General features: G+C 35.6%; 4 protein-coding genes across 6 annotated transcripts; 2 read left to right on the forward strand and 2 right to left on the reverse strand.

The window, feature by feature from the left end:
• The first annotated feature begins 4,400 nt into the window (after window positions 1-4,400).
• EMB2816 (Small nuclear ribonucleoprotein family protein) lies at window positions 4,401-8,971 on the forward strand. The gene is made up of 5 exons (XM_086228578.1): window positions 4,401-4,889; window positions 5,019-5,100; window positions 5,233-5,304; window positions 5,569-5,621; window positions 8,633-8,971. Exons 1-5 carry the CDS (start codon window positions 4,887-4,889, stop codon window positions 8,720-8,722), a joined length of 300 nt encoding a protein of 99 aa, XP_086084704.1. The 5' UTR covers window positions 4,401-4,886; the 3' UTR covers window positions 8,723-8,971.
• A 3,667-nt stretch (window positions 8,972-12,638) lies between these two features.
• On the forward strand, window positions 12,639-14,715 carry MCD1 (multiple chloroplast division site 1). Its single transcript, XM_086257581.1, has 5 exons — window positions 12,639-12,803; window positions 12,919-13,200; window positions 13,453-13,619; window positions 13,755-14,121; window positions 14,236-14,715. Exons 1-5 carry the CDS (start codon window positions 12,759-12,761, stop codon window positions 14,440-14,442), a joined length of 1,068 nt encoding a protein of 355 aa, XP_086113707.1. The 5' UTR covers window positions 12,639-12,758; the 3' UTR covers window positions 14,443-14,715.
• Window positions 14,716-15,595: 880 nt separating this feature from the next.
• On the reverse strand, window positions 15,596-21,138 carry TMT1 (tonoplast monosaccharide transporter1). 3 transcript variants are annotated; one of them, XM_086257249.1, is made up of 6 exons: window positions 21,044-21,138; window positions 20,078-20,200; window positions 19,257-19,817; window positions 17,409-18,355; window positions 16,834-17,021; window positions 15,596-16,302 (listed from the first exon to the last, which is right to left on the reverse strand). In XM_086257249.1, exons 2-6 carry the CDS (start codon window positions 20,154-20,156, stop codon window positions 15,858-15,860), a joined length of 2,220 nt encoding a protein of 739 aa, XP_086113375.1. In that variant the 5' UTR covers window positions 20,157-20,200; window positions 21,044-21,138; the 3' UTR covers window positions 15,596-15,857. The 3 variants fall into 3 exon arrangements, with proteins under 3 accessions (XP_086113375.1, XP_086113374.1, XP_086113376.1); XM_086257248.1 differs by lacking the exon at window positions 21,044-21,138 and adding an exon at window positions 20,593-21,023; XM_086257250.1 differs by lacking the exon at window positions 21,044-21,138 and adding an exon at window positions 20,469-20,563.
• A 9,255-nt stretch (window positions 21,139-30,393) lies between these two features.
• MLO5 (Seven transmembrane MLO family protein) lies at window positions 30,394-36,324 on the reverse strand. The gene is made up of 13 exons (XM_086256254.1): window positions 36,107-36,324; window positions 33,644-33,760; window positions 33,192-33,246; window positions 32,876-32,964; window positions 32,392-32,466; window positions 32,217-32,305; window positions 32,011-32,060; window positions 31,821-31,861; window positions 31,514-31,687; window positions 31,360-31,395; window positions 31,194-31,261; window positions 30,870-30,930; window positions 30,394-30,666 (listed from the first exon to the last, which is right to left on the reverse strand). The coding sequence occupies exons 1-13, from the start codon at window positions 36,317-36,319 to the stop codon at window positions 30,394-30,396; spliced, it is 1,341 nt and encodes a 446-aa protein (XP_086112380.1). The 5' UTR covers window positions 36,320-36,324.
• Window positions 36,325-72,089: the final 35,765 nt, after the last annotated feature.

The raw sequence follows: 72,089 nt of genomic DNA on the forward strand, positions 1-72,089 counted from the left end.
TAGAAAGACACTAAGAGAGATGTAGACTGAGGGATTGAGAGAGATGTAGATCGAGAAGCAAACGTCCCAATACCCAAAGACCCAGACCTATAACCAATTCCATGCACTTGTGGGAAGGGCATTCAACCATGTGCTGATTGTGAAGCCAAATCGAATATCTCATATTGCTTTAATTATAAGAATGTTTACGTGAACGTCCGTGAGTCACCCTCAACCTGTGGGAACCACTGAAGAATGTCGTTGTTGTTGTTTAATTTATGTCCTCATTCTAGTATTTGGTTGAACAGCTAGTATGATTTCGTTTATGTGTTTGTTATCGTTAGTATTGTGAAATGAAATAAATTGTGTTGTGTTTAACATTTTTAAGTTTATATTAATATATTAATATTAGTGTCATTTTGAAGAGCTAATTAAAATATTAACAATGATATAATATTTGTGTTCATAAAAGTTTATAAACATTAAATTAACGGGCACTTAATCAATTTTATGCATAAGTTAAATTGGTGAAAAATACTGAAACTCATTTTGGGTCTCAACACCGTTGGTGTTGCTGAGACCCAAACCCAAAATTTAGACACCATTTGAGGGCCAAAATGGGTTTGGATTTGAGTTTTTGAGTTTCGCAATTGTAGAAGGCCTTAAAGCATGTACATTGCTGGGTTAAAGGCAAAGCAAAATTCAAGATTTAGCCCAAGACACCAAAAAATCTCTACATTGCTGGGCCAAAGGCAAGCCAATTTTTGCCATAGCAAGATTTGGCCCAAAATCTTGCTCTTGCCTGCACAAAAGCCAACAAAAGTGGAGCCTGCATGGAGAAAAACAAATGCTGCTATGTGTAGTGGAGTACAAGTGTCAGCGTTGGATTGGAGAGGCGAGACCGGCTGTCTTCATGTGGGGGAGAAGACTAGTAGCGGCAACCAATGGGTGCGTGACACCTGTCGCTGCTGGCCCACTTCACATGCTGATTTGAGTTGTTTTTTTTATGTCCACCAATCATAGGCGGACATATGGCACCAACGGTCACAAAATTCAAATTTGTGACCGTTGCTTCCTTTCATTCGCACACTACATCTTTTTTTTTAAAAAAAAATGCCACCATGCCAGCCAATGACATGCTGCCATGTGGCCTCCAACAATCATAAATTTAAAAAATTGTGACTATTAGTTTTTTTTTTTAATTCGAATTCTTCCCTTTTTTTTTTTCAATTTCACTCATGTACCTCTCACCCCTATGTATATGGTATATCACCATTCATAATTTTCACAACACATTCCAAATTTTGTGGGTAGTTTGTGGACACTTGTTTAGAAATTTTTGGTCACTTGTTTATTCATCTTCTACAAATGCAGATTCAACATGTTAGAAGATTATACGCAGAAAAGCATAATAGCAAAGGTTTCAAGTTTGACCACTATATGCCAGTTTTAAGAAATGCTCTATTTCTTCATCCGAAGCAAATCCATATAGGACATCCCGATGCTCAGGATGCTCCTCAATCGCAGTCACTCGATTCCGTTAATCTTTCTTGCGACGACGAGGCTAACGAGCCTCCTCCGACCCCTTCTTCAAGCAAAAGGCCCCCGGGTGAAAAAGTCACAATAGAGACCAGAAAGAAGGCAACACATGATGACCGAGCAAGACAAGCACGTCGGGATGACATGTTGGGCACTATGGTCAAGGCACAAGAATGAATAGCGAGAGTACATGAAGGCCAGTTAGGCATTCAACAACGGGATGCGGACATGAGAATAATTGCAATAGATACTTTCGGAATGGATGAAGAATCAAAAGTTTTTGGGTGAACATGAAGCGTTAATTGATGGCCAAATACACACCTAATCCATCCAGATTGACTTCTTCAGGATCGAGCAGCAATGCTTATTTTCCTACATTCAATAATTGATTTCTTAGTTTATTTTTTATGTTTTATTTCCTTTATTGAGTATTTCTTTTATTATGTATTTCATTTTCCATGTTGTATGTCCTTTATTATGATTAATCAAAAACATTACAATTAATTAAAAACATTACATCTCATCTCTAGGCCCCTTCAACGCCCAGAGATGATCAATGATATTGTTTCAAAGATTTAGGTGTGCAGCTTCATTTCGGATGGCTCCGTAGCGATCAATTAAGAACTCAGCTGACATGTAGTTGGCCCCCAAGAAGGTTTGTCAAAAGTTGTAGAGCACTTCAGATGTGGTGGGGGATCAGCACTTGGCGTGTCTTCCATGACGTCGTAAGCTCCATGTAGTGTTCTATTTTCATCATCATCCTCATCATCCGACACCCATTCATCTTCAACAATCATATTGTGCATGATGTATAATACAAGATCCACATCCCAAGATCGAGCAGCATCCTTAACAATTGCCCAACGCGCCTGTAGAATCCCAAAAGCCCTCTCAACATCCTTTCGTTATGCTGATTGCAATTTTGCAAAATTGTGCATGTTTATGGTTGCCTGGATGCCTTATGGTTTGGATGAAAGTTGCCCGCTCGGGATATATCCCATTTGTAAGATATAGTATGCAATATTATATTGTCGTCCATTGACTGTGTAGTTAACCTCCGGAGCCATCCCAAAATATAGATCATTAAAAATTGACGAATCATAAAGGACAATGAGGTCGTTGTTAGCCGTTGGCAATCCGAAATTTGCATGCCAAATCCACGTGTCTTTCCATGCAAATGGCTTAAGGATCAATGTCTTTCCATGGCGTAGTAGCCTCTGCATATCCACTTGTGTTGGCTTTCAAAGGTAATGTGGTTCGAATACGTGGACCAGTGCTATGCATAATTTCTTCAAGCATTTAAGCGTCGTGCTTGCTCCCATTCTGCACAGTTCATCACAAGCATCTTCGGCCACGCCATATGGGAGTTGCCGCATCGCTGCTGTTATCTTTTGATGCATGGATAAGCCTTCATGTTGGACAACATCAGGTTTTGGGATGAAGTAAGAGTCAAAATTACAGACTCCCTCAAGGATCCTCTGAAATAAGGAGGGGTTCATTCTGTATTGCCTCCGGAAAAACTCGTGATCATATGTTGGATTAAGACTGAAATAGTTCTTCTAAAGTCGTTGCGCGCCTTCGGATCTTCTTTGAAAAATGTATTTACGTTTTTTCTTCTTTTTTGGATACCCTTGGCTTGAGCTTGCTTCTTCCATTTCAGTCCACAAAACCATGAAAATTGCCAAGTTGGTATCATCCTTATCACTTGATCCGTCAAAGGGTATAATAGGGGTCATGGGATAATTGGAAAAATTGGGATTCATGGGCAAAATTTGGGGCTATTGGGAAATTGGGATCCGTGCTTATTGGAGATGGTGTTTTGGATGAGGTAACAAATAGATGAGAAATGATCGAGAGTTGAGTTGGAAATAATAGTTGTGAATGAAGAGTGTGTAGTGTGGTTGTATTTATAGAGTTGAAAATGTGAGGTAGATGAGGAGGTAGATGAGGAGGTAGATGATGTGGTAGATGATGAATGATGTAATTGATGAATGAGTTAGATGATGAATGAGGTAGATGATGAGGTAAATAAGAAAATATACATAGTTGATGAAAAATATTTAAATGAGTATTAAAATAAAAATATTTACATATAGTCAATATTATACTTATATTAAAAATCTCATTAAAATAATTACAATGATATAATTATTAAACTATATTAATTTATAAGAGTATATATGAATACACTTCATAAATTAAATATGTGGGTTTTTGCTTTTAGCCTTTAGCAATGTACAAGTTTGTGCATTTTAGCTAAAGGCAATAGCTAAATCTTGCCTTTTGGCCTCTAGCAATATACATGCTCTTAGGCCTTCTAATATGGTGATACTCAATTTGCGACCCAAAATGGGTTTTGGGTCACCAAATGGTGTTGATACTCATTTCTCCCTCCAATAGTGCTAAGACCCAAAATGGGTTTCAGTATTTTATACTTATTTAAGTGATATATAATTTATAACTTAAATATTTATAAAAATTAAACTATTAATTTTATTTTGATGAGATCTTTGAAATAAGGTCAATATTAAATATATTTGAATTTGGTATCAAAAATTGATGTTTGTGAAGAAAAACCATCAAAGTTGCATGATATATATAGAGTTTTTGAGAATATAGCCGTTGAGATTTTTTGGGTATTTTTTCAAATCTTTATAGATTTTTTAATGATTAAAAAAAAAATATATTGATTGAGCGATTTGGGTCATTAGTAGCAGCCGCACCTCCTTCTCTCTCCTGTTGTGGGTGGGTCAAGAATTTTTAGGTCTCGGCCCATTTTGAGTTTTAGTTAATGTTGGGTCACACATTTTGCCCCATAGCGTGCATATGCGACCAATTTGGTACCCAAAATGGGTTTTGGCTCCTATTTTCCGACTGCACATTGGAAGGCTTAGGGTTTTTAAATCAGATTCTCTCATTTTTCTCACCTCACCCGCGCCTCTTTTCTCTCCCTCTTTCTCTCCGTTCTCTCTCCTCTGCAGAGAGGCTTTGCCGGCCACCTCTCCGCCGTCCGACGAGCAACGGCGGCGAGACCACCACCAAATCACTCATCTTTCTCCCATCCTTCTTCCTCTTGCCTTCACCGACCCAAACTCCCAGCCTAAGACCCGATTCGAACCCAGACAGAATCGGTTTCCTCCTCCGTCGAGCTCCCTCTTTCCGGCGCTGTCGTGACTCATGGCTGGTACCCAGAGCTTTCCCTCGCCGAGTTGAGTCTTTTGGTGTCTTCAAATCGTCCGTCCTACTGCCGTGGGTGGCGGATTGAAAAGTTCAAAGTTTAGCTTTTTAGGGTTCTTGGGGTTTCTGAGTGGAAAACCCCCAAAGAGCTTCATCTCCAGCTGAAGAGGATCTAAAGGACCCAAATAAAGATGGTAAGTTTGAAACCCGCAAAAAAAAGAAAAGCCCAAAACTTTTGATTATATATGCTTGCTTGGTTGGCTGGCTTTCATGTGGATTTGGTGTTTATAGTTGATGAGTGGAATTGGGTTTTTGTGTTTCAGTCAGGGAGGAAAGAAACAGTGTTGGACCTGGCCAAGTTTGTGGACAAAGGTGTGCAAGTCAAGCTCACTGGTGGTAGACAAGGTTACTATACTTTGCCTGAACTCCCTTTTTCTTGTTCTCATATAATACTAGTTAGTTAAACTTAATTATGTGTAAAATGCTGTAGCTATAGTATGTAGCCTTATAACCTACTGGTATTTCTTTTGGTTACAGTGACAGGGACTCTAAAAGGATATGACCAGTTGTTAAACCTTGTTCTAGATGAAGCAGTAGAGTTTCTAAGGGGTAAATTATTATTATTATTTTATAAATTCTGGAAACTCTTTATGACTTTATCTTTGAATAAATTTATAGCATGCTTGTACTCGAGAATGACCAACTTATAGCACAGAAGGGAGCTTGCTTACTAGTTTGGTCCTAGATCTTAGATGACTTTGAAATCTCACTAGGACTTTTAGTCTTTTTGGGTTCTTTTCATGATGAATTTTATAACTTTTCAATAGGCGTGGATGTTTAATTTGACTTGAGAATTTTTCCCTTGCGTTGCAGATGCTGATGATCCACTGAAGACTACCGATCAGACTAGGCGTCTTGGCCTAATAGTATGTATTCTTCTACTATATCTCGTGTAGGATCTTAGGGAAAAAAAGCTTTAAAAATATATAGATATTGGGGCTGGTTTAGTAGTGAGTTGAACTATACCTAAAATGGTCAGGATTAGTGGCTGAAATCTCCTTACTTCTTCACTAGTCAACTATATTTGACTACAATAATAATAATAACTGGCAGACTGGCACAAGTAGGGAAAAGCAAGCAAACAATTAACCCATACAGGGACCAGATGAGCAGGTTACTGCTGAGATGAAATACAGAAACCTCAAGTCTGACTGCAGATTCCAGCTCTTTTAAACAAATTCTAGAATCTCATTAATTAACTCCGTTAACTCTGAATAAATTTTTCCCCATGTAATACTTTTCCATCTCTCTAGCATATAATTTTCATCAATCTCTTAAATAGAAATGCATGGAATTTGAGACATCTAGTCTCAAATCATGAGCTTGTATTTTAAATTTTTCTGTTGGGCACATGACACACATGCTAACTTATCCATGCTTGAATTATGATTAGATCAGTTTAGACCTTTTGGCATGCTGGATGCTCCTTATTGGTGCAAAACCCGTGGCTAATAATCAGTTCATCACTAACCCGAGGTACCTCATTGAGGGTTACGGTAATCTTGAATGCGCAGGTCCTCCTCAATATAATCTATGTGGATGTCTTTCTGACCAACTCATGGCTTTAGGCCTGCTATTTACGATGCATTTGGATGCATGATTTTGAAACTACTAATGATGGAATTCAAAATGATGTGATTTAAAATTCTAGAATTTGGACTCTTGTTTGGCTAACCTTTTAAACATGGAATTTATAGTTGTATTTTTTTATGCATAAATTATAAATGAGTGATGGTGATGGTGGCAGCTAAGGATGATGCTAGTGGTGGGTTGATCATGGTAGTAAGGGTGATGGCCCACAGGCAGTGGGAGATATGGCTGCGGCAGCGCTGGTGGTGGCGGTGGCTGCGGCATGGTGGCTGTGGTGGTGGTATTGTGGTTATTGACAAGGTGATGGGTGGTTAGGACTTATTTTTCTTCTGTAAATTGGAATTTTGAAAATGACACCAATTTAGGTGGAATTTATAGCCCTCAAATTCCAAGTTTTTTTCCCACATAGAATTTACAAAATTCTGTGTTTATAGACCCAAACAAGGAAATTAAAACATGTCATTTCTTAAATGATGAGTTTTTTCTAAATTTCAAGTTTTTTTTTTTCCTCCATCCAAACACACCGTTAAAGTCTCTGAAAAGTTGTTAATATTTCATCTAGGTGATCACTAATTTCTAGCGTCTGGTAATCCTTTAAATTCTTCTCAACCTACTTATGCATAACTCCGTATTCCTCTCTATTCCTTGCTCCTAACTTCAGACTTCTCATAGATGAATAATCCACTAACCTTGAGATCCTTGAGGGGTTTAATGACTTCTCTAAGAGGATGCAAAGTATAGTTCTTTTTACATCTTCAAAAGGCATACTTGTTGCCTTAGTGTAACAGGTCCTCTGATTATCATACAACTATGACCTTTCAGCCGTTTCCAACAAAATGTGACATGCATCCATAGGTGTACTGCATCACACATGCATCAATTGTATGGAGGATGAGGCTCGAAACTCCGCTGGTGCAATCTTCATATGGTTTTTAACATTGTATCTCAATTAGTTTGGGTCAAGTTCCATGGATTTGGACATATGCAACCTGGGCCCCAAACTGAGCGTATCGTGTTGATAAAGTAGCAGCCTGATTGAACCCATTGAAAGATGGGAAACTGGGCCAACTCAAACAGACTGGGTTGGGTCCGTTGGGTTGCTTTGGTCAGTTTGGGTTGCTCAGTTTCCTCAGTGAAATGACAACGCCTACATAAAATGAAGAACTAGACAAATAGTAAGTTAGTAACTAGTAGGCTAGTCCGAAGGCTTAAGAGGACCCGCTTGGGCTTAGAAGTCTTCTCGGATGCTTGTACATCAGTGTTACAAGAGAAGGTCAAAACTTATTTCAAAGGCTAGTGTACATAGTAATTTGGTAAATTCCTTAGATGGAACACTGTCAAACTTAAGGTGTTCGGTAAATCCAGGGGTAAATTTGTCGTCTTAGTGTTGTCCCCTGAAGTTGCTTGCTGAGGTGGTCTATGTTTGAGTTTAATTTTTAAGATTTTCTTTGTTTGAGTTAGCTTGTGAATTATAGTTGAAGCCTAGTTGCCAAAAGAGAAATTTGATTCAGAGTGTGGTGGTAGGAGCTTGTAAAAGCCCTGTAAAGATGTTTTCTGAAGCTAATAAGTGTTGAAATTGGACAACTATTCTCTGTGTGATGCCATCTTCCTCATGGGTGATGCTTAAGTTACTGCATTCCCTTCCCTTCTCTAATTTTCTTCTCCTTATTCCTAGTTGCCCACTGCTTTGATCAGATTTCGGATAGTATTTCATGCAGCAATACTCACAAATCCCAAAGTTTTTTTGGAGGGAAAGTCCTAAACTATTTTATTCATAGTTTGAATTAAACAACTGTAGTAAGCAGCCCTGAATCTTTACCCTTTAATAGTTTTGGTTGCTGATTTATTGAGATCTTGCATCAGATGCTTGTATCCTTTCTGCAAAACTTTGTATAGCTTCAAAATGATGCTGGAATGTGAACTATCCAAAACCATAAGATATTTAGCAAGTAAATAATTTGTCTGAAATTCATTAGCACGTGTGCATTTTCCATCATGCTGACTATTTAGTGTTGCCATTCTTTCTCATTTCATAACTTGTTTAGAAAGCTTCATGAAGTTTTTTGTTTAGTGAATCTAAAGCTTCTCATATGTATATTTTAAATAAATAATAATTCACAATGCATACTATAGTCTTTCTTTTTTGGTTGAATGCATACCATTCTTTGATTCAGAAAGTATAACAAGAGCACAAAAGAAAGGAAGCTGAAGCTGAAGCTCTTCTTCTTCCTTTTTGTTCTTTAAATTTGCTCTGCAATAAGTTTGAATGTGCATTCTTGTACTGCAGGTTTGTAGGGGAACTGCTGTAATGCTCGTGTCACCAACAGATGGTACAGATGAGATTGCAAACCCTTTTAGCCAGCCAGATGGAGCCTAAAACAATTGCTGACTTTATATTTGTGTGCTTGCTTTGCCTCTACTCACGACACTCTTTAAAAAACCATGATGGGTTGTTTGTGATGACATTGGCCTTTAATTTACCATGCACAATTAAATTATTGATGAATGTGAAACATTAAAATATTTATCACTCTGTTGTCTTTTAGTTTTTTTTAATTTGTTATGGGGAGGGGGGGTGTTTAGATGCCATCTTCTGCAAATGAAACTCTGTCTTTTGGGTGTGTCAGAGTATTTACCCTATCCATGGTTGTTCATATTGTCAAATTTAATTTCTACTTTCGAGTTTGATGCAACTCTAGCTGAAATCTCTGTTGCTGCATTTGTCTTCCCCATAAAGAGTCGTGGTTCTGTGGCCACGGTGAGAAATGATATGATGAGATTTGTTAAGAACCACTGTAGTACTAGCATGCATCTTTTGTGCACAAAAGTTGTACTACATGCATCTTTTGTGCACAAAAGTGGCAGGCTGCTACAACCAATAAACTTGCTTATATCTTTTAAAGCTGTGTCCTATTATATATAGTTGAGCACATGTGGAAGATGTGATAGAGGAGAATTGATATTAATAGGCTAATAGCATATGGCTGTTTGAAAAGGAATTTTGTTTGCAATTTTGTTGGCTGACATGATCTTTTATTTTCAAATAATTTTTTTTTTTTTGACATATATGCTTTGTACAATTGTACCTATGTTGAATGAATTTTTATTTTGGTTCAAAGGAGATTAAAGGGGGAGGAGGAGGAGGAGGAGGTTGGACCTGTGTCTTTTATGTGTGGGATAATGAATAGTAAATTCTGAGCAGTGGTGTTGTAATTGCAAAGTTGATTGGCACTGAATGACATTAATCATTTGGGTCGAATAAAGATTTTCTATCATTTTTCCATTTAAAAAAATAAAAAAATAAAAAATAAAGGTGATGAGCTTTAAAGATTTTATGCTCATTTTGCCTTTCCTCTTCACTTATAAAAAATTAAAAGAAAAAGGTCATTGGGGTCAGTTATACGCATGAGCTTACCCCTTTTGTTTACCATGCGCACTTGAACATTGTTGATGGTTAATTAACACCAAAATTGTTATTTAGCTTTGCTTTCAATCCATTCGATCCCTTCATAAATGAGTACTGTTTTTGTAATATCTCAAATCATGTTGGGTATTATCTCTCCATCTCTAGTAGAGGTGAGATTCGCCTTTTTTGTTCATGAATATGTTAAGGGTTTAATTGTGCTGTAGGTAGCATTGCAATCGTCCGATCTAAGTTAGTCCCCACTATAAAGGTTCTTGACTATGGTGCAAGGTGAAGTTATTATCAATGAGAATAAAATTGTTGGTATGAGATGGTAAATTAATAAATGCTGTCCATGCTCCCTTGTCCAATGGATCATGAATGTCTGTGCTTGGCTTAGAGCCACTGGTGGGGAAAACCAATGAGATCCCTTGGATTTTTGACAGCCATTTGTGCTTTTGAAAAATTTGCTGCATAGCTGTAAATATGGTGCCCCACAGCTCACTTTGGTGTCCTTTTTCTTTTCCATTATTAACAAAATATGTCGACTTCCTTTATTGAGCAAAGTTTTCTGTCCACTTTGGACCAAAAAAAAAAAAAAGTTTTCTGTCCACAATCACATATCTAGTGGTTCTTTGACAGATATGCTTTTTTCCTATACGTTGTTTTTTAATTTCTTGGCTATATATATCTAAATTTCTTTTCTAATTTCCGCTGAATTTCCATTGAAAGATTCATTAATAAAAACAAAAACAAATTTTCATCTTAGAAACTCTACTATTTCTCAATTTTTCTTCCAACTTACATATAAAAAGCGACTATAAATCTCATATTTCCATCCAAAAAACTCCAGTATTGTAGGATCCACCTTATTGAGAACATAAATCTTGCATCAGAAATTGGAAGTCATGCCATTGACTTAAATGCTCCAACTTTAACATGGTCATGTTTCCTCCATATCACCCAATATAATTTATTCACTTATGGTGTGTTTGGATGGAGAAAAAAAAAACTTGGAATTTAAACAAAACTCATTATTTAAGAAATTACATGTTCTAATTTTCTTGTTTGGGTCCATAAACACCTAATTTTGTAAATTCAATGAGGAAAAAAACTTAGGATTTGAGCGTTATAAATTTTAACTTTAAATTCCACCTAAAATTATGTCATTTCCAAAATTTCAATTTTTAATTTTTTATAAAAGAAAAATAAGTCATGTCCACTCATCACCTTGCCAATTAATCACAGTACCACCACCACATTGTCGTTGCCACCACTGTCACCACCACCACCACCACCACCGCTGCCACCGCCACCATTGCTGCCACCACTGCCATCACTGCCACTGTTATTGCCATCACCACCGCCATTGACGCCACCATAATCACCACGTCGTTGCGCCGCCTCAACCTCCACCATCACCACCACCACCATCGTCGTCGCCGCCAACGCCACCACCATCATCACCACCACTATCGTTGCCACCATCACCACAACCCCAATGTTCGCTACCACTATTTCTCTCACCTCTCGTGGGTCATCACCCCTACCAACAACGTCAACTCACCACAAGCATAATTCTTACTGTTGCCACCATCACCATCACTCATTTATAATTGATGTCTAGATGAAGTGGAGGGCCTTATTTATTTACATGGGTTATAATACAACTGAGGCCCAATTATTACACGAACAACAAGTAGACCCTATCGGCTACGTTTGTTACGCTGGACTGTATTGAATTGAACTATTCTTATGGATTATGCTGGACTGTGTTAGATTGGAGTAAGCTGGACTAAATGTTATCCTATATTTGATACTGTGTTGGATTACTTGTTAGTTACCCGTTAGGATAACGGGTCGGGTCAAGTCAGATCAATTCACGAGTTACCTGTTTCACCCGTTAAGAGAGGGCATTTTAGTAATTATATTAAAAAATCCTAACCAAACCTAATTTCATTCAACTTCACTCGTCACAATTCACAGCCGCCTCTCTCTCTCTCTCTCTCTCTGCTTCTCTAGTTTCCTATCTGGGCTTTCTCTAGTTCCCTCTATCTCTCTCCTCTCTGTGCTCTCTCTACTCTCTATCTCTCTCTCTCTCTAGTTCTCTCTATGCCTGGGTGCACGGGGTGGGTGCGGAGGGGCAGGGTGAGCAGCGCACAGGGGTTGGGGTCACGCCGTCGCTGGGGGTTGGGCTGGAGGGAGGAGGGCTGATTGTGGGGGCTACAGGGGAAGATAAGGGATTGCCAAATTGGGTTGGGGTGGGGTGGGGTGGGGTGGGGAGGGGAGGAGGGCGGATTGTGGGAATGAGGGAAGGGGAATCACCGGAGGGGGGAGAAGGAGGGAATCGGCGGTGGTGGGGAGGGAGGAGGCCGGATCGCCGAGGGGGGGGGGGGAGTGAATCTGTGTGTTATGTACTTTTGTGATATAGTTTTTTCTTATTATTTAAAATTTTTAATTATTTTTAACGGGTCAAACGGGTTGAGTTGTGTATACCTGTTAATTTTTGGGTCGTGTTTGGGCTGGAGTTTTTGCCACCTTTAGACTAACGGGTCGTGCCGGGTTCACCCGTTAATCCGAACCCGTAAAACACTACCCGTTTGTCATGTCTAATATGAATGTTGAGGTTTATTTCAATTTTATTGCAAAAAATTGAACTAAAGCTTAAAAAAGGACTTGCAGTGGATCAGTGGTAGAGTTCATTTCAAATTGGGAATCAATAGTTCATTTTAGAGATAATAAAAAAGGGAACTCTAAAGTGAAATTCATTTCAATAAGCTGAATAAGCTGACCCACCATGGATTGCATTATATCTTCTTGTCTCTCATTTTAAGTTACTCACGGGTGACCCAAATACTGTCCTAATTTAACAACTTACTCTACTTTCAACCCTACCAACGGCGCGTAATCTCTTGCACAAACTGTAACATCTTCAAAACCCTAGGTCTTAATTCATAGCAAAACCGCGTTCGTTCCCAGGTATGAAATTGAAGCGCTCCATCATCCTCTAATGGCTTCCATTTCGACTTGCCAATTCTCCTCCCTTTCCTTTCAGGTATGTTTATGAAAATCCTTTTCATATTACGCTTTTTCAATCATTGCAACAAAATGACAATTATTTGCATTAATTTTTGACTGATTTAGTTTTGGCTTTCAATTCTGAATCATAGCCCTCAATTTGGGTGTCAAAGCATCGGACGCCCTCATTCGTACTGAAGCTTAGAGCCGAATTCGGGTCAAGAAACAGTCAGCTCAGCTGGATTGGACGACTCAAATCCAGTCAAAGGTTTCTATTGAGAGCCATTGACGGCTCAGTTAGCTCTGCTGGTGAAGACCCTAGTGCCCGCAATGATGAGGTGGTGAAGAGTGAGAACAAGAATACCATAAATCTCAAAGACCCAGTTGCCAAATTGCACGGAATCATCAGCTCTTTCTCTCCCTTTGTTTTCACGGTAACATTTTCATTATAGATATTGGGATTTCTGTGATGGGAATGTGAGAAAAATTCTGGGTTTGTTTGGTTATGGGTTTGTATTTTAGTGTCTGTACATTTGAAACTGTAATGGGGTTTCTGTGATGGGAACATTAGATAATATAATGGGGTTTTTTTGGTTGTGGGTTTATATTGCAGTGTCAGTACATTTCTACATTGGGTGGTCTATGCAAACACTTTCTTAACCTTTTTTCTCTCGAATAATAATCAGATGCGACAACGAGTAGGATCCAATTTGGCAATTGGTTTATGTATTGCAACTGTATTTTTAGTCGTTGCTGTGAGAGTTTATATAGTGAGGAAGTCAAAGTACAGTCGTCCTGGTTCTGTAGCTGATCTTGTTAGACGTGGCCAGCTTCGATCTGATAGAAGAGGCATGTATGACTCCACTCCTTTAACACTTATTCTTATTGACTTTGTATTAGCATATTTAGAAAATAACTTTGAAGACTGTCAAATCCCAAGTGTTTACTTATGTTGTGCCCTTTGCAAACTTGATGCCCTATTTCACAGTTCAAAGCCTCTCAAGTATGATGACCCATTCAATAATCCATTGGTTAAGGTTGGTAAGGGGAATTCAACTGTAGAGATGTGTGGAAAAGTTTATCGCCTAGCCCCAGTTACCCTTACAAAAGAGCAGCAAGCTATCCATCAAAAGAGGAGGTCACGAGCATACCAGTGGAAGAGACCGACAATGTTCCTTAAAGAAGGGGATTCAATACCTCCTGATGTTGACCCGGACACGGTTAGGTGGATTCCTACCAATCATCCCTTTGCAACTACTTCTGGTGACATTGATGAAGACTTGGCACAAAACAATGTGTATCAGAAATGTGGTGTTCCTTTTCGGATTCAAGCTGAGCATGAAGCACTGCAGAGGGTAAGCACTTGCAATACATTACGGTATTTGACTAGAGAGGGGGAAAAATCTCCATGTCTCTGCCTAATGTTGCAATGATGCTCTACTTTGACAATTTATCGGGATTTTTTGTAGGAGCAAAAGCTGAACAATAATCAAGCTGGTAACTCCAAGCCACCCTTATCAGATTTTCCAAATGCATTCAAGTCAGTTCCCAAGTCACCTGAGCATGGAGAAGAAAGCCCCAATAATCAATCTGGTAACTCCAAGCCACCCTTATCAGGACACGCCCCAAATTCCTTTGGAAGCATGTCGTCCTCTGAGGAAATGCCCAAACCCTGAATTTATTCTTGGCTTCTATTTCTATCTCTGTCATTCGTCAAATTACTCTACGATGATGGCCGGAACTCTGAGTTTTGCTTAGTAGGTCCACATATCAAAGTCAAATTTTGAAATATGATGTAGGTACTTCAGATATTCAGCTTAAAATGTTCAGGTTGGACTGTATATAGAATGGTGTAATTTCATATCTCCAATTTATTGTTTGTAGATGAGTTATGTTATTACCCTTCCTGATAAGCAAGATCTTGATGGTATTGGAATGATTTGATTTTCCGTTTTGGCTACAGAATTATTCTGCGGTTGCCTTTTCTTTCTCAAAGAATCTGGTGAGAAGAGAAGATTGTAGGGATTTGCATATTGCTCTCTACTATTTGCTAAAGATTGTTAATAATTTCATATGTTATGAGGGGGGGTAGACTAGGTGGAGGAAATATTTAAGAATTTACTCTGCTTGGGCCTTTGGATGAGAATGAGCTTGAGGGAGAAGATCTAGGAGGCTAAAGAGGATGGTTCAGATGAACCAGGATGAATTGGAATCAAGGCTCGATCTCCCTGAAATTAAGCAAGAGGAATAGAATTTTTGACACATGCAGTTTGCTGCCTTTTGTTAATTGAATAATGTTAGAGATCTCAAATTTATATCCTAATTTGGATCCCAAATGATATGGTTGTGAATGTGTGTGTTTTACTTGTTATAAATAAATGAGCCTAGAGCGTGGCCTGATATGGAACCATGAGTCACTATCACGTGTATTTGGGATCTAGGTTTCTTTAGCACTCTTATTAATTTGATTCGAAATTATTTAGACATCAACCTTTTGGATTAACTAGTTTGTTTCTGTATGAGCTATTTCAGCTGCGTTTAGCAATAGTATAATTAGATCTATTTGATGTAGATTAGGCTCAATATTTAGGATTCTAGTTGTATGCTCTCATATACCTGATATTTTGGTTGCTGGGATCCAATTTTCTGATTATCATTTCCATAATGAGTTAGCTGAGTTGCATTTGCTGTTTCGAGATTATTGAGAAGCAGGTCTTGCTACCGTGCCAGAATTACAATGAGTTAGCAAGAATCTTCCTTGTAATTTTGCATTATCTTTCAAGTTTCAAGGAGGATTGTCCAACAAAATGTAAATGAACAAGAAAATCATGGCAAAAATCTAGTATATTTAGCTCTTGAATGCTTTATTTAAATAAGGACATGGGTATTCAATCAATGTCCCCATAGTCAATAAATCAACCATCCCTGCTAAGCTTTTTAGTATAATCTAAAAATAATTTAGTTAAATACACAATCAAAATTGAAGAGTCAACCTGTTTGAATATTCAAATGCAGTACAATGAGCAAAATCTCCGCACAGAAGAGATGGAGGACGGCTAAACTGAAGTAGGAATCTGTTCAAAGTTGTCAATTACTCATTTTTGGCAGCGGCAACTTGTCTTGCACCAACAGAAAAGAACTCAGTAATGACTTCAAGGGGCATGCCTTTGGTTTCTGGGACCTTCAAGTATATAAATATGAAAGAGATGACACAAAAAACAGCATAAATCCCAAAGATACCAGCCAGACCTATTGAAGTAAGCAACGTAGGTAGCGAGTAGGTGACAATAATGTCCGAGATCCAGTACACCAGAGCACAGATGGCAATGCAGAGACCACGTACCCTTGTGGGAAAGATCTCAGAGCAGAGGATATTTGGAATTGGCCCATAGGCCATAACAAAGCAGCAGAAATACACAATAACACAAGTAACCGATAATGCTGCATGAAGAACTGTACCAAAGCTCAGAAGGTTGGAAATGACTAGGATGATCAATGCCACTATCAACACAGGAAGTGTGGTCAGTAGCAGCACCCTGCAATAATAAATGTGCATTAGTTAAGATTTAAACTATAAAATTTTTCATGTAAAACACAAAATAATCTAGAGTTTCCAATTCAATCTTTAGGATATGTGCACTCGGAATAAATTTTTAAAGCCAACTGGAAGAACCTTTAAATTATTGATACTCTCAAGGAGGGAGCCCTAATTTTAGTAAATCGTTAAAAATCCTACAACTGCAGAAGTATCAAGATAAATTTCTTCCATGAGATGGCCTTAGCTTCACATCTTACAAATTTTGACATATTTACAAAATAGAAATTAATTCCAGAAGGGTGCATAGAACTATTTTCTTCAAACATAAGACAATGTGAAAATAGCTGGAGACTAGCTTTTTCTGACAGAAAAACCAGTTTTTAGTGCAATATGACAAGGAAAATTCGTACTTGTCAGTTATTCCAAGGAATATCATTGAAAATGTATGACCTTGGATGTGAGCTACCCTAACTGAAGAATTGCAGCTAAAAACAAAAAAGGGAAAACAAAGTACAGAAGAATAAATCACCTTCTACCGGAGATATCCATGAGCTTCATGGCTATACCTATACAAGGAAGCATCAACAAAGTTGTAAATGCACTTATGAGGAATGATGCAGAGTTTGTGCTGAGACCCAAGTTTGCAAGAAGAACTTCAACACCTGCTTCTTCAAGAATTTGAGGAGTGTAGTAGAGAACCCCATTTATGCCAGAAAACTGAAAAATTATTTAAGCACACTTTAGTCATTAGCTTTACCCTAAAGAGCATTATAAGATGAACTTAATTATTACCAAAAAAAAAAAAAAAACAGATGTAATTCACCAAAAGGGAGACATTCTTAATGTGCAAAGAATAGGAATACGTTTTCATTCTAGATTTATATGAAGAATAATGTGAGAAAAAGGACAGTTTATGTGCCAGGCATTTTTACATTCCTAGTACAGGCCAAGGAAATATCATGAATCACATCACATAAATTTGATGACAAATCATCTCTCTCAGAAAGTTACGCAGGGTTAGTATCACATTTTAGCTATCCAAATGAACAAGATGTCAAATCAGTAAAAGTAAAAAAAAAAAATTTTATTATAACTATTCACTACCTGCTGAAGAAGCTGGATTCCCATTCCAACAAACAATGCATGCTTAATCCCTGGTTCAAGCAGAGCAGCCCAGATTGGTGCTTTAGAAGCCGTTTCTGATGGATGAACCATTGCAGGTCCAACAGGATGCTGATCTATAAGCTCCTTTGAGAAAAGAGCAGGCTGACTGACCAACGCAGCTGCCTGGATAAACTCACCTTCTGCAGGAATATCACCACCAGGAAGTGACACAAGGGACCCACGACGGGAGCCAGGGACTCCCTCCTGGTGCAAATATACCCTTTTAAATCCTCCTTCCTTCTTTCCATCCCCGTCTTCTTTCTCAGACCACTTCCATGCCAACTGCCAACCACCACCAATGCCCGTGCTACCAACTGTCTCCCCTGATCCTTGCATGAGACTGCTGTGGCGCCTCATGCTTAGAGCACTGCCATGGGAAGCAGGGGGCACCATATCCTTTTCCATACTTGTTGTCTGACGTGAAATCAATGGACTATGCAAATTGTCATCTGAGTCTCCCCCAGCAGCCTCAGATGCATAGTCCTCACCTTCCCTATGGAAGCTTTCTTCATCCCATTGTTCAGTTTTAATCTGCGGTTCTGCTGTGCTGAACATGCTACCAAAATTAGGAAAAAGCATGCTACGTGTACTTGCTGTCTCTGGGAACTTTTCGTGGACACTACCGAACAGAGTGACAAGAGGGTCCATTAGAGACACATTCTGGGTTGCCATGCTTCCTTGGCGAGAAACAAGACTGGCAAGAGAACCCTGTCCTGTGACAGGTCTGGCAACCCAGGAGAGGCCTTCTTCAGGTCCATATAACCTGATCTTGTCTTTGTCAGTTGGTTCCTGACCATCAGAAAGTTCATCAGCTGGGCCTATTATGTACTCTTCAATAGATGTTTCACCCCCAACTCCAAGACCTTCAACCAGCAAAGCCAACTCACCTATAAACCATGATGCAATTGTAAGATTCACATGATAAATTAGGCATAAAAACTTAATAAATTAAAGAAATTTTCTCTCAAAATCTTGATGAAATATTAGCAATAAAGGTGCCATAGTCACACATATTCTCAGCCCATAGATATACATGCATAGAAAAGCCTATGCATGTAGACATTTCTGCAAAGGCTTAGTATGGATATGAAATCAGAGTATACTTTTCACTTGTAGAACCCGTTTACAATTTAGACCAAGTCTAGAATAACAGCAATGATAGTGTATTATTAATGTAACACAAACATATAAGAATCTAAGCATTAATCTTTATGTAGCAAAGAAAGCGAAAAAGTAGAACCATGCCGAAGAAACAGATTTGTCCAAGAAACCTCTGGACCTTCTTGTAAACATGTATACATTTTCCTGCAGTTGTTTCCTTGTTTATATTATGCATAAAACCAGATCACTGTGGTGCGCTGAACAAAAAAAGATCTGAGAACATAATTCCTTAACAAGTAGTACATTTTCCGAAAAGCATTATTAACTAAATGTCTAAACCTTTTATTCTTCATCTTTTTTTAAGAGGAAAGCTATTTGTCTAAATAAAAATAACAATAATGCTTAAATGGTAAACCACACGAAGTAGGCAAGGAAACTCCCAAGTCCCAGCAACTTTTACCCGTAAAGACATTATGCAGCATTTTGGCTTAAAAGATACTGAATCTTATAGAGATCAGTCAATCATGCATGATTATAGGATATGAATTTTACTATGCAATACCATGCACAATTCAATGTTTGAGTCAATGCTAATTATGAATCTACTGAAAGAAGAGATGACGCTATGCAATTGGAAACATGAATCACTACATATATACAAAAGCAAACTAGCAATAAGAAACACACCAGAAACATCTTCAGTGCCACGTAACTTCTGGAGAACCCTCTTTGCCTCGAGCATTCTACCCTTACTCACAAGCCATCGAGGAGATTCAGGCAAGTAAAATACTGTTAATGAAAAATAGATAAGCGAGGGAATGGAAAGAACCCCAAGCATCAGTCTCCAGCTTGGCGAGGCCAGCAGTGACATCCCGAAAACCATACAATATGACAAAAACATGCCACCTGAACCAAGGAACTGTGGAAGAGTATTTAAGCTTCCCCTTATCTCTGATGGGGCAGTCTCAGATATGTAGACTGGGATAAGAGTAACTGCTAGACCAATTCCAAATCCATCTAACAGCCTTGCTAGACATAGTACATAGACATTGGGTGACCACAACATTACCAAGCCACTAACAAAATAAAGCACTGATGACGTTATTAACATTGGCCGCCGACCAAGCCAATCTGATACGGCTCCTGAGCATGTTGTTATAGCTGTTGCTCCAATGAGTGACATGGCCACAACAAGGCCTTCTACAGAGCTGCCCAAATCAAGATCATCTGTTATGTAAACAATAGCCCCTGATAACATGGAAGGAAGAACTATATTAGCATTAAATGAGAAGAAGGAAAAACATGAACTGAGCAAAAAAGAAAAATGGGCAAGCTCTGTGATTGAACTGGGTAAAGCAGATAAAATTACTGGGAAAACAATTTCGAACAGAATGAATCCAATGCGCACAGGCTACCAAAACAAGAATCAAGAAGGCTTCCACTTTTAGTTCAAACATGTGTTGCTTCAAAATTAAAACAAACTGATAGAAATGTGTAACAACAAGTACCGGCGATTGTAGCGTTATCCCATCCTTGTAGAAAGTTACCAATTGTAGCAGCAAAAGCCACGAGCGCAGCTGCCTTCATCTTTTTCACCAATGAATGAATGAAACCCCCAATCTCAAGCCAACCTGAAAGGGAAAGAAATACCCAGATTACATAATTAAATAAACAACCATTCCCACTATAGACCCAGATCTAACTCACTCATCGGTAACAATTCTTCACAGCAAAAGGGATAATGGGTATGTAAATTCACTAAAATTTATCACCACCATACAGCAACATACCCACAACCAACATAACCAACAGATAAACACACGGTCAAGAATAAACTAGAACAACCTCGGACATCAGCAAACTGAACATTCTTAAAACTCAGTTGGTTTAATTGCTTACCTCTGGAAGGGGTCAGAGAGGCTTGGCACAGAGAGTGTCCTAAACGTAAGCTAATATGGAACACCCAGAACCGAAATAAAAAAGGGGCCGTGTGGGGGGGAGAGAGAGAGAGAGAGAGAGTTACCTTTGGCAACAATACAACTTAGAGCCACTGTAATCTTTGCTTCCGGAAAAGAAAAAGGTAAATATCTGAAAATGGGTGTTGTGTGATTGTCAGAAGTGGCTGGCTTCTGAGGCGGAATCTTGGTATACAGACAAAGACAGCTTCAAGTTTTGTAATTTTACTAATATGATTTGGCAGATTAAGATCCAGAAGCCCTGAGAAACTGAATACAGATCGAGAGAGACAGAGTCACAGAGGTAGATTAAGCAGCTTTTGCCAACAACCCTTCAACATCCGTCAACACTATTCAAGAGTGATGACTGACTCACTGAACCACTTGGAAATTGGAGACCCAGAAATTAACCACCTTCCTCAAAATTTCATGTACTTATTAAACTACAGTTTTTATAAAAATGAATCCCACTTACTAAAATGAACATGACAATGCAAGAGTGTGGAAAGTAGAACCTACCAAATACTCAAAACTCTAATCTTTGGAGTTTGGAGCACAATTCCAAACAGTCCAAACCATTTGGCTTACCTCGTTAGAATAGATGGGTTCTTTTCTTCCTTTTTAACTTTTGTTTTTTTGTTTTAATGTCAATGATTCAATAGATGGGTTCTTTGTTGTCTTGTTCCGTGATTATTTTGCCCACTTAACTTCACCGTTGCTTGCATCATCATCATATATTTTCTTTTGCGCCTTTTCAGTCTCCTTTTCTCCGCTTCCTCTGGCTCCAGAAGTCAATCAGGAGGACTCAGCGAAGAAAAATAATATTATTTTTGTCGAAAACTTTGGAGGGGATACAAAAAGAAACACAAATATAGATATATATTTTTTATTTTGAATCAAGAAACAAAAAAAAAAAAAAAAAGCCATAAAAAGAACAAGGAAAGAAACCAAAAATAGAATAGAAATGGACCACAAATTCGGTAAGCCCTATCCCCATTTATCACAGTTTCATCAGTTTCATGTACCATTTGAATTTGACTTCATTGGGTATAAATTTAAATAAATTTGTTAATTACTTGCTTTTAACTTTACCTTTCCTATGCTTACTCTCAATTAAAATTCCTCAAAAAGACAAATTTAATTTGTTAATTCTAAAAACAAAGACAACTTTCGTAACAACAAAGAAAATTTATACGCGGTTTAGGCACATGTATCAAACGGATCTTAAATCGTCGATGGATTAGCGTAGGTATTGATCACTTGAAAACTGTAGTTGCTACTTAAATTTATTTTTTTTATTTTCTACTTAAATTTTAATATTTGTGAGGTTGATTCGGTTTTTTTAAATGTATTTGAATGTATTTTAAGGGATATGTATGTATATCGTAATGTTTTCTTATACTCTGTAAATATGTATACACATTGACTTTGTTAACTAAAAGATCCTAGGGCCCGTTTGACACTGCTTCTTAGAAGCACTTTTATTTAGTAGCGCTTTTATCAGAAGCGCTTATGTTAAGAAGCGCACATATAAATTTTATAAAACTTCTAAGTTGTTCATATAAAAGCACTTGAAAGTGCTTCTTGAGAAAGCACCTGACAGGTGCTTCTCAAAAAACCCTTTAAAAGCGCTTTTATATCTCAGAAGCACTTCTATTTATTTTTGTCAAACGCTATTAAAAGCGCTTTTACTAATTTGAAAGCGCTTTTGATAATTCTAAAAGCAATGCCAAACAGGTCCTAATTCACAATTGGTAAGAAAGTAAAATAGCATCTTCAAAAGCTCCCATTAAAGAAAAAAGAGAGACATATATGTATGTGTATCGAGAACATGGCAATTCATTTTAATTTGGTAGCTAGCTCTACCATATAATTATCTTATAATAGAATTTAGATCATAAGTTATTTTTCAATCATTACAACATTTATCTACTTGTGAATCTACGTCACCCATAAAATAGTCATCACAACTATGATCTCTAAGTTTCCAATAAAAAATGTGTCAGATTATGAAAAATTTATTATGTGACATGATGTTACAAATCAACTTAAATTATAACACATATTTAATTATTAAGAATAGAAGTTTAAAGTTTAGATACAATTATTATACACATTATAATTTTTTATTTATTTAAATTCTTCTGAGTTGGCATTGCTGATTTATGAAAGAGGAAAGATTTAAGACTAGTAGAATCTACCTGTCAAAGGGTGTGCTTCTAAATAGGGGAAAGGTGACCATTAGCTAAATCTAGCTAAATGCAACACAACGTGGTGACTGGTAAGAGTGAGTCTGCGGTGCCAAGCTTTGCACTGACCAATCACAAAACGTGTCATGATGCTCTTATGCGTCCGTTGAAATTACTAAACAAATGACCCCTTCAGTATGTGCCACGTTGTTTCTAAGTTTGGCACATGGACCAGGACTTGGGACCATAAATTAATAAATAAATATATATTATGCTTGCAAGTTTGACTCACAGGTCGCTTATAGCTCGCAGATCCACCTGCCCAAAAGAGTTCACAGAAAACCTTTTACACACAGATTTGTGTTTTAATAATCAATATTCCACAATTTTGAGATGTTCCTTGCGGGGAAATGGTAACCCAATTCAAGCAGACTATGGGAAAAGTATTTAGAGTCAACGGAGCTAGGAATTTTGGGAGGGGGCTAGCTATAATACTACTTAAAGGTTAACACAGATTTGGTACCAATTATACAATAAACTTCATAAAAATAAAGATCCAAATAAAATTTTATAAATCAAACCTTATTTTTAATAAACTTTAATAAAAAATAGAAAATTACAAATAAATCGACAAATAATTTGTAAATTACATATTACTCAATACATAATTTGGTATTCCTTAATAGTCAATTGTATATTATCAGAAATTACATAACACTCAATCGCCCAACCTATTGCAGGAGTTACTTTAAATATTCAATTGTGTTCAATTATGATTTTGTCCTTCTATTATTTTTTTTATTATTGCACCGGGAATTTACGAATGTACCCTTATTTTATGTTTCCTTTTTTGGCAGTTTTTTCAGTTGCAGCTGGACTCCTTTTTCTATTTTGGCATGTTTTTGGTTTTTGATTTCAATTTTTGACGACCATCTTTCGCTTGATTTCTCTTAGACATCCAAACAAGTTCGACAATCATCTCTCGCTTGATTTCTCTTCAAGTTTTATCCAAATAGGTTTAAAATTTTGTTCTTCTTTTTTTTTTTTTTTTTTTTTTTTCAATTCTTGGTTGCTGTTTAATCTCTGTGTATTGTTCTTCAAATTTTGCTTTCTGATTTTTGATTCGCCTTTTTTTTTTTTTCAAGTTATTTGAATTTTTAGATTACGTTTTTTTCTTCTATTGACTCTGTTTATGATTCCAATTTTGCTTGATTTTTTTTTTTCATGTATCAGTCATTTTATTTGTTTGTTTTTTTTGCTTTCTTTTGTTGAAATTTTTTCGAGATTATGTTCTACAGCTGTTAATTTTAAGTTTTATATAGTAGATTTAGTTGTTGATTTGTTCCATTTACGTTGATTTTAAGTTTTCTATTGGTTGTGATTCGGCTTTGTTATCATATATGTATGACATATACAACTTTTAGGTTGTTTATTTTCTTTTTCTTTTTTTTAAGTTTGTATTGTCTTTTTTGGTTGTATCTGAGTGTAAATTTGATTATTTTCATGTCTTGTTAAGAATTACATTGTTATTTTTTTTTAATGTTTGGTTGTTCTTTTTATGTTAGAGCAACTCTAACAAGGATAGATAAATTTTAGCTATATTTGTTGTAAAATAGTTGAAAAGTTATTTTAGCTAACCAGTTTTAAAATTTTATTCCAACAATGTTCTCTATTTTAGCTAATTTTAAAAGATTTTTTTTATTTTTTAAAATATAAAAAAATCACAAAGACCCAAAAAATAATGTTGACAACAAAACAATGTCAGTTTTTAATATAAAGTTGAGATTTAGCTAATAGCTATCTTCTCTCTCCTTCTAGCTAGATTTGAGTAACCAAAAAGTAAAAGCTAAAATAGCTAAGTGAATAAAGAAGCTGTTGGTGTGAGTTTTTTTAAAAAAATCTAGCTAAAATAGCTAAGGATGAAAGTTTAGCTAAACTGTTGGAGATGCTCTTATGTTTTTCCTGTGGTGATATCCTTTTTGTTTTAGTATCTGTATGATAGTTTCAGTATACTAATGTGTGTTTTTTTTTTTTTTTTTTGTGAAGTCATGGACGTTGATATAATTTCCTGTTGCACTTACATGCTAGATACGATGGTGTTCCGTATCTTGCCCAAAAACTCTTTTATGGATGTGTTGAATACAGTGTGTTTGAGGTTCCATAGCCTAAGACCTAGAAGCTTTACTCTTCGGTATTATCTTCTTGGATATTCCAGTTGCGTTCTAAATTCTCAAGAAGATTTTGACTTGATGTTGGTGTGTATAAATGTAGCTAACAACAAGTTTATAGACCTTCTAGTTCACGATATCACTATTGCGATTGAAGGTACGGCAAATTGTGATATTGCTTATGGGGATAAAAGTGCATCTTCTGTTGTGAGTTCGTCTTTGTGAGACCCCGTATTTTTCAAAATCTTTATTTGGGATCTTATTGTGAGATTTTGGGAATTTATTTGAAAAATAAAAAGGTTTTGAGTTAGTTTTAAATTTTAATTTTGTTTTAAATTAGGTTTGACCCAAAGTTGACCTTTTAAACCTAATATTTCACAAAAAATTATACATCAGTTTGTGGATGGAAATTGATGTCATGCCTATTTGTTCACATCCAATTACCATAAAAATCTGATATGTCAAAACATATTATACATCAGTTTGTGGATGGAATTTGATGTCGTGCGTAATTTTTCACATCCAATTACCATAAAGACATGATATCTAAAATCCTTTCTACATGAGTTCTAATACACCCATCGATGTTTAGTTACTTTTTTTATATCAATTTTTCATCCAAATGCGATATCATTAATTATAAACTTGCAGATTTTGTTGGCGTTAACACATCTAACTGAGTCAAAAACGATGTCCAACCATTCATTGATATCAGTTTTAGGAGTTTTAATACATCGAAAGAACTTAAAAACGATATCCAATTTTTTTTTGGTGAGATGAAAAATCATATGGATAATCATATTAACGATATCAGTTCTAAAGCGATATCTATGGGGGGGGGGGGACTTTAGATATCATGGCTGGACTTATTGGTTTTTAACCCATTAGATATTAGTAAATCATTGATATTTATTAAGGTGTTTGTAGTAGTGTTGGGTTCTATCCAAGATGGTCTTCAAGGTTAATTTTTCATCTTGATGCTATTTCTAGTTTTTCATGTCTCATCCAACCTAAGGTTCCTAGGACTAAAGGAAAAGTTAATTAAAATTGAAAATTCACCATGCTTCCACACTTATATGTTTGTATCTAGGACTCACACACTTTTCCCTTAGATTTACCACCCATATAACAAATTTTGCAATTAACCATCTAAACTTGAGAATGTGGCCCTCACCATCATGTTCTGTTAATCTATTATATAGGGAAATTAAAAAAACACAAATCAATTAGATAAATTAAAAAAAATTAAAATAAAAACAAGGTCTATGAAAAATAATTAAACATCACGCATCACCCACCATATTGCACAGCCCTACCCCACCCTTAGTACATACCCACTCCCTTAATTTTTTTGGCGCTGGGGCTTATTTCCCATCACTGCCTTTGCTATCGTCGTGTTGCCGGAGATTGGACCTCCATCATCAACATCGCCCGACTCAACAGGCTCAGAGCGACATGATCTACGAAACTCAGAAAATTGATTTGCCATACGACACTAGGAACACTTGCATGTATATGCCGTCCACGTTCGTTGTCATTACTATCACTCCCCAAAACCCGGGTACGTAATAGTGACATTCACCATAGGTAGGATATAATACTTGTATCTCGAGTAGAATATTTCCTAAGGTACCCTAAGATGAGTCAAACCCTTTGAGTGAAAAAATAGGGATTGGAACAAAGTTTTAGCAACAGAGAAAAATATAAAACATAAATTCATTTAATTTGAAATGCCAACTGTAACACCCTGGATTTTTCCAATCCTATTGTGTGTTAACACGTGTTTTTGAATTTCTTTTGTACTTAGAAGCTTAAGGTTTCTTAAAGGAAATAGATTTTTCTTTGTCTTTTGGATGACTAACTTGTACCATTAGAGGTTTAGAGTTGAGCTCTAGTACCCTTAAGTGTGATTTTTGTGATTATCAAGTTGGAATTTATTTTTGAGAATTAAATTCATTGGAGTTGAATTTTTCGTAATTTTTCTGGATAACAATTTATTGTTTTGAGGTTATAGAAAATTAAGATTAATTACTACAAGTCCGTAAGAATTTTCGGGGAATTATTTGGAGTCCTGAGCTATTTTTGGTGAGTTTATGAAGTTTGGAGAAAATAGAAAATAGAAAAAAGAAAAGAAATCAGAAAGGAAGCTGACTAGGCCGACAGTGTGACGCGTGTCGCACCACCATTCGCTAGGATGCACTGACACAGCAAGCTAATGAGGAGCCACGTGAGTGCGTCGCATCGGATCCATGGCCCACGTTATACTCTCGACCATTCGAGATCTTTAAAGGACTTCGATGTAGGCCGTTGATTTCAGCCCAAACCGGTTCTAAGCCAAAGCGGGTCGCACAACCCGCTTGTCTTCAAATGGGTCAACCCGCGGAGCACAACCCGCTTGTCTTCAAATGGGTCAACCCGCGGATATTTTGTGAGTGCAAACAGGTTTTTCGATTTTTGAGCCTCGTTTGTGCATTGTTAGTACTAATTGTCCAACATTGGAGATTTACAATTTCTTTCAACCCTCTAGTGCCTATAAATAGAGATATATCATTGTCCCTCATTTTCACTTACACCACCAAGTGAAGTTAGAGTTATTTACTTCTTGGTTCCTTGGTTCTTTGGGAGTCTCTCTAAGAAGAGACATACCAAAAGGGAATAAACTTCTCATAGTTTAAAGTTTTGGGAGTGCAAGGAGGAGTTCCTAAGAGTGGAGTCTAGCTTTGGTGATCTACAACCGAGTAAATATTTTATTATTTCTACTTTATTTATTTATTTTTAAGCTTTAATTTTATGATGCATGCTTAGATTAATTAAGTATGATTTATTTATTAATTAAGCATGTCTAGCCTTATTTTTGGAGATTTAATTGTTTATTTAAAGGTAATTAGCATGTTAGGATTAGCAAGGTTCAACTGTAGAGATTAAGTTGGATTAATCTAATTTATTTTAAGGTAAAACAACTAGTCAATTGGTTTGACTTTAAAATAAAATTTGAAACTTGTGAACACTTAAGTAAACTCTAAAGAGAAGAGTTTAGTCCACTTCGGACTAGAAACTAGCGACGTGTGACTAAAAGAAAGGTCATATCGTCTTCCCTTATTATTAATCGTCCCTAACTTAGAATTTGTTTTCTTTTATCGATTTTGTTTTTATCGGATTACCCAGTTATTCAATTGTCGAGTTATTAAGAGGGTAAGGTTGCCATATTATCTAGTTACAGAGGATTTGTCAAGATCGATATGATCGTGAGCGAACGCGGAAGGCTTGTGGAAGAGAATACTTGAAGAGCATTGGATTCCAGGTAGGGGGATTTATCCTACATTCCTGATTATGGATTTTGTGTGTGTATGTGTAGTTTTTAAACTGTTATAACATGCTATTATGCTTAATATGTTTGGTCTGAAAGTAAGGGTAGCCTCGTTGGTGACCTTGGGTTCAAGTCCCTAAACCTTCTAGAAGAATTGATTATTTTCGTTATGGGGTGCTTAGCCAAGTTATCTCGTGTGATGTGTGCTTGTGCGAAGCCAGGGATCATATATAACTTATCCTGTGGCAGATGATACAATTTCTCAATTGCGAGTTATTATCTCTGTTTACCAAGGCACTCTCGCTATGGTAGCTATCTTTTGCAGCTGACATCATAGTTGTACCTAATGTTTATCGACCATCTGATTTACTATTATTTATGGGTTTTTATGCATGTTTAATTACCATATACTGCTGCAACTGAGGTGTTAAATAGTTTTTGTGGAAATGTTTTGGGATTTTGGAAATCAATCTTTCACAGGAAAATGTTTTTAAAAGTTTTCAAACCTAACAGGGTCCTCTGAGGGAAACTATGATCGTATGAGATGCTTACCCCCTACTTTCTTTGTTTTGTTTCGTTTCCTTTCTATTTCTTATGCAGATTTGCCTCTTGGAGGAGATCTTGATTGAGGGGTGCGCAGCTTGGATTCTCTTGTCGGGGTGTCTCAAGGTCTCTGTATTCATGTATTTTGCTTTGCAGCGGTTCTTGCTTTCCCATAGGTGTTTTCCATTGGGAACCCATTTTGAACAATGATCCTTTGTTTTAATTATTTTGTAAACTTATGTGGGTTTTACTTATATTTTGGTGATTTTCCTTTCTGGGATGTTGATTTAACTATTTCACCTTAGCGGGTTGGTTAATCTATATTTTGTTTACATATTTATTTTGATATTATTATTTTTTTAAAAGATCCTGTTGTGTAACGAGTACTCTGATCCAACCCGATGGTTTTAAAACAAAAGGCTCAAACTTTCATGTGCGTCTTGGGGGATTAACGCTAGTTGATTGGTATTAATCTCTCGGGGCACTCACGGAAGGTGCCTCTGTCGCATACCCGGGGTTCGGAGTGTGACACAAACCCTTTGGGATTTTAAGTTTGCAAAAGAGACTCCACTAAACATTATGCAATGAAGATGATGTTTAAAAAGTACCAACTCAAAAGAACTATAAATAACCTATATTGTTCAAATGTTTACAAATCGGGTAACAACAAAATAAAATGTAGGACATGGTGACTTGAAACCAACGGAAACAACAAAAGGTATATTTGCCAAATGTCAACCAAGATCAAGTGCCACGCCTCTTGGAGCAGTCAAGATAATCAACCGGAGGAAGCTCTGCACTAAAAAACAAGTACAGTAAAAGGTAAGCATTACATACGTTCATATTTTCCTTTTAGGGAATCCTGAGTAAGTCTGAAAGTAGTAGCGCAAATATTTACTACAATAAATCCTGAAATCTTTAATTGCTTGATTTTTACAATAATGCAAAAAATTCTAGTTTGAGTTGCTGATTGAGAGGTTGAGAGAGAGAGAGAGAGCAGAAAAAAGAGTGGAAAAATATGAGCCACTAGATGAATCTGAAGGTGGACATTAATTGGGAGAAAAAGGAAAGTTAATAGTTTAAAATATAAATTTTAGTCAAATTAAGTTAAAACAGGTGGCAACTTTTAAATGGATGGTCTTGCCACTCAGCAATGTTGAGGTGGCAGAAGGGCTGCACACACATATTTTTCTCATCAATAATGAGCCTTCATGCCATTGCACTAATCCACACATGCAAACTTGGGGTATATATCACACTTACATTGAAAGTTCTCAAAAATCTACAGTAAAAAATGCGTCGGATGACAATGCACAGACTAGAGAGGATAAAATTTAAAGTATATGAATGAATTAATCCATATAGTGGGCATCGGTTTATATTTATAACAAAACTAGGAAGAAATAATATTACATGGAAAGAAGGAAGAAGCGATGTTTCATGGCATAAATTTGAGCTGATGTTGTAATGCATCAGAAGTGATGGGCTGTGGCCAGCTGGTATTTGTAGAAGATTGAGTTGATGTTAATTTGGTCAATTGCAATGATCATGAAATGATGCGATGGTTAATTATATACATACGTAGGGGATTTGCCTTTGCCTTTGCCTCTGTTAATTTTGTTTCTTCCACATGGACCAGCACAAATACAATGAACATAATTATCAGGGCCCTGATAAGAGGTCACGATTGGCTGCAGGCTCCCCCACTTGAATATCCACACTGGCCATGATGTTTGCTGTCTGTTCAAGGCCTCCTGATTCGTTTTTTTGGCTGTCACTATTTGCTGGGATGCCCATGCTGGCAACTGAATCACCCAAAGTTACCTTTGCTAGCTTCCCATGCCCATCATTCTTCTTCTTAGCATTCATTTGCCATATCTTTAAGGCCTTGTTAGTTTGTTCATCAAAGATTGACTTCTTCATTGTTGATCCCATCTGTAATTTCCCAAAAGGAACAAAAAAAAAAAAAAATTTATCTATTTTTGGTTCACATAATCACATCTCAACAGCTTAAGGTTTAGACAATAGTGGCAAACCAACAAAACTTTATGTAATATCTCCATATAAATTGAATTCCACATGACAAAAAGAAAAAAAGAAGTAAAAGCGACAGACATAGGAATAGTTAGTGATTGTACCTGTGTAACCAATGCATATAGCGGAAGTGTGATGTAGCTGCACATAAATTGGACCGCTACCCTGCTCAGTGAAATTCACTATTAAGTAATTTTGAACACTTTAAGCAGATACTCTCTATCTTTGTTAAATCACAAATTCAGACATCTCTTTTGCACATGAAAAGAATAAGGTATATTTTAAAGCATCGTCTAGGAAACAAGAAAGAACATTAAAGCAGGGAAGTACTGTACGCTTATAACAACGTCCATGCAGGTTTGCTTTACACAAACGTGAAAAAACATGCATCGGTATCATCAGAAAAGAGGGAAAAAGAGAAGACATACCCAAGTGCAACTCTGATCATTGTAAGAACGAAATTCTCATGAAAACAAGATCTTATCCCAAACTCGTACTGCATTACGATTCAGGAGAAAGCATTTAATTTAGAATGCCAGCAGTGAGTGACATAGAAATAACCATAATGAAGTAAAAGGAGATTGGTTTACTTACCCATATCCAAAAGAAATATGTTATCTCGAATGCATTCTGGACAAGTAATATGAACAATCAGATGGGAGAAAATCTTGGAAATCTATATACATTATGCCACAAATAAGTGTCTATTAGGCAAAATAAAAAAGATGAGGAGGCTTGCTTAATCTACCTGAAACAGGACAAAATGGATCAAATAAAGAACTAACTGGGGCCAGCTAAACCAAAAATGCTTGTCTGTGACTTGCACCAGAGGTATCCCTTGGACTACAGCATGTCTTTCTTGAATTTCAATTGCCATTTGAGCTATAATTGCTTGCAGCTTTGTTCCAACTGCTAAGATTATCTTCAACCAATACAATTGTTAGTCCTCGATATATCATTTAGACGTACAATATTATTATTAGATTTATTTTAATTATGTGTCGCAAGAATGGATATTGCAACTTAATTAGGCATTTCATTTTAAAACTTCTTACAACTAGAGGAAGTATAGACAGCACAAACATAGCCTCCCATCCTGAAACAAAGAAAACCAATAACTAAATAATACAGTAAATATCTTTGTTATTTAGTTTTGAGATATTAACATCAAATAGATTGATAAAAGGAAAGGCCAACTCAGTTACCAAAAAAAGAGAAAAACAGAAGAAAATAAAAATAACTAACCATAAACATTCAGAAGCAAGTAGAGCACCATTGAAGTCCATAACAGTGGACTGCCAGCATCATCAAGATAGTTAGAAAAGAGCATAGAGCATTTTTCTCACAGATGATATATGACATAACTTTAATTCGAAGAAGGAAACTTGCTAAACAAGCCACAAAACACAAAATTTCAAGAAACAAATGTTAGTAATAGTAAGTATTTTTACCTGATTCCCACAACTACCTTAAAGTCATCTTCTAATGACCTTTTGATATATTTTTGAAAGTCAAACTTACTTCCAGGTCTTAAATGTACCTATAAGAGCAGACCAGTCAGCCACCTTGCTAAAAATTAATATGAATATCAAGTGAAGATTCTTTTATATAACCAAAGAAGCTTACAGTGACGAATCCATGTCGCATGGTCATGTAGTCAGCCTTACGAACAGACCTAAAAAATTGTCGAAAAAAGCATACCTGAAAGAAATTGACATTGCATAAGAAACTTACTCCGGAGGTTCAAGCAGTATCATAAAAGCTTAATCCATAGGGAAAAATCCATCCAATGCTGCTGCTTAATATTTTCTTTTTTCATTTTTCACTTTGACAGAGTGGAACTTTAGACATAATATATGAAACTGAATGAATTAATGAATGAACGAACAGACAAAGTGCAATTTTCTTCTTTTACTTTATGATTACCCAAGTGGTTATGCTAGTCTTTACAATACAACAAGCCAGATTATATCCAAGTGTTTGCATTGAATGTATATGAAAGGATAGGTAGTTTAAAGCCCTCAATTTATTGATTAACTGAATTTTTTTTTTTTTCATAAATCTATGAAAGAAATTGGAACAGAGGATGAGTAAGTGACATCAATCTTACAAAATAGAAGGTGACTGGTGTTTTAGTCCAGAATCTTGTGTGGTCTCTAACAAACGAAGTCTCGTGAGTAAGCCTGAACTTTGTAGGATCTGTTTAAAATAGAAAGAAAACTCCACTTTAGCACTCAATGCATTGCAGACAAGTATAAGTAGAGGCTACAAATTAACAATATTAATAATACGAAACTCTAGCTAGCTTCACTAGAAATTACATTACATTTTTTTTTGGCCATGATAGAAATTACATTACATGACTAATAATTAATTAATTACAAAATTAAATTGAGGGCTGTTTGTTGTGTTGTCCAATGATTTACCATTGAATTCACTATCATGTTTAGCCGATCGTTCCCACTCCTTCCACCCACGAATCTGCAAAAAAAATTATATATAATATATATATAGAGGGTAAAAATTGAATATTAAGTTATATATTTCCAAAATCCTGGAGTTAAAACCTAATATGCAGTTTCTACAAATTAAACCCACTCTACACCCTAGGGAGGAAAATACCCTTCAAATTAGGAGAGGACTTTATTATGAATTAAAAGAATTTTCTTATAAATTAAAAGGACTTTATTATGAATTAAAAAAAATTCTTATAAATTAAAGGACTTTACTATGAATTAAAAAGATTTTCTTATAAATTTTAAAATACTCCCGGTCTTTATTTAAAAACTGTTTTTCTAAAAAACCCAAGCCTAATTATCTCTAGAAAAAATTACCCAAATTTATACTACACACTAATGTAAGGTGAGGGGTAACCCACCTTCAATCTTCCAAGTGTCATGGTTATGGCACCGTATATAACGTGAAATACTGCTAAGAAGAATATGAAAATGTGCAGTTGATGTAATGCATTTGTAGATATAAGCGGCACTTGTCCCTGTATCAAAATACATCCATCCATGATATTTCGATTAGACAGAATGTACATCTTCAGAATTTATGGAGAAAAAAAAGTAGATATTGAGCAAAAAAAAAAAAAAAATACAAGAAAAATAAAGCAAATAGCAATCTACCTAATAAGTAATAAGTAACACAAGTTGAATTCAGATTGTAAAGTAAGCAGTCGTACTAAGTCAGAATTCAAAATGTGGGTCAAGGAAAATTGAACTGCCAACTGACCCAACTAAGCAGAGATAAAAATTGCGTTTGTATAGTGAAGGAGAGTGGTGTGATGGGTTCATGGGTAATGGGTATCACTAGATCGAAATCATCCAACATAGTTTGTGAGCCAACTGGATGACAAGCACGCACAGATGGTTGGTTTGCGTTGCAAATTCAAATTACAATGAACAAGAGGTGGAGAGGGAGCGTGGAGAAATGAGTTAGAATTATGAATGGTCTTGAACTCTTGATCCAGGTTTACTAAGTCATTCCCTTAGCATTGTAATTTACCAAAATGGAGAATTTTTTGGGGTCAATTACCAAAATGGAGATGGTGTGTTCATCATTATGTAGTATGTGTAGTCTCACGATTAAAACGATTCATTTTTTAGATCATATTTTTTTTAATAATTTTTTAGATCACTCTTTAAATATATCTACAAATTAAAAATCAATCAAATCGAAAATTGTTTGGTTACGCTATAACTGTTATCAAATAAATAGACTTATGGTAACAATTTCTTACTGTCTGTTTATTTGACATAACTTATATGAATAAACAGTTTTTGATTTAATTGATTTTGTAAAGATGATCTTCAAATATTGATCTAAAAATGTACGGTTTTAATCATGAAACAACACTGCATAATTAAAATAATAAAAGAGAAAGTTGAAAGAGAAAGTAAATTTAAGTGCACTACGATATCTCTACAAAAAATCAACCAAATCAACAAATTGTTTGATTATGTAACCGTTATCAAATAAACAATACGGTTTTGGAAACAATTAGGTTTACTAATTGTTTAAGTTATGTTTTGGTCCACTAATTTGTTCCACTTGTTCAATAAAGGTTCAGATTTGTTTTCTCAAATTTGGCCCACATTTTACCCTATCAAATTCAGCAAACATATACTTATTTTAAAGCTATGCATCTTCTCTTTACACCCATATAAAGATCATTCAAATTAAAGTTCTAAAAATCAAGATAGTTAACCTTAAAGTAGGGTACGCGAAACAACTAATTTTTCCTAGAAAATTTTCAGATTTTCAAACTTCACCCAATTTTAATTCTGTTCGATTTTAATACTCCAAATTGGTTTCTATGACTAATAAATGATGAAATATAATTTATGCTTCAATTATAATTAAAGAAAATACAACCCAAAAGATTTAAAATCATAAACCCCAAAACTGAAACTTTGAACTGGACCTTTATTGAACAAGTGAAATAATTAGTAGACCAAAACAGAACTTAAAAAATATCATGGACCAAAATTGAACTAAGTATAAAATAAGTGGACCAAATCTATAATTTTTTATTTTTTTTATATAAGTTATATATGAATAAACAATTTCTGATTTAATTGAATTTTTGCAAAGATGATTTTTAAAGATTAATTTGAAAAATGAATGGTTCTGATCATGAGACAACACTGCATAATTAGAATAATAAAAGAGAAGCTTGAAAGAGAAAATAAATTGAGTGAACTAAAATATCTCATGAACGGTTTTGATCATGAAAGTTTTTGAATTTTGAGTGCACTAAATCTCTATATAGAACTTGGGCATTGTTCATTGAAATCTCCATCTACTTTTTATTATTTCTTGTGGATTCTTCTCATAACCATTTACGAGCTCTGATAGCTTAATTTTGGATGAATCGCATAAATTTTGTGTTTTTTTTTTTTTTTTTTTGTTTGTGTGATTAATTTTGTGTTTTTTGTGTGTTTATACTTAATTACTTATTTTTCTTCTTGTTATTACTTTCTTCCGTTTCGTTTTGGGTTTTGGTCTAGCTAGGAAATTAAGTAGTACGTGATGATTCTCGTAGGCCCTAGGTAAAGAAAATTGTAAACCTAAACAAATAAAAAATAAAAACTGCCAAGAGATAGAACCACAAAAAAATGAGTAGTGAAAGTGCCAAATGATTTTTTCATTTTTTATTTTATCTTCATGCAAGATTTAAGTGAGAGCTTTGAATCTTGATGGTAACTAAGAATTTTTCTTTGTGAAGGCTCAAAAACAACGAAAAAGTTCATTATACAATAATAAAAAACAAAACATGGATATATAAGAAAATATTTAGTTTCTACTTTTTTTATGGAGACATTGTACGTCTTACCTTGGAGCAATCTCCCTGTTCGCCGCCCCCACCACCACCAGCTAAAAATCGACGCTCATACCATAAAAGTCTGCGATGTGCGGCGGTGGCGGCAACACCTGGTGGTCTGTAAGGGCAAGGCAACATTGTGTCTGCAGCGGCTATGGGAATACACAATTTAGAGATGTACTTTTGCCCAAATGTTAGTAACAGAGAAATGAATCCTAAAACCATAAGCTCTGCATGCAGTGGAAAAGAAACAAATAAATAAGATCAGAAATATGCAACCATATATATATATCCCATTATTGATTTGGAAATTATGAAAACATACATAATCAATTAAGGCCATTTCATTTTCGTACCTGCTTTAACTTTTTCAAGAGCTTCAAGCAAACCACTTCTTCTCCTATGTTCAAACCACTGCAAAGAAAATGCACAAAATTAATTATGCGTATTATATATAGATAGAAAGCCCATAAAACGGTTTTTAATGGCAAAATGTTATGTTATCAGACTAGAAACCTAAAAAAAATTAAGAAAATTCTTAACTCGATCTTTGGATAAATATAAGACCAACAATTAACCCTGCACGTATCTTTTTGTTTTTGGCCACCATGCACGTTTCTTAAATTCAATTAATTAGTTTAGATGAAGATGAAGAGGAAGAGGAAGATAATAGCGAAGATTGATAAGTAAATTTATAAAATTAAAATCCAAAAAATGAATTAATGGATTGATATATAAGTACGTACCTCTCCGATCAGGTGAATAACCTTTTCCAAAGCTATAGAAATAATAATGATGGTGAAACAAACTGCAGCCAGAGCCCAGGTTGGCGTCTGATCCAGCTCTCTGCCGCCCGCTCCTCCACTCCCCATTTATTAATTAATTTGAAACTCCAAACCCAGCCCGGCCAAGCTAGCTAGTCAATTCCTTAATTATTTATTAATCAATTATAAAACTAAGTAATTATTAATAATGAACACTTAATGAAAAACCATGCAGCAGCAGCAGTTTAATTAATTACGACGAAGACGATGATCAGAATTGAATGATGAGGTGAGAAGGTAACAAAACGAAAGAAAGAAAAGAAAAAAACACTAACTAAGATTTTGATAGATGCATGTCCACAACATGCAATGCATGCGAAACAACTGTCTGGCAGTTTGCGGTTGCTAATTAAGAATGCCCATGCTTGCACTGTGTAATTTCATGTTTGCCATTTTTACCAAAAAAAACATAAACAATTCATGTCTGGCCATCTGTGCTGTGGGGAGTTTTAATTGGGATTCTCTGCCTAAAAAAAAATTTGAGTGCCAACTACAACCACTAGATACAAGTTGCTAATATATGAAAGAGTGCTGTTATTGACTTGATGACATCCCCTCATTCATAATTTCTCACCTCACCTTATTTTATCATCTCTTATTTAGTTTTAAAAAATATGAATATACTCTTTAATTTCGCCCACCAATATTCCCAAACTACCCTCTTCTTCTTCTCTTCTTTTAACCACCATAACCCTAATTTCTATTCTTTACTAAATATGGCTGCATCCTTACCGTGCCTAACAAAATCAACATACACATAAGCATTTACATGTGAAACCAACGAGTTAAACTTCAAATTTTCAGTCACATGCTCTCTAAACAAAGCTACTTAATCAATATTTTTTTTTCGAGTACCAAAAAAAATTCATCTCACTACAAGAGAAATGCCTAGTAAGCACGAGTAAAAGGACACAAATATAGTTTTGTGACACTTTTTTAATATTTAGCACAAATATAAGTAGACATGTGCTCTATAATTTTTGGGCATATAAGAATCAATTGTATGTGCCCGCCATTTGTGCCCTTTTATAGTGGGCACGAGATTCATGCATAAATTTATGCTTTTTACAAATATATGTGCTTTAATTTGACGGATATGGCAATTTCGAAATATAAAATTAATATTTGTGTGAACACAAATCTATATGCATTAGTGCTCTATGGAGTGCAAATTTGCTCACCATCTCTAACTTTATCTATAGGGTGACATGTGTTCTCTAAATTAACTCTAGTTAATAATTGTAAATTAATAAATTCTGATATAATAATGAGGTGAGAGAAAATCACTTTTTTCCAAAACTTGCCTTTTTCAATTCTCACACACTCTCTCTCCTTTATTTTATTTTCCTGATTTTGCTTCTTGTTTTTTTGTTTTTCTCTTTTATTCCTGTATGCACTTTTTTCTTTACACTGCACTCTTCGTCACATTACCCTATTACACCACTTTTTTATTTATTCACCCTGCACTATCTTTCATCACACATTTGAAAGAAATTTCCAAAACTTTTTATACTCATTATTCCAATTGAAGACCTCTTTTGAGCATGTAATAATTGAAGACCTCATTTTTAATCTAAAACAATCGAAGACCTCATTTTTATACTTGTTATTCCAGAATTTATTTTAAGCTAATTGTTCATTCAAAATTATAACACAATAAATTGTTTTAGTCTGCTTTAAATTCTTAATTTTGAATGAAAAAACTACATGAGGTCTCCATAGGCTTCTTATATGAAGCCCAATATATCATAATTTTACAAAACACATAATACTACCGACCCAAAAACATTGTTGTTGCAATGCAACACAACTATGCTAAAGTTAACATATCGGAAATTATGTGTAAAAGACATTTACAACTCTTATCTTCAAACACTACATCAAATTGAGCCTGAAAAATTTAATTGACACGATGATCCTTGAGTTGTTGGTTAAGTTCTTGTACTTGCCTATCAAATTTATGATCACATATTTATTGATCAGTTGATCAAATTAATTAATTTTGGCAAAAAAAAAATCAAATTAATTAATATTTGAAATAAACTAGTAGGGAACAAGGTAGACGACCAAACTTGTTTTTCCTGAAGAAGATGAAAGTTGAAAAGATATAGGGTGTCAAACAAGAAATAAAAAAAAAAGATTTACTAAAAAAAATAAAATAAAGGAGAGAGAGAGAGCGTGAGAATTGAAAAAGGCAAGTAAATTTTGGAAGAAAGAGATTTTCTCTCACCTCATTATTATATCATAATTTATTAATTTAAAATTGTTAACTAGAGTTAATTTAGAGGATACATGTCACCCTATAAATAGAGTGGTGATGCTCACCACTTTTAGAGGTGGTAAGCAAATTTGCACTCATGCTCTATGCATCTGACATATTTGACATTAAAAACTAAAAATTAAAAGTAGTTTAAACAATTAAAAATATAGCACGTAATTAGCTATTTGTGCTCAATTTAAACAGTCAGATATGATCGATCAAATATTACCACATAAGTGGAAGAAGATATTTTCATATCAAAAATCACCCCCACCCCCCCTTTTATTTTTCTCTAACCTTCTACATCCCTCCACACCATTTTTAAACCCTTTATCTGCTCCTCCCTTTTCTTCTTCTTCTTATTCTGTTTCTTGGTCAATCGATTGGTGCAATCTTCTTCCTCTTCTTTTCCTTGGGCAATCTTCTTCTTCTTAGTGGCTAGCCATTGATCATATGGTGCACTTGATCGAGTATTTAGCTAATTTCTATAATTTGGGCTATTAAGATATTATTACTAAATTTCTAGGGTTTGAATCCACAATAAGCTATTTAGCCAATTTTTTGTAATTTGGGGCAAATTAAAGTCCACAATTAAGTATTGTCTTGGACTCTCTCTCTCTCTCTCTCTCTCTCTCTCTCTCTCTCTCTTAATTTCTCTGCCTATCTTTTGCTCACTTTCTTTTTTTGTTTGCAGCACTGCTCTCCAAGACCCATTTCTACTTGGCAAAACTTTTTTTTTTGTACGTTTTTAAGTTTATTTTTATAAATCGATGTAGTAAAGATTTTTTTCATTAATGTGGTTTGATTTTTGTTATTTTGTTATTTCTTTTATGTTTTGGAATTAATTACTGTGCAATTTGTTCATCTCCTCCAGGTTTTCTAGTTTGTTATTTCTAAGATCTATAGAAGATTTTCAATTTTGTAGACTACATGTAAGAATGTGAGTTGTGACTTTGTGTCCCGGTCTGAAGCCATTGGGCACATTCAAGGGAAGGAAGACAATGATATTGCTTGATCTTATGGGGAAAATTCAAGGGAAGAGTTCGATATATCATATGTTCTTTTTTTTTTATTTTTTTCTGCAAAGCAATCGATCGCTTTTAACAAATAAAGCAATTCTATATGTTGAGTTTTATTTTTCTATAAAAACACTGTTTGAACTGTTATGTTTTTATTATGTAGTTTTACAATTATTAAAGAGAGCTGTTATTTGCACACTATTTTTTTCCTTTGCACACATTTTTCTCTTACACACCTTCTATTATTTTTTAAAATGTAAAATTTCTCCTTAACACACCCCTCTCATTACCAAAATACCCTCAATCTCATTAATTTTACCAAATTTCTCTTACACACTCCACCCAATCTATTCAAACAATATACACTCACTCAATCCTTTCAGACAATACACACCCCCACCCCCAACCTCACAGCCACCCCTAACCTCACAGCCACCCAATCCTAGCCAAGAACACATAGACATAGCCATTGTTGTCAACACTATAGTTATGCCTTAGGTTAAATTATTTTGATTCATATGCAAATCTAGGTTTTTTTTATCAAATTTAAATTGGTTAATCCATCTTAAGACCTATTGTTTTTCTATTTGAGATAATTTGGAGTGCGGGTTTTCTAGATTTCAAGGTTGAAATTTCGGATTTGAGTTATAGGGTTTCGCAGGTCGTTCGGCATTGGTCTACCGAACATTTCGATTTCATTCGGTAGTAAACTACCGAACATTTCGGTTTCGTTCGGTACTAAGCTGTCGAACTTTTCAGTTTCGTTCGGTAGCTTACTACCGAACGAAACTGAAAGGTTCGACAGCTTGCTACCGAACGAAACCGAAATGTTCAGTAGACCAGTGCCGAACGACCTGCGAATCTGAAAATGAATAACCAGAAAATTCACTCTTGCACTCTAAACAACCTCACTTCAAATCATTGCAAACAGACGAGAAAGGTATTAGGATTGATTAACCAATTGAAATTAGATAAGAAAGCATTAGATTTACATTCAAATCCAAAAATTTTAGGTTAGAGCATGTCTCCAACTTCCAATGGCTATGGTGGAGAGAGGATGCATGAGCGGTGATGAAGGCGGGTTGATGGCGGGAGGTGGGTGTCGGCAATTTTGGGATGGAGGTGGGGTCACGGGTGGAGTGTGTTTTGGTTGTGGTTGGAGATGAGGTTGAGGGTGGGGTGTGTAGTTGTGGTTTAGGAGTGTTGGGTTTGTGGTGTGTAAGGAGAGTTTTTTTTTTTTTTTTAAATGATGTAGGTTGTCCTTTAAGGTAATTTCTCTTTGTGTCAATCAAGTAATTTCACAAAATAAGTTAGTGGGGGTGTGCAAAAAAAAAAAAAAATGGTGTGCAAATAGCAGTACTCTTATTAAAACAGGTCCGTTGACTTTAGGTACCAAATTGTAATGTTTTTTTTCATTTTAACTACCAAAACATTTATGTCATCTCACTTTAGGTACTAAATTTCAGTTTAGGTACCAACTTTAAAAAATATGGTTATATCGAGCTGTGACCGTCTAACAGTCATAACTTTTTTATTGATTTGTTGTTTTTTCAATATTTGCAAGGCTTAAACTTTAATGTTTAGTCTTTGGGTTATATGACTTCATCTCCCAAGCCTAAATCAAAAGTATTAAACCCTTAAAAATTTTGAATTTTTATAAATTTGAAACGGTCACAACTGTGACTGTTCGACAGTCACAACTGTATAACAAACTGATTTGTGATCTAATCCAAAATGTCTTGCTCTAGGTTAGTACCTAAACTAAAAAAAATTAGTGTTTTGCTACTTTACTGAAAAACTATTAATATTTGGTATTTAATCCTAATTTTCTTTTATTAAAACTATTAGTAAATTACAATTTTACAAATAAATCAATAAAACATTTTAAAATTTCATAATAGTCAAAATACAATTTGGGTTCCCATAATGGTCACATGCACATATTTGCGAATTACATAATAGTCCATGGGTCCAACCCAATTTGGGTAGCCTTATACTATTCCTAGTGTTAAATTACTATCATATCCTTCAAAAATATTTTGACTCAATTTAAAAATGATGACTGTCACACAGTCACCAAGTTTAAAAATGGTAAATGTGTGACAATTTTTAATTAAAAAATGGTAATTGTGTGATAGTTACCAATTTAAAAAGAGTAAATACTGTGTGACAATTACCAATTAAAAAACATAAAAAATGTAACTGTCGCATAATTATTAATTACAAAACGGTAACTATCACACAGTTACCATTTTAAAAAAGTATGTGGTTGTTTTTGACTTATATAAAAAAAAATAAAAAATTGTGATGTCAGCAGAATGTTATCACAATGGCAAGATTCATAAATTCCTTTTTTTATTTTTGTCCAGTTGTTAATTCACATAATTTCTCTTAATTTCATTTTGGTCAATAGTGACTATCATGGTATTTTGAAAAAGTTCATTCACTAATTTGTAATATTGAAAATATTTATTGATTTTTTTTGTAATTGACCCTAAAACTATTATGTAGTTTTTATTATGTACTTTTACAATTATTACAATTATATATACAAGGCAATATATCAATATATGAATGGCTTCAATCTAATAATATAACACCATTTTTTTATTAAAATAAATTCATCAAATACGATGGGCTGATTTGTGCTATGGTTGTAATTGTATATGTGTCAGATAAATGTCCAATCAATATGGAAACTAAGCAGCTGTAATTGTCAGAATAGTGGCACAAATATTTGTGACTTCACGCTAGACTCACATACATTAAGATTTGATTAATTGTGCTTCGTAAAGTTTTTTTTTTTTTTAGGTAGTTGTTTGCTTTTTGTAAGCCACATAGTCAAGACAAGTAAGATTACTATTTGTTAGTGCATAAAAGAGAAGAACTTCCCTATAACCATGTAATTACACTGACATGGCATCACCTCCACTCTCTCATATATTGGTTATCTCGTTTTCTCTCACTCTTTTTCTCCCTCTCTTTCTCTCCTCTCCCTCTCTCATTAGATTGTGACACCACTTGTCCCTATCACAGGGACAAGTAGGTTTTTCTCTGCATAAAAACGCGTGTTTTGCGAACAACCGTGGCGTGGCAGCTCTCCCATGACAAGTTGCCTTGAGCTTCTTCTTTTCTTATTTTTTTTTTCATAAAGAATTATTTTATATTATAAGTATGTCCTTTTAATTAGTAATTTACAACTATAAAATTATAATTAAATTTGAAAATACAAGGTGGGTGGGACAATAGCTTTAAGAAGTAGGAATAACAACACTCTATATAAAATAGGAGAAAACATCTGTTAGAAATTGATCATATATATAAACGCAACAGAATTTAAAATTCATATGATCATGCTTCAAATTGAAATATGATGCAATAAAACATGGTTTAATCAAGGAGGATTCATACCTTATTCTTTTGATCGGAAGCCCATCAAGGTGCATGCGAATCCACAAGCTCTCTACCAGTTGGTCCTTCTAGTCACACAAGTGTATGACCTCTAATAAGTCCACGCTAGAAAGAGATGGAGGGATGAACTTGTTGGAGAATGAGAATGCTAACTCTCTTTTCACAAGTTAGCTTAAGAGAAAACATAAAGAATGTAGAGTGATCTTTACGGGGCTTGTCATGTAATGACTACTTGACTTGGCCCCTTATTTATAGACTTGAGTTGACCCACACTTAGCAGATTTTGGTCAAATTTTGGAACCAACAGTACACACTTTAGAGTGTTTGGGAGTGCATGTTACATCCTTAGGGATAGAGAACATTTGGGGAAATTTGATTCTAAGAGTGATGAGGGTCTGTTTTTAGGCTATTCATCCAACAGTAGAGCTTTTAGAGTCTTCAATTTGCGAAAAAATTCTATGTTGGAATCCATAAATGTGAAAATAGATGATCATGATGCATCTATTGAAATGGCTGCAGATAAAGATGGATTGTTCCCACAATCTGATCCTAAAGAGGTTAATTTGGTTAAAGAAGAGTCCAAGTCAAGCAGTGATGAACCTACTGATGACTCAAAAATTGTTGAGTTTGACAAGTCAGAGAGCGAACAAAATGACAAAACTCTGAGTGACAGATCTGAAAAACCAAGATGGGTAAGGTGTAACCATGGTGAAGATGTAATTCTAGGTTCTTTAGACCAGCCAGTTAGGACTAGAAAACAAATGGCAAATGAACTTGCTCATGTGTGCTATGTGTCCATTGTTGAAACTAAAAATGTCAAAGAAGCACTCAATCATGAGGAATGGGTGAGTGCAATGCATGAGGAATTAAACCAATTTGAGAGAAACCAAGTGTGGACCCTTGTAGAAAGACCAGCCAACACAAATGTCATTGGAACCAAATGGATTTTCAAAAATAAATCTGATGAATTTGGGAATGTAGTTAGAAACAAGGCTAGGCTTGTTGCTCAAGGGTACTCTCAATTAGAGGGTATTGATTTTGATGAGACTTTTGCACCCGTTGCTAGACTTGAGTCCGTTAGGTTGCTTTGTGCCATTGCTTGTCATCTTAGGTTCAAATTGTATCAAATGGATGTTAAAACAGCGTTTTTAAATGGTTACTTGAATGAGGAAGTTTTTGTAGAACAACCAAAAGGTTTTGAGGATCCTCACATGAGAGATGGTGTTTATAAATTGAGGAAAGCCTTGTATGGGCTGAAGCAAGCTCCAAGAGCTTGGTATGAGAGACTCTCTCATCACTTGTTGTCCAATGGGTATCAAAGAGGGTCGGTTGACAAGACCCTATTTGTAAAAAGGTTGAAAAATGATGTCTTGATTGCTCAAGTTTATGTGGATGATATTGTCTTTGGTTCAACTTCAGATTTTCATGTTAAGAGATTCATTGATGTAATGTCTAGTGAATTTGAAATGAGTCTAGTTGGTGAAATGAATTTCTTTTTAGGGCTGCAAGTTAAGCAAGTAGATAGTGGGATATTTATCTTCCAATCTAAGTATGCTAGAAATTTGGTCAAAAAGTTTGGGCTTGAGTCTTCCAAAGTGGCTACTACTCCAATGAGTAAAAGCTCCAAACTTCATAGGGATCCAAGTGGTAAGCAAGTGGACCAAACCTTGTATAGAAGCATGATAGGAAGTCTCCTCTACCTCACAGCTAGTAGACCGGACATATCGTTTGCGGTAGGAGTGTGTGCTAGGTTCCAAAGTGATCCCAAAGAATCCCATTTGTTTGCAACAAAAAGAATCATCAAATATGTAAGTGGGACTCTTGACTATGGGTTGTGGTATACCCATGATACCAACACTAAATTGGTTGGATTTAGTGACTCCGATTGGGCTGGGTGTAGTGATGATTTGAAGAGCACCTCGGGTGGTGCTTTCTATGTTGGGAATAACTTAGTGTCTTGGCATAGCAAGAAGCAGAATTCTGTCTCTTTGTCAACTGCTGAAGCTGAATACATAGCAGCAGGGAGTTGCTGTACACAACTCATTTGGATGAGACAAATGTTAGCCGATTATGGAATTGATGAGAAAACTTTTCTCATCTATTGTGATAACATGAGTGCTATAGATATCTCCAAGAACCCGGTGCAACATACTAGAACCAAGCATATTGACATAAGACATCATTTCATTCGAGATCTCTTGGAGAGTGGAACTCTTACTTTGACTTTTGTTCCTTCCGAACAACAACTTGCAGACATCTTTACAAAAGCTCTAGAGAATCCAAAGCACATTAGTCTTCGGAAGTCAATTGGCATTTGTACACATGCATAATTCCTTGTAGTTAAATGTGCTTCATTGTTTAAGTTTCTTTTATTTGGTTAAGTAGTTTTTCTTTTAAAGAAAATAACCACTTTGAAAGGTCTTAACATTCTTTGTCACACTCTCTTTGATATTCAAAAAGGTTCTTGCATAACATGAGTCATGTCTATAAGCATAATCCCTCCTTCTTGTCAAATGTTAGCCTTGAGATTTTTTTTAAAAACACTTTGTCATAATCAATCAAACTTGTTAAATGCTTTTCAAAGACAATTTGTTTGAGGATGCAATTTAGCCCTTCAATATAATTCCTCATTTGTGACCCATCTTCAGCTACACTTTTCTCATTTGAACAAATGTGCACTATACAAAAAAAAAAAAAAAAGGAAGTGTGACCAAAGAAGTCACGGCCCTAGGGAGAAACAAGGTGTTTTTATGGTGTTCTAGGGTAAAGAGTCGCAAAATTGGACCAATTCATTGCACTTAACTTGGGATGTGCCTAAACAAAACAAATGAAAATAATTTTCTCAAAACCATTGTCATGAGTTGAAAAACTTTGCTTTCAAGATTTGTTACCAAATTAGAAATTCTCTTGAGTGGTTAAATTCTAATCTCTTGTTGTGGATGAAACTTATTTAACCTCTTTGGTTGTCTTTGACATTGTTTTTCCATCTTGAACAAGTCTTGCATGCTACCATTGACCTCCCTATATCCCAAATATGCTTATTTTCTTGCACAAAATTTGCAATCTTCATTTTCCATATCTAGTAGAGTGTTGACATTGGTGGTTAATTCTTTTCAAGTGTGTTTGTTGTTTTGTCAAATTTGTTTTGTCAAAAATAAAATCCCTGAAGCACATCTAACTCATAGATTTCTTTTGTGTGTCATTGCTTCCAATTCTCTAAGGATTCCTCTATTTTTTATGTTCCAGTACGCAGTTTGTTCATTTTGACTAGTCTAACAATCGTCAAATACAGTCAATTTCACAGACCATTCTGCACTTTGGCTCACTGTTCATTAAAGGGCATTTCAGACTTTTCTGCATACCTAGGTTCTTCTCTAGCTGTCCCTCATATTACATGTCTATATTCTGCAAGCCCGGTATCGAGATGTTGCATTTAGGGGGAGTTTGTCTTTAGGGGGAGTTTGTCTTTAGGGGGCGTTCGTCTTTGGGGGAGTTCAAATTTCAGGGAAGTTATGGCATTTACTTCAGTTTCTCTTTGACCATATTGCCATTGATTTTTCTTGTATACTTTACCAACTCTATGTTCACTTGAACTTCACTCTTCTTTTTCATGTATGTCCTTTTGTCTTTCCATGACAAAAAAAGGGGGAGAATGTATTTGTTTGCTTGCTGTGTTGGTTGCTGTACTATCATATTCTGTGTTGTCCAAATACTTCTTGTTGCAGGTACATTATAACATAGTGTTGGGCTGAGTGTTGAGAGTCTTGTGAGGTGAATGGGTTGATGTTTTGTCAAGGAAAGCCAAAGGGGGAGATTGTTAGTTTCTAGGATTTGTTATATTGGCTATTTTCCTTGTCAAAACCATTGTATTTATTTTTATTTAATCACTCACAAGCTCTAGGTTAGATTAAGGACAAGATCAGTTGTATTGAAGAAGTCAAGAATGAAGAAAGACACAAGGTATACTGCACTTCATTCATTTCATGAAAATCACAGTTTTTTGTCTATTTGACTAGTCATTCACTGATCATAATGAACACTGTTTTTCACGTACAGTGGCTGTTATTTAAGTCACAGTCACAACAGTAGGTCCATTTCGGGTTTTATTTTTTAAGCCCATTTCATTGAAAGCCCATGTTCTGTTTTTTACTAAACATGCATGTGCATTGCACATGGCTTGGTTCCCCTACTGTAGCAATCAGATCTGATTGCATCTTTGCCATTCACGCCACACACCTTCACACATCAGCACTATTCATCATCTTCCCCATTTCTGATTTTTGCAAAATAAAGCAAAATTCCTTTTTACAGCTCCTCATTCCTATCCTTAGTAATACTAGAATACCCCTCTAGGACAAAGAGAATATGCCCCTCATTCGTCTCTTGTGGACAGCCATTGATTGGCTTCCACGTGGCTTGGGCAAACATGAAAATTGCGTGGGTGTGTACGCGTATAAGGCGTCTTCTGTTCAGATCTTTTTGCTGGGGTCGATGAGCAATTTTTGAGCGTGTATTCTTGGGGTTTCACGTCTGGGTATTTTTCATGTGAAGTGCTCATCTTCAACCTTTTTCAGAAAATGGTCTTTTAATTCTTGAAAAATCATAAAGAGATTTTCTGAACTTGTTTTTGTTTAATCTAAAATTCTATATGGGTTTGAGTGCTTAAATGTTTTCATACATTCTTCAAACACATTCATTTTAGATTTAAGTTTAAGGATTCAATATCAATCTTTTCATGCCGATAACTTGAGAAGGTTGATCTTTGTTTGTGAATCCTACATTTGCATATCATGTTCAAGCATTGATGAAACCACTGGGCTTGGTACGGATTGGTGCCATGGGTTGATGAGCTTGGAGTGGAGCTGCCTTCTTCATGAATGACCGATTGCCTTGCTTATGGAAGTTGCACAAAGGGGTAAGATAGCTGCCACTTAGTCTAGGACTTAGTGATTGAGCTTGTGTGCTGAGTGCTCCCTTTTGTATTGAACTTCTGATTTAGTGGATTGCCTGGTCAGCTGGATAGACCCCCAGTTTTTACTCTTTGTGGTTTTTCTGGGTGAACATCTTGTGTGCATTTGTCTTCCTTGTTTGTGTTGTTATGATTACTGATTCACTCAACATTTAAACACAAATCGGTACTGTAGCTACATGCTGGAAATTGATATATGCCTTATTTAAATTGTCTAGCTAATCACACACCACTGTAGTTTTGCTACTTTACTGAAAAACTATTAATATTTGGTATTTAATCCTAATTTTCTTTTATTAAAACTATTAGTAAATTACAATTTTACAAATAAATCAATAAAACATTTTAAAATTTCATAATAGTCAAAATACAATTTGGGTTCCCATAATGGTCACATGCACATATTTGCGAAGTACATAATAGTCCATGGGTCCAACCCAATTTGGGTGGCCTTATACTATTCCTAGTGTTAAATTACTATCATATCCTTCAAAAATATTTTGACTCAATTTAAAAATGATGACTGTCACACAGTCACCAAGTTTAAAAATGGTAAATGTGTGACAATTTTTAATTAAAAAATGGTAATTGTGTGATAGTTACCAATTTAAAAAGAGTAAATACTGTGTGACAATTACCAATTAAAAAACATAAAAATTGTAACTGTCACATAATTATTAATTACAAAACGGTAACTATCACACAGTTACCATTTTAAAAAAGTATGTGGTTGTTTTTGACTTATATAAAAAAAAATAAAAAATTGTGATGTCAGCAGAATGTTATCACAATGGCAAGATTCATAAATTCCTTTTTTTATTTTTGTCCAGTTGTTAATTCACATAATTTCTCTTAATTTCATTTTGGTCAATAGTGACTATCATGGTATTTTGAAAAAGTTCATTCACTAATTTGTAATATTGAAAATATTTATTGATTTTTTTTGTAATTGACCCTAAAACTATTATGTAGTTTTTATTATGTACTTTTACAATTATTACAATTATATATACAAGGCAATATATCAATATATGAATGGCTTCAATCTAATAATATAACACCATTTTTTTATTAAAATAAATTCATCAAATACGATGGGCTGATTTGTGCTATGGTTGTAATTGTATATGTGTCAGATAAATGTCCAATCAATATGGAAACTAAGCAGCTGTAATTGTCAGAATAGTGGCACAAATATTTGTGACTTCACGCTAGACTCACATACATTAAGATTTGATTAATTGTGCTTCGTAAAGTTTTTTTTTTTTTTTAGGTAGTTGTTTGCTTTTTGTAAGCCACATAGTCAAGACAAGTAAGATTACTATTTGTTAGTGCATAAAAGAGAAGAACTTCCCTATAACCATGTAATTACACTGACATGGCATCACCTCCACTCTCTCATATATTGGTTATCTCGTTTTCTCTCACTCTTTTTCTCCCTCTCTTTCTCTCCTCTCCCTCTCTCATTAGATTGTGACACCACTTGTCCCTATCACAGGGACAAGTAGGTTTTTCTCTGCATAAAAACGCGTGTTTTGCGAACAACCGTGGCGTGGCAGCTCTCCCATGACAAGTTGCCTTGAGCTTCTTCTTTTCTTATTTTTTTTTTCATAAAGAATTATTTTATATTATAAGTATGTCCTTTTAATTAGTAATTTACAACTATAAAATTATAATTAAATTTGAAAATACAAGGTGGGTGGGACAATAGCTTTAAGAAGTAGGAATAACAACACTCTATATAAAATAGGAGAAAACATCTGTTAGAAATTGATCATATATATAAACGCAACAGAATTTAAAATTCATATGATCATGCTTCAAATTGAAATATGATGCAATAAAACATGGTTTAATCAAGGAGGATTCATACCTTATTCTTTTGATCGGAAGCCCATCAAGGTGCATGCGAATCCACAAGCTCTCTACCAGTTGGTCCTTCTAGTCACACAAGTGTATGACCTCTAATAAGTCCACGCTAGAAAGAGATGGAGGGATGAACTTGTTGGAGAATGAGAATGCTAACTCTCTTTTCACAAGTTAGCTTAAGAGAAAACATAAAGAATGTAGAGTGATCTTTACGGGGCTTGTCATGTAATGACTACTTGACTTGGCCCCTTATTTATAGACTTGAGTTGACCCACACTTAGCAGATTTTGGTCAAATTTTGGAACCAACAGTACATCTTGAATCATCGTCCTTCCTTTTCTTGTCTTAAAGGATATGGTTCCTTGGCTTTAGCATCAACAAGATCACCATTTTCTTCACTATTGAATTCACAGAGGTGTTAAAGTCTACAAAGATACTTCTATCTCCAGTCATGTGATTGTTACAGCCGTTATCAACAAACCAAACATGTTTATTTTTCTCTTCAGTTCCATCTCTACCTTGCTCTTTAGTGAAGTTGGCTTGTTGCTTGTTCTTCAGCCTACAATCTTTCTGAACATGACCAAACTTGTCACAATTGTAACATTTAGCCTTCCCTTTAAACGAGCAATAATTTTCTTCATGACTTTTTCTATTGTAGATCTTAAAATTTGTACCTTCTGCATTTTGAGTAAAGTTTTTTTTTTTTTTTTTTTTCCACATAAGTCTCAAAGTTGTTCTTTCATTTTCCTTTTTGATTTTTTTTTTTTCTAATTGTTATTCCCTTTTGAGGTTTCTAGTTTATTTTGGTATGAACTACACTCATTTCTATATATCACTCCCTTTTGAACCTAAACTAATATGATGGATTGGAAAACATACACTCTCTACAGCATTTTCAACATGCTTATATAGTCTTTGATCAAAGGCTTTTATGGATCTCATCACTTCTTAAACACTTAGACTTTGTTTGTTACGCTGGACTGTGTTGGACTTGACTATTCTTATGGATTATGTTGGACTGTGTTGGATTGGAGTAAGCTGAACTAAATGTTATCCTATGTTTAGTGTTGTGTCAGATTATGAAGCTGGATAAGCCAAATAACACTGTCTTGTGTTTGGTGCATGACCAGACTAAGCTATTGCAATGATTGCCCAGAATATGAAGTACCCTACACTGAAATCCCCTGTTGGAAGAGTGATTAACATGATTAATTGCATAAATTTTTTTTGTATCTATCTACCTATAAATCATTTTATGAAGATTTTGTAATCTATTTCAAAGCATCAGATCTGCTCTTATAAAAACATTGAAAACAAAACCCAAGCATGATAATATATTGATGCATAAAATTTATAGATAAAAAAAGCCCAAAAAAGATGCATAAAAAACCCACAAAATTACCCAAAAAAAAGACCAGATTAGTCATCAAAATTTAGAAATAAAAACAGATAAAGCTCTAAACCCATGAAAAAACCTAGAAATTAAAAAAAAAAAAACTTGAAAAAAAAAAAAAGGAAAAATCCCAAAAAGATTAAGAAAAAACCCAGGCCATTAATTCAACACATCAATCTCAGAAAAAAAAAAAAAAAAAAACCTCAGTAGATCAAGCTGGTCTAGAGAGAAAGAGAGAGATTGAGAGAAAAAGAGAGAGGAGATAGAGAGGGAGAGAGAGAAAAGAGAAGGGGCTGATTTGTTACTCTTCTCCCATGGGTTCGACAGAGAGAGAAGACTCTCATTCACAAAACTCACAGCTGATGATCGAAGGTTTTTGCTCAAAGTTTGGGTGTCGAAAAAAACCCACAAAAAAACCCAAAAAATATGCAAATACAAAATTACCAGAAAAAAAATATGCAGAAAAACTCAACAGATCAAGCCATAAAAACAACAAAAAAACCCCAAGATCTGTAATAAAAGAAAGAAAAAGAAAAGAACCAACACATCCAATAGGGTGAAAAGAAAAGAAAAGAGTCATCATCTAGTAGAGTGAAATAAAATAAGAGAAAGAGAGAGAGCTGACCTCGTCAGATTTGAAGCAGAGGAAATTTGAGGAAGATGAGGAAGTCTTCGTGAGAGTCGAACGCCTAAGCAGATTGGGTGCTATGTAAGAAGGGCTAAGGTCATTTTTTTTTTTAGGTCGAACTCCACAGTCCAACTTAAAATTAGAATTGTAGCAACCAAACATGGGGTAAGTGTGTTATTTAACACAATCCCACCTATCCCGGTGTAACAAACGCAACCTTAGTGTACTAAGGTCTTTAGTTTCCACAATAATGGACACTATTGGATCATACTTTTGAGGTAAACTAATTAGGATTTTCTGGACTACTCTATTTTCACTTATTTCCTCACCATAACTCTTCATTTGATTTACAATCATATTAAGTTAGACATGTAATCACTCAAAAACTCATTTTCACTCATTCTAGCATATTCAAAATCTTTTCTCAAGGATTGACATTTAATAGCTCTAACCTGGATTGATCATCTGTATTCTTTCTGCAAAACCTCCCAAGCTCCTTTGATTGTTGTCTCTATCATGATTCTTGGAAAAATCTCTCGAGTGACTCCTTGTTGAATCAAGCTGAGCGCCTTATCATCTTTCTTCTCATGCTCCTTCAACTGCTTCATCTTAGCTATTGTCAAAGCTTCTATATTTTCTAGTATCACATATCTTTTTTCAACATATCTCCATAGGTCAAAGTGATCTAGATGAATATGGTTTTCATCATCACACTCCAACAATCAAAGTTCTCACCTCCAAAGATTGGAGATTGAACATCACTATTGCTGTTTGAGCTTGCCATCAATGAGTTTCTATGTTATAGATCGATTTGATGAACGCCCCAGTAGAAGAAGATCAACACTGCTCTGATACCAACTGTTGGATTGGATTATAAGCTGACAAGTTATCTCTCACACACACACAATGAATGAAAGATACAAGTTAAGCACAATAAGAACAAAGAAGAACAAAGAAATTCAGAGAGTTAGAGAGAGTTTTCTGGTGTGTAGTAAAATTAGTGTTTGATCTCACCCACTAAAATTGATATTTATCAAGTTGTATAAAGTACTTTAACAAAAAAATATGAAGTGATCTCAGCCAACTATGTGAGCTTGAGTATCCAACCATCCAACTTAGAAGACTTAACAACTAAGAAATAACATAAGCAAAAGTAAGGGTGCAACTTTATGCTCTCTACCAAAATAAGCTCGAGTTCATTTCAGCAGAGAGCATTTAGGCTCAAACTAAAATGGACAGCAACAGATTAAGTCGACCAAATGTATATTTCATTCTGTTTTGAACATTGTTTGACAGAGACATTAACTTCATCAAGTTTGTACGAAGAGACGATCGTGTAGGAGAAGATCATTGGCTTTTACTAGTGGACTTTTGGGATAAGGAAATTGGCCAGTTATAAAAATGAACCACTGTCTAGACTTCAAGTTACTGGTCATTTTGCTACTATCAATTAATATATTGTTGGGCTCGTCTCTTTTAAGAGACTTAATATGACCCACAATTGAGTTCTCTAATAAGTATGACTAGGCCCATATATATGTGTTTAATGTAAACATTTATGTTAAACAAAACAGCAAACCGTTGGGGGTGAGAAAGAGTCAAACTACCTATTTCATTTAGGACTCTAGTAGTGGGTTGAAGAGAGAAATTAGCTGAAGCACTTTTCCTTGATGGTAGGAATTGATACTAGTCAGTTGTTTTTCACGTTCATTCAAAAGGGTCCCTAGTCTAGCTTATATAACTGCATGTGTATACCATCAATAAGGTATTCAAGAAAGCTATAGGCCAGAAGCTAGATCTTTTGAGTTGTAGTTTCGTTCTTGCAGTTGTGGGATATACTGAAGGCTGATCGACTATAGCAGGAATTGATTTTCACGACTTGGACATTAGTAATGGCTGGAGGTAAAACTTACTCAACTTCCGTTGTGCAATTTGTATTGTATCAATTAAGTTTTATATATTTGGTATCAGAGCCAGGTTTCAGTTCATATTGTTCAGTATATAGCCTACATCAATGTTTTTCTTTTGTTTATTTACATAATGTTTGTAAGCATGTTGTTGACCTCTTATTATGTAATTATATACAATTGATTGAGTGTCTATTCTGTGTTGATCTCTTATTGATGAATTCAATACTAGGTTTATAAGTTATAACAGAAAGAAAATTTAATTGGTTGTTAAGGTTTATTGATGTTATATTAATGATTATCGACATTTCCTTGAGAATAGCCATAGCATATTGAGATTATATGTTTATGGATTGTATTTCTTATGACATCAATAAATTGTGATTAATCCATTTGAATAAGTGCTCTACTTTACAGGGAGGTAATTATTGTGTGTTTTAATTGGAATAGAATTCAAATAGTGTGTTAGCTAGGGATTAAGATAGAAAATTTCTAAACACATAGATACATAATTTTTTATTTTTGATGCTATAAGCTCACTAGTTTTATTAATCAAGATTTATGTAAATTCTATGCAAGAAGCCTCTAACCACAAAAAGGTATATATGAATTTACATTGGTTAACCGATCAATACAGTTAAGTTTCATAGCAGATAACATGTATGTTTTTCCTTTGAATTAATTTTGCAACTATTCCTACTTTTGATTTTGCTCGTGTTCCTATGTTGTGTGGTGATAATTTTTCTGATTGGAAAGAAAAGGATCGTTTAGCTTTGGGATGCATGGACCTTGACTTGGCACTCCGTGAGGATCAACCTCCTTTGCCCACAGATATAAGTATGCCAAGTGAGAAGGCTTTGTATGAGAAGTGGGAGCGATCTAATCGCTTGAGTTTAAATCTCATCAAGTCTCATATCAGCAAGAGCATTAGGGGTTCAATTCCAGAATGTGATAAAGTGACAGATTTCATGAAGGCAATTGATAAAACAATTTGTGAAGTCTAACAAGGCACTTAATTGCTAGCACCTTGATGCAGAAACTTTCAGGCATGAAGCATGACAATTACAAAAGTGTGCGTGAGCACATTATGGAGATGAGGGACATTGCTGCTCAACTAAGGTCCTTAGAGATAGACCTCTTAGAGTCATTCTTGGTCAATTTCATTCTCAATTATTTTCCAACTGAATATGGGGCATTCAAGCTAGGTGTTGTATAACACACATAAGGAAAAATGGTTAACCAATGAACTTTTGACCGTGTGTGTTCAAGAAGAAGAGAGATTGAACCATGAGAAACTAAAGACTGCTCATCTAGTGACTGATGTTAAAGGAAAAGCCAAGAAAGGCAATGATGTCTCCCAAGTGAGGAAGGAAAACATAACACCAATGAAGAAATTTGGTGATAAGGATGCTTGCTTCTTTTTTAAGAAAAAGGGACACATGAAGAAAGATATATTGCCTTAAGTATAAGAAATATATGGCTCGAAAAGATAGCTGATCTATTCTCTTTTGTGTGTCATGAAATTCATTTTGTTGATGTTCCTAATAATACATGGTTGATTGATTATGGTGCTACAATTCACATTTCCAATATCAATCATGCAGGGCTTTCTAAACCTAAGGAAACCGAAGGGAAATGAACAAAGCATCTATTCTGAAAACCAGATGCACTCAAGTATGGAGGGCGTTGGGGCCTTTAGAATTATTTTGTGAAAAACACCTTTTATATTCCATCTGTTTCGAAATTAGCACCTTTGGGTTTTAAGTTTGTATTTCTATTGGAAATGGTTTTTTAATTGATGGTTTGCATAAACTTAATTTAGATCTTACTTATGAATGCATTCTTTTAACCAACATGCATGATGATATTGGTACCAAACGTGTCATTATTGATGAACACTCCTCTAAGCTATGGCATAGGATATTGGGACATATCTCCATAGAAAGAAGTAAGAGATTGGTAAATGATAAAATATTATCATCTTTTGATTTTAAGGATTTTGGTACTTGTGTGGATTGCATAAAGGGCAAGCAAACCAACAAGTCTACCACTAAAGGTGCCAAAATTAAGGAGTTATGAATGACTTAAGATATGATCATACACACTGATATATGTGGTTCGTTTCCCACTTCCTGTCTAAATGGTCAGAGATATTTTATCTCATTCATTGATGATTATTCAAAATTTATGTATCTCTATCTTCTTTATAATAAGACAGAGGCACTAGATGCTTTTAAAACATATAAAGCTAAAGTACAGAGACAAAAGAAAAGAAAAATCAAATATGTAAAGTTAGATAGAGGTGGCGAATATTATGGTAGATACACAGAAAAGGGACAAATGCCTGGTCCATTAGCTCAATTGCTTGAAAAGGAAGGCATTATTGGACAATATACAATGCCTAACACACCTCAACAAAATAGTGTAGCTGAAAGAAGGAATCGTACACTTATGGATATGGCGAGAAGCATGATGAGCAATTCTAATCTTCTCTTATTTTTGTGGAGTGAAGCTTTAAAAACTATTGTATATGTTTTAAATAAAGTTCTATCTAAAGCCGTTCCCAAAACACTTTTTGAAATTTGAAACTGATGGAAACCAAGTTTGAGACATTTGAATATATGGGGCTGTCATATTGAGGTGAAGGTTTATAATCCACAATTAAAGAAATTGGACCCAAGGATAGTGAGTGGATCTTTTATAGGCTACACTGCCAATTCTATAGGATACATATTTTATTGTCCTTCTCACATGCCAAGAATTGTTGAAGCTAGAAATGCTAAATTTCTTGAGGATCTTGAGCTGAGTGGGAGTGAATTACCTCGTAATGTAGAATTTGAGGAAGCAAAAGAACCCATTGGGTCTTTCTCAAAAGAAGGAGAATTGGTTGTTTCCCAAGAAAATCCATTAATGGATGTTACTAAAGAACAACTAATTCAAGAGGGACCACTTCATATGGAAAAAGTTCATGAACCTACTACCCAAAATTTACAAAACGTAAATGAGGAGATAGGTGTCATGAGGTCTACAAGAATAAAGAGACCAACAATTTCTAAGGATTATATTGAATACCTACAAGAGTCTGCTTATGATGTTGGACTAAAGAATGATCCAAGCTCATTTTCACAAGCCATGACAGAAGAAAATTCTAATTCATGGTATGATGCCATGAAAGATGAAATGAATCTATGGCTAAAAACAAGTCTGAGATTTAGTTGTATTACCTTATGGAAAATCAACCATTGGTTGTAAGTGGGTCTGCAAGACCAAAAGCAATGCATCAGGGAACATTGAACGATATAAGGCTAGACTTGTAACCAAAGGTTTTAGTCAAAAGGAAGGCATTTATTACCATGAAACCTTCTCTCCGATTTCAAAGAAGGATTCATTTAGAATAATCATGGCTTTGGTGGCTCATTTTGATTTAGAGTTGCACCAAATGGATGTGAAAACGGCATTCCTAAATGGGGATCTTGAAGAAGTGGTATACATGAAACAGCAAGAAGGTTTCACATGTGATAAAGAAAGTCATTTAGTTTGCAAATTGAAGAAATCCATATATAGACTTAAGCAGTGGCGGATCCAGAAATCAATTATTATGAGGGCAAAATTAACCCAGCGAGCAAAGACAGTCGCGAGGGAGCAGCCGCGCAAAGGGCGATGACGTTTCTGCCCTTCGTTTCTACCTTGGCCCTTGAGTCTGGTCTGGCTCTATTCTGTCACTCACCCTTTCACGTGATTGTCACTCACCCTTTCAGCCTTTCTTCCCTTTTCTTTGTAGTCTAGTTCTTATTTTCTTGTTTAGACATTTACACAAACACATTGAATGCATTCTTGCCCTTGCGCCTGCCACCAAGACCCAAACTTCATGGGGTCAAAAAGTTTCCTCAAGCCCAGCATTTTTGGGCTCATGGGGTCAATTGACCCCATTGACCACACCCTGCATCCGCCCCTGGACTTAAGTAGGCCTCCCATCAATGGTATTTAAAGTTTCATGATGTAATCATTTCATATGGATTTACTGAAAATATCGTTGATCAATGCATATACCTTAAGTTTAGTGGGAGTAAATATATTTTCTTAATCCTATATGTGGATGACATTTTGCTTGCAAGCAGTGATTTAGGTTTGCTATATGAGACAAAGAATTTCCTTAGCCAAAACTTTGATATGAAGGATATAGGTTGAGCCTCTTATGTCATTGGCATAGAGATTCACAGTGACAGATCTTGAAGAACATTGAGTTTGTCTCAAAAAGCTTACATTGAGAAGATTTTGGAAAGATTCAGAATGAAATATTGTTTTCCTTATGTTGCACCAATTGTTAAAGGGGACAAAATCAGTTTGGATCAATGCCCACAAAATGATCTGGAACGAAAGCAGATAAAAAACATACCTTATGCTTCAATTGTTGGTAGTATAATGTATGTACAAGTCTACATAAGACCTGATATTGCATATGCAGTTGGAATGTTAGGCCGATACCAAAGTGATCCAGAAATGGCACATTGGAAAGCTGCTAAGAGAGTCTTTCGATATTTTCAAGGAACCAAGGACTATAAGCATACATACAAACGCGCTGATCATTTGGAAGTGATTGGATATTCAGATTTGGACCATGCTAGATGTGTAGACACAAAGAAGTCTACTTCAGGCTACGTTTTCCTTTTGGCTAATGGTGCTGTATCTTGGAGGAGCATTAAGCAAACTTTAGTTGCTTCGTCTACCATGCAGGCAAAGTTCATTGCTTGCTATAAGGCTACTACACATGCTTTATGGATGAGCAATTTTATAACAAGTATAAGGGTTGTCGATTCTGTAGCAAGACCTTTAAAAATTTACTGTGATAATGAGGCTGCGGTTTTCTTCTCTAAGAATAACAAGTCTGTAAGCAAAAATAGGCATATTGACATAAAGTATTTGGTTGTCAAACAACATGTCAATAGAAAAGAAATTTTTATTCATCACCTAAGCATTGAGTTAATGCTAGCAAACCCTATGACTAAAGGCTTGTTAGTAAAATTGTACAAGAGTCATGTGGAACATATAGGACTTATTAGCTATTCTTGTATTTAATTTACTGTTTATGAAAATTTCATTATTTATTATTTCGACCCCCTATGAGTGTTGCAAAGTGACACACTAATCTAGAAACTTAAATTACTTTAAATCTAACCTAGCTTAAGAAATGGATGGTTGATTTTTGAGATAACTAAAACAAAATGCAACTAAAATATAAGACAAGCTAATAAAATAAATAAAAGGGCAAAAATTTAAATATTAGATCTAGGGAGGAAAAATGTCAACTTTTTGGTATTGGAACTTAAAAAATGGTATGAAAACCAAGGTTTGGGTTCCACGCCACTATGAACATATCAAGTGAGGTTTTTAATAATTTCCCAAAAGGCAAGGCATCCAAGAGTCAACTTGAAGCAAAAATATTTATGATTAAGCACCAAAATTGAAAATTTATATGGTAGACTTTTTTTCACTTCAAAATACAAACTTTAAGAAACTAAGTGAACCGAAGGCTAAGGAACAACTAAAGTTCAAAAATATTGTGTTTAAAAAAAGATTAACCATAAAGCAAAAATGTGGAAAGAGGCTCTAACTACCCATGATATATGACATCATGGGTAAAAGATGGTTTCTTTCTCATTTTATAAACAAGATCTAAAACTTGTAGGCTCTAGGCAAGGGGAAACTAACTAAAAGTCTCAACTTGATAATATTCATGGTGGTGTTTCCCACTTACCTTGGTAAAGGGGTTTAGTGACCACTCATGAGTTTGGAACTAAGATAAAAGGATAATATAAAATAAAACAACATTTAAACTAGCTAAGAGCAAGGAGTAAAATTTCGTTTTTTGAAGAGGGCGAAATTTTATCACAATACCAAAATATTTTCGTTAAAATTTCGGAAATTTCGGCGAAATTTCCATAATTTCGACGAAATTCCTGAAATTTCGACGAAAATTTCGGCTTGGGGTGGGATTTCTGGGTTTCAATGGGCTTCGGGCGGCATGGGGAGAGAGAGAGAGAGAGATGAGGTCGGGGAGAGAGAAAGAGATGAGAGAGATGAGGTTGATCTGGCAGTGTGTGCGGCTGGAAGAAAGAGATGAGATCGATCTGGTGGTGTGTGCGACTGGAAGAGAGAGATGAACTCGATCTGGTGTGTGAGGTTGGTGTGTGCAGCTGGAAAAGAGAGATGAGGTTGGGGAGAGAGAGAGAGAAAAGCTAAAGCTTGATGAGTTAAAGCCTCAGACTAAGGAGTGAAAAAGATCTGAGAGAGAGAGATGGTCGATCTGCCAATTAAAGCCTTAGAGAGAGAGAGAGATGGTCATTCTGCCAATTACTTGTTTGATTGTTTCTAGGCACAGGCGCACAGCCAATTAGCCAATCAGCCAATCCAATTCAACTTCTTTTGATTTTTGTCTTTTTTGTCAATTTCACTTTATACTTTTAAGTTTTTAAAATAACGTTTTTATTTTTATTTTTATTCCAAATTCTTTTAACAATTTTAATTGATTTTAATTGATTTTGGGTTTTTAACTTTTTAAAACGCAAAATAGAAATTACCCAAAAGCCCCTCACAATCAAACGCCCGTAACTTTTAAACCGTAGCTCCGATTCATGAACAGTTTGTGTGTATGCGTTTGTGAGCTCGAGTTATTTCCAATAGCACAAAAATTAAGATTAAAAACCCATTATTGAAAATAGTCAACTTTGGAGTCAAACTAAATTATATAAAATTTAATTAAAACAAACATTTTTAAAAATAATCACTATCCAATTTTTTTGAAATTTGGAGAATTTGTGAAATTAAAATTTTAGGTAAACCGCTATCACCGCTGCTGCACTAGGTTGGTTCTCCTTTAACTCAATTTGATTATCAAAGACCATTTCCAAGTCCTTTTGAGTAAGCTTGCTACTTCTCGTTGCCACAATGGTGATTTATTCGTGTAATTTCATTATATAATTATTAATTAGTGAAACATTTTTTTAACAGTATTTGCCCCCAGCGCGCATTATATTAATCACATATCACATGAAACCTACCATATAATTTTGTTTCTTTAATATTTTTTATCATTATAGTAGATAATATGTTAAATAAGCATATGGTCAAATTTCATTCAAAATTTTCGTATTTTGATAATAATTTCCGTCGTTTTTGTCTAATTTTGTCGAAATCGAAATTTTAATCGAAATTTCCTCGAAAATTTCCGTCGAAATTTCCATCGAAAATTTCTTCGAAACCGAAATTTTACTCCTTGGCTAAGAGCAATTAAATAAAATTAAATAACAACTAGAGATTTAACAAACAACTAAATAGCATAAAGTAAATAAGAGACAAGAGACAAGAGAGACATAAAATAAACTAGAAATTCATTTCATTAAAATAAAAGTGCAATAAATGACTTTCCTATTCTCTCTCTTACAACATAGCCAAAATGCTTTGTTAGTTTCTAGGATTTGTTATATTGGCTATTTTCCTTGTCAAAACCATTGTATTTATTTTTATTTAATCACTCACAAGCTCTAGGCTAGATTAAGGACAAGTTCAGCTGTATTGAAGAAGTCAAGAATGAACAAGACTCAAGGTATACTGCACTTCATTCAATTCATGAAAATATCATTTTTGTGTCCATTTGACTAGTCATAAAGAACAATGTTTTTCACGTACAGTGGTTGATACAGTGACAGACACTGCAGTGAGGCAATTTCGGGTTTTTCTTTTAAAGCCCATTTCATTGAAAGCCCATTCTCTGTTTTTTGCTAAACATACATGTGCATTGCACATAACTTGGTTCCCCCACTGTATCAATCAGATCTGATTGCATCTTAGTCATTCACGCCACACACTTACACACACATCAGCACTATTCATCATCTTCTCCATTTCTGATTTTTGCAAAATAAAGCAATATTGGTTTTTACAGCTCCTCATTCCTATCCTTAGTAATACTAGGATACCCCTCTAGGACAAAGGGAATATGCCCCTTATTCGTCTCGTGTGGACAGCCATTGATTGGCTTCCACGTGGCTCGGGCAAACATGGAAATGGTGTGTGTGTGTGTACGGGTATATGATGTACTCTGTTCAGATCTTTTGGTGTGTGTCTATGAGCATTTTCAGTGGGTATTTTCGTGCTTTTATGCCTGGGTATTTTCAGGGGTGAGTGCTCATTTTTATCAAGTCAGAAAATGTTCATTTAATTCTTAAAAATCAAAATGATTTTCTGAACTTGTTTGTTTCATCTAAAATTCTAAATGGGTTTGAGTGTTTAAATCTTTTTATATATTTTTCAAACACATTCATTTTAGATTTTAGTTGAAGGATTCAGTATCAACCTTTTCATGCCTCTAGCTTGAGAAGGTTGATCTTCTTTTTAAGAATCCAACATTGGCATATCATGTTCATACATTGATGAATCTATTGGGCTTGGTGTGAATTGGTGTCATGGGTTGATGAGCTTGGAGTTGGAGCTGCCTTCTTCATGAATGACCGATTGCCTTGCTTATGGAAGTTGCACAAAGGGGTAAGAAAGCTGCCACTTAGTCTAGGACTTAGTGATTGAGCTTGTGTGCTGTGTGCTCCCTTTGTATTGAACTTCTTCTTTAGTGGATTGCTTGGTCAGCTGGAAAGACCCCCAGTTTTTAACCGTTAATGGTTTTCTGGGTGAACAATCGTGTGGCTTGTTTGTGATTTGTTTCCTATGTGTTGCTGATTATTGATTCGAAAATATCTTCACAAGATCACACACTTCACTTTAGCATGTTAACTTAGACCATGAATGCTAAATGAAAGTTTGTTAAATCTGTCCACACACCACTTTAGTTGTTGATAGCACTGGGATGCCTACATTGATAGATCCTTTGAGTGCATAGGTTGTCACTCAATTCCCTGGTGTGTTCTGACTTGTGGTATTTACTGAAGTTGGTTTGATTTTACAAGTAAATCTGGAGTTTCAGATTTTAGTTACTGCATCGTCAGAGTTGTGTCTGTTTGACTAGTTCTTGAATGATCATATAAAATAAAAATTGGGGTCCGATCACTGAAAGTGAATTTAATCAAGTTAATTGAGTGAATAGATCACCTAAATTAAACTTTCAGGCTTTGAGAGAGAAATCCTAAGAGTAGCTAAAAGATGCAGAAAAAAGATCCCCAAAATGAAGGCTAAAGGTTCCTTTATATAGACCCAATGCTAAGGTTTGTGAGGGAATTTCTAAGAAGGTCCAACTAAAATATCTGAGAGGTTTGGGGCATGTGGCAGCGTGAGTATGGCTGGGAAGAAAGATGGTGACATCTATTGAGATGCGTGTGAATGGATCAGCACAAAGAGAAAGGGTGCTAGATTTATCTGGAAGCATCTGGAAGAGAGGACATGTGTCGCCGTGTGAGTGGCTAGAGGAAGATTAATGTTGAGAAAAGAGAGAGAGGCGAAAGGAAGGTTGATGCAGCTAGCGGCTCATGTGGGTGCACGGGGAAGTGTGAGAAAGAGAGGAAAGCAGGCAACTCGGCTAAGAATTGGCTTAGGCGGCTAGGAATGAGAAAGGGTGCGTGACTGTTCTGTTAGAAATGATCATATAAACGCAGTGGGAAATAAATTTTATACGATCATGCTTCGGATTGAGATATGATACAATAATATCTATCATTTACAAAATAGGATTCATATCTTGTTCTTTCGATTAGAAGCCTACCAAGGTGCGAATCCACAAGCTCTCCACCAGTTGGTCCTTATAGTCACACAAAGATGTATGACCTCTAATTAGTCCACGCTATGAGGAGATGCAGGGATTGAACTCTCTGGAGAATAAGAGTGCTAGCTCTCTTTCTCAAGAATGACCTTTTGATAGACTTGAGTCGGACAACTTGACTATAAGCCTATTTAAATAGACTTGAGTGGAACATTCTTGTTCCACAAAGGGGGCCCGGCCACGTACCTAGTCTTATAGACCAAGTTAGCTGGTCCATTTGACTAGGTAATTAATCATTTAATTATTTAATTAATTAATTAACTCTTAATTAATTAATAAGCCCAAAAACCCATCATTTTAATATTCTTTCTATTATCATTTAGGCTCATTAATTAACCCATTAATTAATTTTGTCAAGTCCATTTCTAATACCATCACACACCTCTTGGAGTGTGACCTCTTAAGTTCCAATTGAATCTGGCAGTGGATTGAGACACGTTCTCAAAATAACCCAATCTGGGTAAAATGTCATTTTACCCTTTAGGTCAGTAGGAAGGAATGAGAGAGGGTGTGTGACTGTTCTGTTAGAAAATGATCATATAAACGCAGTGGGAAATAAATTTTATACGATCATGTTTCGAATTGAGATATGATACAATAATATCTATCATTTACAAAATAGGATTCATATCTTGTTCTCTCGATTAGAGCCTACCAAGGTGTGAATCCACAAGTTCTCTATCAGTTGGTCCTTCTAGTCACACAAAGATATATAACCTTTAATTAGTCCACGCTAGGAGGAGATGGAGGGATTGAACTCTCTGGAGAATGGGAGTGCTAGCTCTCTTTCTCAAGAATGACCTTTTGATAGAAAGAACGTAAAGTGATTTATCTAGAGTATCACCTTGTCAGATATTTTGACTATAAGCCCATATAAATAAACTTGAGTGGAAAACTATTATTCCACAAAGAGGGGGGGGGGGGGGGGAGGGGGCAGCCACCTAGTCTTACGGACAAAGTTAGTTGGTCCATTTGACTATGTAATGAACCATTTAATTATTTAATTAATTAACTCTTAATTAATTAATAAGCCCAAAAGCCCATCATTTTAATATTCTTTCTATAATCATTTAGGCTCAATTAATTAAGTCATTAATTAATTCTGTCTAAGCCCATTTCTAATACCAACCTACACCTATTGGTGTGTTACCTCTTAAGTGTTCCAATTGAATCCGGCAGTGGATTAAGACATGTTCTCAAAATATCCTAATCTTGATAAAATACCATTTTACCTTTAGGTCTCTACAAGTCAAAATTGACGCCTAGCAGAGTGTCATGACTACCCGAATTATCGGAAAAGAGAAGAACCTATTCAGTCTTCGATTGCAATACAATACAGTCTCTCTATCATCCTATGTTCCTGAATTATGGTCAGGTATGGAATTCTGTCAACCTTAGCATAATCCTTGAGACCCAACACTTATGTATAGATTCTATTCGACCATGAAACCTTGTTTCTATGATTTAGTACTTTCGCCAAAGATTCCTGAATCTAAACATCTGTTGTCTCTTGAAACATATCTCCTATTACCAGGAGTGATAGATCATGTGTTGAGTACACACATGCCCCCATACGTCAGTGGCTATACTTAATATGTACCTTTAACTAGACTCTAGGAATCTAGCTTTATGATACAGTCAAAGCATAGCGACCGAACACACAGGACAACTGTGGCGTCTAAAGTTTAGAGACCAATTGTATTATCCAGACTTAACGAATTTCTGCTGACGTGTGAGTCATACTCCATAACAGGTATTCATTATATCAGTTACGTTCAGTGAACCATTTTTTGGCACCCATGATCTTCTCCTAGTGTTTCTACAACGATAATCTGAGACCGATTATCCTAGACGTTAAGCAAAGATAGATCATGCTGGCTTCACTGGATTGATATTGTCCAGTTATCAATCCTGTAACTAGAAACTGATTAGACTTCAAGTACTAAGAGATATAAGTCTTACTGTCCTATCTTCTTTAGGATATTATTCCTTTAACTTGAAATCATGGACCTCTTTTATGCATATACACATATATTATGATATAGTATGTATATGAAGGATGAAACATAAAAGACAAGTTTACCCATTGATATTAAAAATATACACAATATGTTTAATAAAATGATTTTCATAAGTGCATAATCCAACATCTCCCACTTGCAATAATGCCAATCGACTACTAACCGTAAACCCATCCCATCGAGATGACGATCTAGTTGTCGTTGTGACATGGCTTTAGTTAATGGATCTGATACATTATTTTATGTAGAGACTTTAAGGATGCTGACACTGCCTTCAAAGACAATCTCCTTCAGGACATAATAACGTATGTCTATGTGTTTGGATTTATGATGAGACCTTGGGTCCTCTTCTTGCGCTATTGCTCCATTGTTATCATAGTAGAGTCGTACTGATGATTGAATGGAAGAAACCACACTGAGTTGAGTTATGAACTTCTTAATCCAAACAGCCTCATTTGCTGCTTCACAAGTAGCAATGTATTCCGCTTCCGTTGTTGAATTTGCTGTGGTGGTTTGTTTATAACTTTTTCAACAAACTGCTCCTCCGTTCAGTAGATAAACGCACCCAGAAGTGGACTTCAGATCATCTACATATGATGCAAAGTCTAAATCTGTGTAACCTTCCACTTCCAACTCTCATCCACCATAGACCAGAAACATGTCCTTAGTTGTTCTCAAGTACTTAAGAACACATTTAATTGTCATCCAATGGGCATCTCCTTGGTTGGACTGATATCTGCTGGTTACACTCACAACGTGCGCTATATCAGGCTTGGTACATATCATGACATACATCAAACTACCAATTGCAAAAGCATACGGTTTGTTTTTCATCATATGAATTTCTTCTGGTGTCTTAGGACACATTTCCTTTGACAGTTTGATGCCATGTCTCTCAGGTAGTAAACCACCTTTTGAGTTATTCATGCTGAACTTGTTCAACACTTTATCTATGTACAAAGATTGGGACAATCCCATGAGCCTCCTCGATCTATCTCTATAAACCTTTATACCAAGAATGTATGAAGCTTTTCCCAAATCTTTCATTGAGAAAGTTTTGGATAACCATACTTTGACTGAGGTTAACATTGCTATAACGTTTCCGATAAGAAAATGAAATCCACGTAAAATGAACAATGAACAAAATAAACATCAAAGTATTGAACAAAGAACTTGGACAAGAATTGAAATCAGAACAATCCAATTGCATAAAATAAATCGATACCGCAATTCTTGTGAGGAGAATGACAGAGCTACAAACCTAATGATCTTGAAACTAAGATATGAAAACCTAAAGGCACCTCGAACGGTAGCAACTAAGAATAATTAAAAGCAAAAGAACTTTAAGAGTTTTTTGAGACTTGAGAGCTTGTGTGTGTTGAATGTTGAATGTGTGTCTTTCTTTTCTCTCGAATACATCTATTTATAAGGGTGCTAGGATACAGCCATAGGTAATAGACCATTTCTTGGCCCGAAATCATCTTTCTTCTCCTAGTAGGACTCGAACTTTTGAGATTTCTTTTTGTCAACGAATTTTTGTCATTGATGTGGATTGAAATTCCTTCGATAGTATGAGTCCTTACTTGATTTGTATTGAGTCCTTGTTTGACTAGGTGACTTGTTCATCAAACTTTCCGAATCCTTTCCAAAGTTGGACTCTAAGAGAATCTTGGATCAAATTTCATCATTAATGAGAATAGAAATCCTTTCCAAAGTTGAACTCATTGCTTGATTTGGTTTACTTGTGATTTTGGACTCATTTTTCAGAGTTGGTCGAGTGAATAGGCCACAAAAATCTCTACCGGCCATTTTATTGAGACGGGCTCATCCATTTTATGGCCCTGACGTTGGTCTTAAAAACTTTTAATGGGTTGTTGGCCATATAGGCTAGTAGTCTTAAACAATCATTGGCCTCCAAGCGAATCTTGGCCCTTGAACCACAAATTAAAGGGAAGTGGATTAAAATACTCCTTGGCCACAAACTATTTTTGGCCAACAACACCTCATTGGCCAAAACATGGAAATTAGCCAATAACACTTTTTTGGCCAAAACACAAAAATTGGCCATCAACACTCCCTTGGCCACAACTTACGTTGGCCAAAAGCATTTCTAGACCAAAATAGTCCAAGTGTTATTTTTTTGTACAAACATTGCCCCCAAGCTTTATAGTCCAAGCGATTTGAGGCTATAAAGCTTTAGTTTCTCTTGCTCTTGTACTTGGAGTATGGCCATTGCTACTTAATTGGCTTATAAAAATTTCGGCCAATCTTGGCCTTTTTTTGAATTATGGCCAACCTTGGCCATTTTAAGAATTATAGCCAACCTTGGTCATTTTAAGAATTATGGCCAACCTTAGCCTTTTTTAGAATTATGGCCAATCTTGGCCATTTTTCCTTTGAAAGAAACATGGCTACAAATCAAGGGTAACCTCCTTTTTTTTTTTTTTCTTTTTTTGTACATGGCCATCTCTTATTGGCTATTCCTAAAAGTAACTTTAACTAAAGCATTTCAAAGTTCAAACTCTCTACTACACTTCAAGCCACCACCACATCTTGATATATATTTGAATATATATATGTTAAATATATTCATCCACATAATTTATATAGAAACCATCCACCTATCTGGCCTTTAAATCCCACAGCGTATTCATCCACATAATTTATATATAGAAGTCATCCACCTATTTGGCCTTTAAATCCCACAACTGCTACTTTGCAGCCAACTACCACTTTGCTTTCTTTTCTTTTTAACTAAACAACCAAAGCAAATTTCACAAACCAAAACAGAAAGAGATAATACTCTTCTGCACGTGACTTTCTTGTAGTTGCTCTCCTTATACGTACCTAGCCCCTACAATCTTATAAAACAAATGAGATCCTTTCAATTTCTTTCCCTGCCTGGTGCCTACAATGACTCACATTTCTTCCACAAAGGCACCAAAAATTCATGATCTATGAATTTTCTTGCCTTCTAACATTCTTGCTGCACCACCCTTTCAAGAAGTTCTTCTCCCCCAACATTTTACAAGGTTCACAACTTCACCCAACTCAAGCCATTTATCCCTCTTTTATATATATATATATATATCCTTTCCAATTTTCCTTTGTATTCAACAATTGTTTGCTTGAAATTCGTCTTGGACCTGAATTTGTGATTGAAATTGATGCACTCTTTGTGGATTTGGATTTGTAGGATGCCATGATTGGCTTGTTCTAAGTGCTTGAAGGTGTGCACGCCACGTGTTTGTCGTTTTGCTTAAGTGACGTCAAGCTTCTTATTTTGTTAGGTTTTTCTTGTTTTCAAGCACATCATGGACGTAAAAGCTATCAAGGCATATTACAAGAAACTCCATGAGGCTCTCCAGGTGGATGTTGATGCTTACTCAACAGAGCCTTATGATCCCATTGACCCCAACGCCGCATCCGGAGCCATGACTTTCACCCTCGACCCTCATTTTCATGGCCCTATTCCTAACATTGTTGCCAAGGTCATGCTATCCCCGGAAGAAGATCCTCATATTTTTTGCCATAAATCATTTGATTGGCAAGGGTGGGAAGCAACAAGGTCATTTAAATGTTGGCCATTACCTATGAAACATAAGGAAACAATTAGGGTTCTGGACATGGATTGGAATCGTTGGTTTAAGCGACAAGAGATGACTTGCAAACACTATGGATTTAAAGTGGGATATACGATGCATTGAAGTTTTGCTACCATGGCTTTTTTTAGTGTGATCGAACACTAATTTTGGCCACCTTATTCTTTTGGTCCACCTCCACCAACACTTTGAGATTATGGTTTGGGATGATGACTCTCATCCTCTTGGACTTGGCCGCAATCGCGGGTTTTCAGCCATATAAAGTAACTGTTAGCGTGGCAACGCTTCCCAAAAACAAAGAGAAACTTGACTACTCAAGCAAAAAGACTAAGAATTATGTGACATTTGTGAAGACTAATGCCAAGGCCTCTAAGACCATCTCGAACAAAGAACATGTTGCATTTTTGCAAGTTTGATTGTGCAAATACGTCTTTTGTACGGGTAGCGGCATGATGACCACGAAGTCTCAATATTTGGCCGAATTGTTGGTCACCGACATTCCCGTAGCTCTTAGCCCCATTGTGATTTCCTACCTCTACCGTGGTCTTTGGAAGATAGCCAATAATGATCTCATGGATCATCGAACTTCGGGGCCAATATGGCTTTTCCAATTGTGGCTCCAAGTTTACTTCTCTCAAACAGGTCATCTTGATGTGGTTCATTCTTCTCATAAGGTTTTAGGCGAATGACTTCTTACTCTTCCCATTTTAGGCCTAAAGGTTGAGAAATACTTCTCCATATTTTACTACTTGGAGAGTCGTTCCCCGGATAAGTTTGTCATTTGTCTCTGACATCGGCATCCTCGCTTCTTGGAGTTGTTGGATCCACCTAGTCTGGCTACCCCAAAAGATTCGTGAGATGAGCATAATAGCTTATGGGGTAGCATTCTTGTCACTCGGGACTTGGCTTACGGATTCATTGTTAGCTTAAAGTATATCCCTTCATGTGGTTATGAGTTGTATTGGACATCGGCCTTTAGCCGCCAATTTGGTTTTACTCAAACCATTCCTCTTTATATGCACTATCGCAACAAGTGTGACTTAAGTAGAAGTGAGTTCAAAGAAGTAGAGAAATGCAAGACCCTTGATACAGTCAACGGAAAATTATTGGCCGAGTTCAAAGCTCCCCCACCTGCAGCAGATTTCTTGGCCACATCCTACTTTGTGACATGGTGGGAAACATTTTTTCATTCTTAGTTCCTTGCGCTAGACGTTGAGCGGGCCACACTTTTATTTGATGGTTGCCTAATGTCGGCCAACCATGTAAAAATGGCCAAACTCAAGTTGGCCCAAAAGGTGGTCGTGGGCCATACTTATCATTTCCTTTTTACTTGACTCTTTTGATACTTGGCCATTTGTATCTATATTCAAGGTTTTGGCCAAGTGCAAGACTACTCTTTCAGATCCGAGTAAGCCTTGTGTCTTCACTTCAATTTTTTTTTTTTATTGTTTCGTTTTTCCTTGGCCAACAAATGGATCTCTCACTTCCTTTATTTTTTAGACTCCTTTTCAAACGCCTCACTTGAGGACTCAGATGCCTCCCCCATGGTTGTCAAGGGAAAACAAGTCAAGTAAATTGTGGCCCAGCATAGGCATCTCCCGTCAATCCGAGTAAGCCTTGTTTTAAATAAATGTTATTTTTGCTTTAGTGGCCAACTAACAAGTCTCTTCTTTTCTTTAGAGCATAAGCCTAAGCCTAAAGCTCCATTGGCTATACTTGAGCATGAAGACTCTTCGGAGGACGTCCCTCTGAAGAAACGGCCTAGGCGCACTCTTGAGCTTTAGGTACCCATTGTTTGCCACTTAAAGTCATGTGTTGTTATAAACCTTCAGAACCTTATTAATTTTCTTATATTTGTACTAGTGGGTCGCCGATTCTTCGGCCCTTTCTTCTTCTGGAGCCATGAATGTTGGCCCTCAAAACACATCCACAACCATGTGCTTTATGCCAATAGACTTGCTATCAAATGGCTCTTTACTTACTGCTAAGCAATGGGTAAACATGTTCCACCAAACTTTGGCGAACATTGGAATTGCCCAACTCTAACCCATATTTTGTAGATGGCTAGCCTTATTTCTCAACCGACTAATGGACGGGGTAGGACATTCTTGGACATGGGAGAGATCCCCCATGGTCACGTGATCTCTACATTTGATGACTTAGTGATTCAGCCTGTCGGGAACAAGTCTCCATCTCTCCATACTGAGGTGGGTAGTGAGGTAGCTCAAATTTCTTAAACCCTTTTCTTTTCTTTGTTTACTTTTTGTTTTATGTATGTGAGGCTTACCTAACCCATTTTGTCCATCATAGGTTGTGGCTCGAAATAAGG

Source organism: Dryas octopetala, chromosome 9 (genome assembly GCF_963921425.1).
Source record: "Dryas octopetala chromosome 9, drDryOcto1.1, whole genome shotgun sequence".
In the NCBI taxonomy this organism is placed as follows: Eukaryota; Viridiplantae; Streptophyta; class Magnoliopsida; order Rosales; family Rosaceae; genus Dryas; species Dryas octopetala.

Bases quoted from the DNA above. Each gene is read 5' to 3' on its own strand.
- MCD1 (XM_086257581.1), top strand. From the start codon at position 12,759: ATGGCTTCCATTTCGACTTGCCAATTCTCCTCCCTTTCCTTTCAG. The intron at 12,804-12,918 runs GTATGTTTATGA...TCTGAATCATAG, and splicing joins TCTCCTCCCTTTCCTTTCAG to CCCTCAATTTGGGTGTCAAA. The intron at 13,620-13,754 runs GTATGACTCCAC...CCTATTTCACAG, and splicing joins CGATCTGATAGAAGAGGCAT to TTCAAAGCCTCTCAAGTATG.
- MLO5 (XM_086256254.1), bottom strand. From the start codon at position 36,319: ATGGTTTTAGGATTCATTTCTCTGTTACTAACATTTGGGCAAAAGTAC. The intron at 33,761-36,106 runs GTAAGACGTACA...ATTTTGATACAG, and splicing joins AACAGGGAGATTGCTCCAAG to GGACAAGTGCCGCTTATATC. The intron at 31,396-31,513 runs GTAGATTAAGCA...TTACTTGTCCAG, and splicing joins TCCATTTTGTCCTGTTTCAG to AATGCATTCGAGATAACATA.
- TMT1 (XM_086257249.1), bottom strand. From the start codon at position 20,156: ATGAAGGCAGCTGCGCTCGTGGCTTTTGCTGCTACAATTGGTAACTTT. The intron at 19,818-20,077 runs GTACTTGTTGTT...CCATGTTATCAG, and splicing joins GGATAACGCTACAATCGCCG to GGGCTATTGTTTACATAACA. The intron at 17,022-17,408 runs GTAGTGAATAGT...ATAATTTTTCAG, and splicing joins GAATCCAGCTTCTTCAGCAG to TTTTCTGGCATAAATGGGGT.
- EMB2816 (XM_086228578.1), top strand. The intron at 5,305-5,568 runs GTAAATTATTAT...CTTGCGTTGCAG, and splicing joins AGCAGTAGAGTTTCTAAGGG to ATGCTGATGATCCACTGAAG. The intron at 5,622-8,632 runs GTATGTATTCTT...CTTGTACTGCAG, and splicing joins CTAGGCGTCTTGGCCTAATA to GTTTGTAGGGGAACTGCTGT.